General features: G+C 40.9%; 1 protein-coding gene across 1 annotated transcript; it reads right to left on the bottom strand.

Moving 5' to 3' along the window:
- Positions 1–10,537: 10,537 nt before the first annotated feature.
- Positions 10,538–46,083, bottom strand: KCNJ6 (potassium inwardly rectifying channel subfamily J member 6). The gene is made up of 2 exons (XM_061629467.1): positions 45,156–46,083; positions 10,538–10,863 (listed from the first exon to the last, which is right to left on the bottom strand). The coding sequence occupies exons 1-2, from the start codon at positions 46,081–46,083 to the stop codon at positions 10,538–10,540; spliced, it is 1,254 nt and encodes a 417-aa protein (XP_061485451.1).
- Between the last annotated feature and the right edge of the window lie 14,865 nt (positions 46,084–60,948).

Here is a 60,948-nt window from a genome sequence, read left to right as displayed (position 1 = left end):
CTCCACCTTGCCCCCTCTATAATGAGTTTCCACCGGGCCGTGAAGACCTGGCTCTTCAGGCAGGCCTTTGGGGAGGATTAGATTTTATTATTATTATTGGTGTAGATTTTAATGTTTATTGGATTGCTATGTTATTAGATGTGTAGATAGATTTTATTATTATTATTGGCTCAGAGTTTAATGTTTATTGCACTGATATGCTAATTTGTACATCGCCCTTAGTGGCTGGAGAACCAGCCAGAAGGGCGACTAAGAAATTTAATAAATAAATAAATAAAATGCTGGCTGGGGCTGATGGGAGTTGTAGTTCAAAAAAGTAACTTTTCCAAGCTCTGGCTAAAAGCAACAAAAAAAGCTTTCTTCAGGTGCATCCATAGTAAAAGACAGAGAAAAGAAATGAGGATGTCAAAATGATAACAGATGACAAAGAAAAGGCAGAAGTACTCAATTCCCACTTTGGCTGAGTCTTCTCCCAAAAGAGGGTCTATGATTCTCTTGCAAACGAGAAGTTGAAGGAGCAGGACTGGAGCTTGAGATTGATAGACAAATGGTCAAGGTATACCTAATCACTTTGAATGAGTACAAATCTGCAGGGCCTGATGAACTGCATCCTAGAGTATTGAAGGAACTGGCTGAAGAACTCTCGGAACCACTGTCTATTATTTTTGTGAATTTGTGGAGGATGAGTGAAGTGCTGGATGACTGGAAGAGGGCTAATGCCGTCCCTACATTCAAAAAAGACCAAAAAAAAAAAAAGGAACATGGGAACCACAGACTAGTCAGCCTGACATCAATCACTGGGAAAATTCTGGAGCAGATTATAAAGTGGTCAGTCTATAAATGCAATGATTACTAGAAGCCAACATAGATTTATCAAGAAGAAATGCTGCCAGACTAATCTTATCTCATTTTTTATCATCTACTGCCTGGTAGACTGTGGGAATACCGTGGACACAATATATCTCAACGTCAGCAACACCTTTGACAAAGTGCCCCATGATATTCTGATTGACAAGCTAACTAAATGTGGGCTGGATGGAATAACTATCAGGTGGATCCACAGTTGGCTCCAGAATCGTACTCAAAGAGTGTTTATCAAGGGTTCCTTCTCAAACTGGGGGAGGTAACAAGTGGATTACTACAGGGCTCGGTCCTGAGCCCAGTGCTCTTCAACATTTTTATTAACGACTTGGATGAGAAGGTACAGAGCATGCTTATCAAATCTGCAGATGATACAAAATTGGGGGGGCACAGCTAATACTATGGAAGACAGAAACAATATTCAAAGGGACCTTGATAGGCTGGAGCATTGGGCTGAAAACAACAGAATGAAATTCAACAGGGATAAATGCAAAGTTCTACACTTAGGAAAAAGAAACTGAATGCACAGTTATAAGATGGGGGATACTTGGCTCAGCAACACAACATGTGAGAAGGATCTTGGAATTGTCGTTGATCACAAGCTGAATATGAGCAAACTGTTATGTGGCTGCAAAAAAAGCAAATGCTATTTTAGGCTGTATTAACAGAAGTATAGTTTCTAAATGGCATGAAGTACTAGTTCTCCTCTAGTCGGTACTGGTTAAGCCTCATATTGAGTACTGCATCCAGTTCTGGAAACAGCACTGTAAGAAGGATGCGGACGAATTGGAGCAGGTTCAACAGAGGGCAACGAGGATGATCAGGGGACTGGAAACAATGCCTTATGAGGAGAGACTGAAAGAACTCAGAGAAAACTGGGGGGAGATATGATAGCACTCTTCAAGTAGTTGAAAGTTGTCACACAGAGGAGGGCCAGGATCTCTTCTTGATCATCCCAGAGTGTGGGACACAAAATAATAGGCTCATTACAGTAAGCCAGAGTTTGACTGAATAACAGTAAAATTTCCTAACTGTAATACAACCTTGAACCAATTACCTAGAGATGTGGTGGGCTCTCCAAACCTGGAGGCATTCAAGAGGCAGCTGGACAGCCAGCTGTCAGGTATGCTTTAACTTGGATTCCTGCATTGAGCAGGGGGTTGGAGTTGACGAGGCTCTCTGATTCAGCAAAGCAGGTGTGCAAAGTGTGGGACTAACCTTAGGCGCTTGGGGTGGTATTCGGTGAAATGCTGCTGCTAGTTCCACATGCACAATGGAACTTCTCCTCCCTCTCCTTTCCCTGCATGCCCCCTGTGCCTTCCGCAAATTGGATCCAGAAAAAGGTTGGGGGAAACCCCAGAACAGGTGTAAGGGGCAGGGGAGAGAAGAGGGAGGGGAAGTTCCACTGCACAGCAAAAGTCCTTGTGCTAGTGGAAGCACCTCATTGGATACTACTCTTGGTATCACAGGGTTGTGCTATTCAAAACATCCACACACCTTTATAACTACTGGCTGGTCTAAAGGTATAAATGTCCAAGTTCTAGGCTTCCATGATTCTGATATCTTGAGTTGAATTTTTAAACATCCTTTCTCAGGAAAACAAAAACAAAAAGAAGCTACTATTAGGCAGAGTAAGTGAAGTGGCTACTTTCAAGTTGGTGATTTTGGATGTCGTAAAGGGCATAAGAACATTAGAAGAGCTTGCTGGATCAGGCCAGTGGCCCATCTCGTCCAGTATCCTGTTCTCACAGTGGCCAAGCAGATGCCTATGCAAGAGCACTCTCCCCTCCTGCAGTCTCCAGCAACTGGTATTCAGAAGCATATTGCCTCCCACCATGGCAGATTATTGACATCATGGCTAGGAACCATTGATAGTCTTATCCTCCATGAATTTGTCTAATCCTCTTTTAAAGCTATCACTGCCTCCTGTGGGAGCAAATTCCATAGTTTAACAATGTGCTGTGTGAAGAAGTACTTTCTGAATTTCTTTGTCCTGAATCTTCAAACATTCAGCTTTATTAGATGTCCACGAGTTCCAGTGTTCTGAGAGAGGGACAAAAACCTTTATCTATTCACTTTATCTGTGCCATACATAATTTTATGCACTTTTAAAATATATACACTTCTGTCATGTCACCTCTTACTCACCTTTTCTCTAAACTAAAAAGCCCCATAGGAGACTTGCTGTAATTCCCTTATCATTTTGGTTGCCATTTGCTGAAGTGTTTCCAACTCTACAATATCCTTTTTGAGGTGAGGTAACCAGAACTGTACACAGTATTCCAACTGCAGTCGTATCATGACTTTTATAGAACAGCATTATGAAATCAGCAGTTTTGTTTTCAGTTCTTTTCCTAATGATCTCTAACATAAATTTGCCTTTTTCCCAGCTAGTCCACTGGGTTGACATCTTCATTGCGCTGTCCCAAGATCTCATTCCTGGTCAGTCACCACCATTTCAGACCTCATGAGTATATATGTGATTTTTTTTTTGCCTTTACACTGAATTGCATTTACCATTTTACTGCCCATTCACACAATTTGGAGAGGTCCTTTTGGAGCTCTTTGCAATCTTTTTTTGTTTTAACAATCCTGAACAATTTAGTATTATTACCAAAGTTGCCCACCTCACTGTTCACCCCTAACTAGATAATTTATGAACAAATAAAAAAGCAGATATCCCAGTACGGATCCTTGGGGAATTCTACTTTCTATATCCATCCATTGGGAGAACTGTCCATATATTCCTACCCCTCTGCTTCCTGTTACTTAACCAGTTCCTGATCCACAAGAAGACTTCACCTCTTATTCCATGACTTTTGAGCTCACTCAGGAGTCTTTGATGAGGTATGTTGTTGAAAGCTTTTTGAAAGTCCAAGTACACTATGTGAACTGGATCACCTCTATCTATATTCTTGTTAACACTCTCAAAGAACTCTAATAGGTTAGTAATATAGGAACTATCCTTTCAGAAGCCATGCTAATTCTGCTTCAGCAAGGATTGTTCTTCTTTATGCTTGGTTATTTTATCTTTAACAATATTTTCTAAGCAATTTGTTGGTCATTTAATTCATATATATTATATTTTTATTGCCAGGAAAGGAGAGGAGCACTTGTGAGATTTTCTACCTCAGGTACCAAAATAACTTGACTGGCCTTGGATGCTCTGTACTTGACTGGAGGGAGAGAGTGTAGATGCCATTTGCTTCCCCACCTCAGGTGAAGAACATGGAGATACAGAAATGAAAAGATAATGTCTTCTTTCCTTTTGTAATTAGCTTTTTTCAGATGAAACTGAGGTATATCATACTTTGCACACATAATATATAATGTCTCATTATAAGACATGATTCACTAGAAAAGACAATAATGCTGGGAAAAATAGAAGGGAGTAGAAAAAGAGGAAGGCCAAATAAGAGATGGATTGATTCCATAAAGGAAGCCACAGACCTGAACTTACAAGATCTGAACAGGGTGGTTTATAATAGATACTATTGGAGGTCGCTGATACATAGGGTTGCCATAAGTCGAAATTGACTTGAAGACACATAGCAACAACCTTCATCAGATAGCCAATAACAGTGCAATCATCACAACGTCTACTCAGAAGTAAGTAGGGTTAGGACTGCAGCCTGAATTATCAGAATATTTGTCTGTTGTAAATTTCATGTCACTATTGGTTGTGAATAAAGTCCACATTTGCAAAATTCATAGGGATACTGTAAAATAAAGGCAGTTTAAAATATCTTCTTAATAAAGAATGTAAGTGGCATTCCAGGAGCGGAATATTTTAAACTGAGCAACAATAACCTTTTCTTGAACTTACTAGTTTGTTTCCCAGTCTGAATATTTAATGTATGGAATGATACTGTGAGACATTTGCAATTTTTGAATTTTAGTTATAAGAATGGTTGGAAATGATATCCACTCAAAAATGCAAACTGTCATAAAAATGGACCAAGCAAAAAAGGATGCAGTCCATACGTGGACTCTTCAGTGCCTGGCCTATGGAAGTGAACAGGACCTATTCAAGGCCACCGGGTGAACTTTCCTGGTGGATTGTGACCAAAGAGCATGAGCAAACAATTTAAAGGAAACAATCCCAATGAATGTATTTGAGCTCCTCAGACCCAGTCATACAGTTAAAAAATGTTATCTGAAATTAAGATTCTATCATTCTGAACGTCAGTCATACTGGCTGCATGCTAAAAGTAAATGATGACATAATTTTCAAGTAAGAGCTTCACTACGTAGCAATTACGTTTGCACTGAAGCCAGAAATTTACAGTTCTTGTAGTACTTATTTTTGTTTGTAGAGGGCATCAGTGAACCTTCCAGATAATCCATATGTATTGAGAAGAATTGGAATCCTGCGGATGTTTAACCGCAGATGTGACTTCATTTATGCATGTAGTTTCAAACTCTAATCAGGTAAGTTATTTACATGCATACATATTTGTAACACCATTGCTCCAGATGGTGCTGTTAATAATTTAGGGATTTGATTTAGTACCAATGTGAGTAAGTTTTCTTGCTCACGACTAGAGCTCTATTTAAAAAATCACAGAAGATGAGATTCATGGTGGATGTTAATGGCAATTAATGAATGTCATTCTGGTTCCATTAAACTATCCTAGCTTGTTTTTATTCCACCAGCGGCTACAAAGAAATGAAAACCTGCTCAAACCTTGAGCATTCAAGTACAATAATGATGCTTTTCTCCAGAAAGGGTCTGCATAAAGCAACAGTGAAGTGGAAATTGCACATCAATGGTACTTGGAGAATTGCACCTTGCATATGTTGATTGCCCTTTTGCTTATAAAATTGTACACGATGATTTGAGGCAGGGAAACCAAAATATACAGAAAATACACATTAATGAATTTCAGTTGGATCTTGATCCATACATTTTAGCAGTTGCATATGAAGGAGCATGTTTATGTTTCTAAAATTTCAGTTATGTCAGTGCAAGCCTATGCATGTCTGCTCAGAAGTAAGTCCTATAGAGCTCAATGGAACTTATTCCCAAGTAAGATGTGTACAGGATTGCTGCCTTACACATTATATATTTCAGTATCAGTAATTTACAGACCATTTACTTTGATGTAGTCATCCCAATTAAATCAGTAAGATTCCACAAGTATCAGTGGTTAGAAAATTCTCCCCAGTTTCTTTAATAACAGAAGGCTACCAACCCTTTTTTTGTTTTGCCACACCTTTGGTATGGTTTAATTTTTCCTCCTCCTATGTGATTTTAATATCTGGCTTCTGTTGTTATTGTTCTTTTATGGATTGTATATTGTTTTAATTTATGTTGTAAGTCCCGGGGGGCATTCAGGGTCTAAAGGCAGAATATAAAAACTTTAATAAATAACATAAAAATTAATTGTGACAAATTGCTGGATCAGCGTGTATATACTGAAAGAATGAAAAACACTACTCATTGTTGATCAACTTTGAAAATCCATTATTAATTATCAGCATTCCATTCTTCTCTGGTTTTCAACATTTCAGTGGAAATAATTGAGACAAAATACATTGTTAAACTTCTTAATCAGTCATTGTAGAAAAATAGAAGTGTGTGGGACATTCTTAGTACAAAATTTTGGTGATGCTTCCTCGCTGAAAGCATCGGAAGCTTTGCGTTTTAAGCTTATATAACAAAAACGAGATTCCGTAAACTTTACATTGGATGCATCATTGATAATAACAAAAGACAATTTGAGAGAGACTTTTTAGCTTTGCCCCCTACTCACAATGTTACAAATTACACATGCACGTGTCAGAATGATGTGGTTTAATTTTCTGTGCTAAAGGGTGTGAAGAAAGCTTGATAGGACCTTCAAATCTACTTTTCAAATGGCATACTTTTAATTCTTTTAAAAAATAGAAAAATCTTAAGAAACCTGACATGATTGATTATAGAAAGCCCCCCAAATTACAAGAGCAAAAATCTGCTTATCCCAAAAAAGCTTTCTTTTTGGCTTTTTTTTTTTGGTATTTTGCTTTTTCATGCATTCTCAGTAGTAGAGAAAGTTGATAACAGCCCTGTTGAAACTCCCCACGCTTCTCCCCCACTCCACTTTCTAATCTCCCTTTCCCCTGTAGACTTTCTGTTATAAAGCTACCTTGGATATATACAGTATGTTAATATACCACCATGACATTTTATGGAAATTTAACTCTGAATCCTCAAAGTTGTAGCTGGAAGGAGGGGCCAAGGAATTAATTTCTAAGCCAAGAGATTTTGTTCTTGAGCCACTTTTTGTCAAAAATATTTAAGACAAACATAAGTGTCCTCTGTTTCTGTTCTCTGTGTCCTCTCCCCAGAGTGTGGGGTATGGCTATGGATCTAACAGTTCTGTTTATGTGAAATGAGTCAATAACCTCTTCTGTCATGCAAACTATAGATAGGTGCCCCAATCTGGCAAGGGAGACCCACAATGCACAATGATTGGGATGCTCATCCAGCCCACTAAATCCAATATGGATGCATCATCTGGGATATACATCCCATCTGTGTCTCCTAATTGCACATAGGAAAGTGCTACGAGAGTTGTACTGGGGTCAGGGTGAGCTATACAAACTTAAATAACCAGCACATTCTGACACTATGACTGCATACAAAGAGCTTCTGGCTACATATTAACATTATCTACAATTAAAACAGCTTTATTCCAAAAGTGGACATGAATGGAAGTAACAGTTCTATATCTTCCTGGTGAAACCTGATGTATAAGGACACAAAATTATTTCTTTGGGAGCTGCCATGGTAGTGAAAGCGATATGAAGGTCACTTCTTTGTGAAATTGACCAGGACATATTTCCCCAAATCTAGTAAGTATGGGTGCAGCTGGTTGTCAGCTCAGTGATGCAACCTATTAGCCTAGAAGTGAGCAGTGGGAATTGCAAATTACATATTTGTCGTAACTCCATAAAACTTAAATAACTGGAACTGTATTCAGCAAAAAAATCAGCACACTGATGCGAAATAAATATGAAGAATCTATCACAGTGCAAAATTTCTACCTGCCTACTAGATTTCTCCTGAGTCATGTATTTTAAAACATGATTTTAAAATTTTGTGCAAAAAAAAATTTAACTTCTCAATGTACTTTTAATTTCCAGATTAGGCAAACATAAACACATAATTAAGGCTATCATTTGTTTTCTTTATGAGAGAGAAATGTCTCACTTTGTTTAAATGGGCATTTTGCATTATGGAGTTACAACAGTTGTTTTCTATTTACACGCCAACCTTCTGCCAACCTTACTCTGACTGAGCAGTAATTTACTCGGGCTGCTGGCTGCTATCAAATTCAGTGGGGCTAATTCAGGATAAATGGTTTTGATCTGAGTTGGACTACTTTATTTCTTCTGAGAGATTTCACAAGGACAAATAACACAATGTGGGTCCCTTTGGGAGCTGTTATCTGTCCTTAACAAAAATCTCTTCTAGACTGCTACTAAGCCTCGCAACCTTAGCAAAGAAATGTGTACAATGCAGCAAGTTAGGTCAATGCACCAGTATGCCATCAGCAGACATGATCATCAGCAAATGCTTCCTTAGCCTCAGAGCTTGGAATTGTAATTCATTACTTTTTTGAGAACGAGTGGGTAATTCCTTTACATTTTTATTGTAATAGAACTAGGAGTAATCTTATTACTTTTGGGGAGTAATTGTAATGTTTCCAGCATCACTTTTGGGCATTACTTGCGGGGGGGAAGCAGGGGAAGACTTCTGCTCCTCTGATTTGTGGATGAAAATTATGCGCCTCAAACTGGGCTTCTGTGCAGCGTCGCTCTTCCCTCATGCTCTGTGGGGAGGTAGGAGGCGACGAGGGAGGAGGTGGAGAGTGAGACAGGGTGGAGTGGAGAAAACAATTGTTTTAAAAAATGGATGGTGGTGGTGAAGAATGGAGTGGAGTAAAAAAGGAGCCAGAGGGCAAGAACATGGATAAAGGAGGAGAAGGAGGCAGCAGCAGAATGGAGATAAAGAACTGTGGAGGTGAAAGATGACGTGTGTGTGTGTGAATACTGTGTTTGCACTTGGCACTCAAAGTGGCCTCCACCACCCTCTCTGGCTACTGTGCTGCATTTGCAGTATTTTAACTTTTTTGCCCCCCACGTGAAGACCGAAAGGCTGATCTGACCCATGAGAATGAGCTCAGTAGCATTTGATGCTGGTTGCCATGTCTCACACTGGCTCTATGACTGGGAGAAAACCCCCTCAATTTTCCCAATAGGCGGTTCAGCTTTGAATGTATATACTGGTGGAAGTAGGAGCAGGGATGCTGTACAGACATTATGTCTACTCATTTGCGGTTGTCAACCACTGGGAGAATGTAACACTGGAAAGCTCATAAGGCACTACTCATTAGAAGTAAAGATGGCAGAATGGGGCCTACAAATTGTGCTCATCGACATCACAGAGATAACACATGTGCACGGCTGACATGCTAGCATCTCATAAGAGATGCCTTTGACCAAGAGTGCAGATCTCTGGGGGGAATATTCAAGACATATGAAGTACCTATGATGATAATGAAATCCAGCTGTTTCAGACAGAACTTCTGCTGGAAATGTTCTCTGCTGAACTATGTATAACATTCAAAAATTTCCATGGCTTATATAGGTTATATAGATATATATCAAACTACACAGTTTTTATAAACCAAATGGTTTTGAAAACTATTCATTTTGAAAACCAAAGTTTCTCAAGATATTGCACTTAAAGGGTAATAGCCCAACATCTCATATAGACAAATGTCATACAAAGGAATCCTTGTCTTTGACAAGAATCTGCCACAGTTAAATTCTAGGTGTCCTGCCCAAATAACCAGAAATGGTTTTTACCATGTAACATTACAAAGAAAATGATCATTTTGTAAACAGTTCCACAGTTTATCAGGAATCATGTTGAAATTTGTCTGCCCTTACTTCCCCCAGACCTATGGCTTTTTAGAGTCAACTAAATCATCGCTTAGGAAAACAGTAAGGTACTCTAAATAGCTGCCAGTCTGGTACAATGAGGAAAATGACATGCATTCATGGGGCAGTTATAAATGGGTGCCAAACAAACTCTAATAAACTTCTGGATTAGAAAAGAACTGCCTTCCTCATGATGATTTTTTGCATCCTATTATTTTCTAAATTATATATCTAAACCTACATTAATTACACACATATGTACATTATTTAGAGGCTCTGTACTACAGTACTTTTGTACATGCTGGGTTTATTACTAAACTGAAGGAGAAAGGAAATACATAAGGTATATGTACAGGATCTCATTTAATTTCAGGTCTTTCTGCTCACCTTGGGTCTTAAAGCTGCAATGCAGGCATCTCATTCAAATTGTCATGGAATATATAAAAAGCTGGAGTTAAAGCTCAGGACATGAATAGACTTTACTTACAGTCACTCCATTTTTTTTTTTGCCCAGGTTAATAAACTTCTGCCCCTTTTTTTAAAAAAACAACAACCCAAAACCATATACCTGCATTTTTCCCGTTGAAAAATATCACAATGATAAAGAGATTACATTGTAAAATCAGGCGTATTGCAGCTTTAACACAAATCTTATCGAATGGGGAGGTAGGTATGTCACACCTTAAATGTTCCTCCGTCTTTCCCCTTTTAAAGGAAGATTTATGGTTCTCTGATCCATTAAGTTCTAAACTTTGGACTCATTCTCTAAGTTGGCCACATCACCATTCCTTTCAGCTTGTTCTTCATGGTTTTTGGACTCCTCTTCAGCATCCATTTCGGCACGCTGGTCTAATTGGCTGGACACAGACCAAGTGAGGGGTAATTCTGCTCGACTGTCCATCTCTGCCAGTTCTTTGGCACTATAAGATGGTGTGTTGGTCTCATATGTTTCATGAAAGTTATTGTAATCAACTTCATAAAATCCATCCTCTAGTGTGAGAACAGGTGTAAAACGATAACCCCACAGGATCTCACTGGTAACGTAAGAACTTCGGGCTTGACATGTCATCCCTGAGAAGAAAGGAGAGAGAAATCAGATGCATCAATGCCTCCCAGCAGTGGTGCTATATGTTATAGTTACTGTGCACACATAGCTATGGTTGACAGGAACATTGTACTAGATAAGCAAGTAAAACGTTTGCTACACTGAAGATCTGTTACTATGCAGAAATGATCACCTAATATAAAATTTAGCAGGCCAATTTTATTTTATTCTTACCTATTTAACTGTATTATGATATCAGTTCAAAATATTCTGTTAAGTGCAATGCCTCCCACAATTATACTCAAATAATTATCTGTTGGAAAATGGTTAGCAAACAGTTTGAGAAATAATAATAATCCAGCACTATGCTAATTCAGTTTCCCTTTTTGCCAATTCCCAAAGTGGCAGAATCCAGTTGGTGCCCTTGTGCTTTTTGGATCCAATTTTTCAGGAAGCTCTGAAGGGATGAGGGAAGGGAATTGGTGAAAATGTCTCCCCTCTTTTCTGTTAGCGGAGGCATCTGTTCATTCAAAAGCTCTTCTGTGAGCACAAAGACACCAATTGGCTTCCACCCACAGGGTTTTCATTATCCATCAGTTACTTTCAACTAAAGATGAAAAAAGTCTCTCTGATGCTTCCATTTTTAAGGTATGGATCTGATCTGGTTATTATCCCATCTTGAGGTCTCTGGACAAATAATTATACTTGCATTATTTCTTGTTATATCTTGTATTATTTGTGATTTCAAAATATCTGCTAAACAATAAAATACTATGGAAGAGTAACTGGAAAAATGGTCCATTGGGCTTCTCTTATACTTGATGGCACATTTTAATCAATAGATCAGTAACCTAAAGTTTCAGAATTGGACAAATTGGAAGGCTGCTCTAGAGAATCTTAAGGAACATAATACATTGGCATCAATTTTTCTTTCAAAATTTTGACAGGACCTCTAATGGATCCCTAACCAACCATTCAGATATCATGGTCTTTAGCCTGAGTGGTCTCTTAAGTAATGCCTTTTAAATATATATATATGTTAAAGTGGAGCCCAGATTGTCCCAGGAATAAAATGGGTCCCAGCAAGGTATATTGGCAGCAACTTCTGTGATATCTTTATAACACACTTTTTTCCTGTAAAAATGATTAGTTTTAATATTCTTATTTATTTATTTATTTATTATTTATTTATAAAAATATTTGTATACCTCTATTTCATTAAAAACATCAAAGCAGTTTACAACATGTATAAAACAGCAACAACAACCATAGAATTAAAAAAACCCATTAAAAATACAATAAAAACAAAAGTCAATTGTTGCGGGGGAAAAAACACATGTTCTTAATTGCCTGCACAAGCCTGGGAAAACAGAAATGTTTTCAGCAGGTACTTAAAAGTTAAATCAGAAGGTGCCTGCTGAATCTCTTTTGGCAGAGCATTCCAGAAAACTGGGCCAATGACACTGAAGGCTCCATTTTGTGTTGATGTTAAATGAGCCCCGCCAACTTAGGGGATGACCAAAGCCGCTCCTGCAGAAGATCTCAGTGATCGACTTGGGATATACGGGTTCAGGTGGTCCCTAAGATAACCTGGACCTAAGTTGTTTAGGACTTTGTAAATTAATACAAGAACCTTGAGCCTGGTTTTTATTTAGTCATACATCTAGTTCTTTCATAGCAACCAAAACAGCATGTTCACATTAAATATCCTTATTGATTTTTAATTATATCTTGTTGCTTCTCTTTGACTCTTTTAAATTTGAATTCTATGGAAAGCAAATTGTAATACAGTAAAATGCAATGTAAGAAATAAAAGAAGCAACAAAAATAAAATTAAAAATCATACAGCTTCTAGCACAGTGCATCACAATTGCTACAACAGGTAGAAAAATCATTAAGGGTGCAATCCAACTCATATTTCCTTCTGGCTGAGCGGAGTTGGATGCAGCAGATCCCTGGCCGAACTGGCAGGCTCCTGGTGGGGCCTGGTTCTGCTGGGCTCTGCCAGAAGAAGCTCCCCCCCCACTGCAGCTCAGCCACAGCACTGCTGGCACTGCTGGCGGTCTGCCAGGGACAGCCAGCCTGGCAGATGGAGAGCCAGCAGAAGCCAGCAGTAGCCCTGAAAATGGGGTGTTCCAAGGGTATGGCAGGGAAGGAGCCATGGGGGGAGGACTTATGCAAGATCCTCCTCACATTTGGAGCCCTTCTCTGGGTCCTGATCCTGCTGAAATCTCCACCGGGCAAAAGGCTGGTGGAGTAAAAAAAATTAATTGGTTTCTACAAGGAGGCTGATTCTGGAAGCCAGCTTCTTCCTTCTCGCTCGTGAGTGCAGCTTCCGATGGAGCTGACACTCAGCTAGGCTGGTGGCTCCTGAGTGGGAAGTGGATGCTACAGAGCTTTTCACTGGCTCCTCCTCTGCGAGGCCCCCCCATCCACCAGCTTCCCACCATTTTGGATTGCTCTGCTCATGGTCCTCCAAGACTCTCAGCAATTTTCAAGTGGTCTATGGGAGCAAATGTTTGGGAACCACTGCATTAGAACAATGTAGTAAATCAAGTTGGGCCTCTTCCTGATTCCTGTGACCTTCTACTGCCCTAGGATCTGACTATATGTGGCATATGAGGATCACGTTAAACCTTTGTTTGGCCATTTTGAGAACACATTTAATGATATATCCAGTTGGCAGATGGGATTCTGTTTTGTAATGCTGGAATGTCTCTTTGTAGTAGTCTAGATAGCAATAGAAAACAGGCAGTGAAAGACCATTTTTCTAGCTGAGTCCTCTGTTTCTGTACATGTTTCTAGCTGTACATGATATGGGTTGGAGGAAGGGCCATAGCTCAGTGGTAGAGGGTCCACCTTGCATGCAGAAGCTCCCAGGTTCAATCTCTGGTATCTCCAAGTAGGGCTGTGAGTGTCTCCCTTTCTGAAACCCCTGTCAGCTACTTTCCGTTTGTGTAGACAATGCTGCGCTAGAGGAATCAATGGGTCTGACTCAGTATAAGGCAGCTTCCTATGTTCCTGTGTTGTTGAAGTCTAACTGACAAGTGGTTGAGAAAGACTACTGATGCCAATAGGCTGCGAGGGTGGGAGTAGCATGCATATCAGAATTGCTCCTCCCATTATGCTTTTTAAAAAAAAATCATGGAAATGATCAGCAACATATAACTTCTGCTGTGCCATTTCTTGAACCTAAAAGGGCATGTTATCAGAGGAAAAAAACAGAATTTCTTTTTCCCCCTGTTTTTTTCTAGGCCTTCACATCTCTAGCTGATATACTCATTTTTGCAAAGTAATTTCCCCTAAAAAAATGCATTTTTGCATGTTACATTTCACCAACTGAATGCATTTTTGTGCAAGTTTTACGCTAGCAAATGCATTTTGGTACCAGAGAGTGGCATTGGGGGGTGAGGTTTCAGATCCTTGGCCTCTCACTTGTGGGGTGCCACAGGGTTCCATCCTCTCCCTGATGCTGTTCAACATCTATATAAAGCTGCTGGGGGCTATCATCAGAAGATTTGAGCTGCAGTGTCACCAGTATGCTGATGACATGCAGCTCTATCTCTCATTCAAATCTTCACCGAGTTTAGCTGTAGAAACCCTATCCAAATGCCTGGAGTCAGTGAGTGGCTGGATGGGAAGGGATAAGCTGAAGCTGAACCCTGACAAAACTGAGGTACTGTTTGTGGGAGACAAGGGAAGGTTGGGGGATGTTGACCTGGTGCTTAATGGGGTACAATTGCTCCTGAAAGACCAGGTCTGCAGCCTCGGGGTCATTCTTGACTCCCAGCTGTCCATGGAGGCTCAGGTCTCAGCTGTGAGCCGGGCGGCACTGTATCAACTCCATCTGATACGGAGGCTGCGCCCCCTACCTTCCCAATCATCTGCTCCCATCTGTGGTACATGCCCCGGTCTCCTCTCACCTAGACTACTGTAATGCGCTCTACGTGGGGTTACCGTTGAAAACGGTCCGGAAGCTGCAACTGGTACAGAATGTGGTGGCTCGCCTGATTAAAGGCAGCCGCCGGCGAGATCGCATCACTCCAGTGCTGAAGGAGTTGCACTGGTTACCGGTTGTTTTCCGGGCCCATTTCAAGGTGTTGGTTCTGACCTTCAAAACCCTATATGGTTTCAGCCCAGTCTATCTGAAGGAGCGCCTCCAACATCATCAGGGATGCCACTCAACAAGATCAGCCTCAAAAGGCCTTCTCTCTATCCCACCAGTTAAAACAGCTAGACTGGTGAGAACTAGGGAGAGGGCTTTTTCAATTGTGGCCCCCACTTTGTGGAATTCCCTCCCAAATGACCTCCGTCATGCCCCCTCTATGGTGAGCTTCTGCTGGGCCTTGAAGACCTGGCTCTTCAGGCAGGCTTTTGGGGTGGGTTAGGTTTTATTATTATTGTTGAGATTTTTAATGTTTTAATGTATTGTATGTTTTTATTTTGTACGTTGCCCAGAGTGGCTGGACAGCCAGCCAGATGGGCGACTAATAAAATTAATAAAAAAATAAAAATAAAAATCTTTGGTATGAAAACTTGTAAAAGGTATGGGGTGTTTTTTTAAAAAATAGTGCGTAGCTGTAGTATAGCCTTTATTTTACATAACAATGTTACATTTGAGGCATCCTCGGTGATTGGGAAGTTTGACAAAATGTCAGTTTTATTATATCATATATGTGGATTCCACACCATGTTTAAAACTATGTAGGGACTGGGAGCACTTTGTTTTAAGAGACTGCTGCAGATCAGTAGCCTTAGCTCAGTGTCACACCATGACTGTTCCCTCTTCTCCTGTGGTTCAGGATGCTGCTATGGCCAATGCCTGGCTTTCATTCTGCGTAGCAAAATGCTTTGTTCAACCAGACAGATGTTAATGAGACATGATGTGTGGAAATGTAGCATACAGCAAAGACATGACCTTCCACCCTAGATCATTTGGATACATGATAAGCAGTAAAATCTGCCATTTAGTAGGGTCAGGCAGGTGGTTCAATGCAGCTTTAAAGTGAGGGAAATGAACCACAAAGAGGTGTGTGCTCAGAAATGATCACACAGAGCAACAGTGTGGGAAGCAGGCACTCCCTAAGGAAGTGCAGCTAGAGGAGGCATAAACAAAAGAAGGGGGGAGAAAGGGAAGGTTTGAGTGCAGTGGTTTTCAAAATGTGCTCAGGGGAATCCGTAGACGCTTGAAGCTTATTAGGGGCTCTGCAGTGAGAAGATTAGTAAAGGAAGGGAAGCGTCTCTGAAAGCTATGGAACTCACTCCCAGAGGAGGCAGTAATAATGGTCATCATCTTGGAGACCTTTAAAGAGGATTAGACAAATTCATGGAGGATAAGACTATCAATGGCTACTAGCCATGATGATTATGCTCTGCCTTCATGGTCGGAGGCAGTGTGCTTCTGAATACCAGTTGCTGGAGACCGCAGCAGGGGAGAGTGCTCTTGCATAGGCATCTGCTTGGCCACTGTGAGAACAGGATACTGGACGAGATGGGCCACTGGCCTGATCCGACAAGCTCTTCTAATGTTCTTATGCCCTTTACGACATCCAAAATCACCAACTTGGTGGTTGTTTAAAAGAGGATTAGGCAAATTCATGGAGGATAAGTCTATCAAATGATACTAGCCATGATGGCTGTGCTCTCCCCCACAGTCAGAGGCAGTATGCTTCTCAGTACCAGTTGCTGGAAACAGCAGGAGAGGAGAGTGCTCTTGTGTTCAGGTCCTGCTTGGGGATTTCCCACAGGCATCTGGCTGGCCACTATGAGAACACGATGCTGGACTGGATGGGCCATTGTGGCCTGATCTGATTGGCCTGATGTTATGTTCTTACGACTTCCCCAACAATCTGCATATGCTAGGGAATGTTGTGGGAATTCTAGAAAAAAGAGTGGGAAGCCCACTATTGCCATGCCAGCCAGCAGTGGAAAGCCTGTCCCTCATGAATCCTTTAAGAAATTTGTCTCCCCAACATCTGAGCTTTGGGGTCTCAATTCCCCCTCCCCCCAAGTCAAACCCTCTTTGCTAAGAAACTTCATCCCATCACTAGTTTCATTTTTGCCACCAAAAATGAGTAGAAACAGGGAGGGGGAATCAGGTGTGTAGTGGAGGGGGGGGAAGTTACTCCTAGTCCTGCTCACATTGTCCTACTTCCCCTACCTTTCTGAGATTTTAAGCTAATCTTCTCAGCCTTAAGGACAAGATGTTTGTTTTTCTCCCTTTTAAATGCAGGACGAAATCTTCAGGATGCTGAATCTTTTTGCTAATACCAAATTGTTATCCATGTGGTGCCCAGCTGAGAGTCGGCATGTGACATCTTTGGGCAGCTGCCATGGTCCCAGAACCCAAGAGCCCCCCTTTAAATTTGCTTCCTGGTGCTCCAACAAGGCACTATTTAATTTTTTCACGATGTCTTGGAGTGACGTTATGTTGGAGGCATTGTGAGAAATTAAAATGGTGGCTCCCAGATGGCCACTACTAATTCAAAATGCTGCAACCACTGGCAGGGCCCACTAAGCACAGGTACTTAAGATAAGATGACAGACCCCTCAAACCTAGAGCAGGCTATGATAGTGTCAGAGTAAAACTACAGTATGCACACAGGCCTGATTATGACAGCATAAAGATTCTGACACCTGGCAATACTTGATTGGTCACTTTACATATTTCCAGATTGTTATCTAGGTCTGTGAGCCACAAGCCATCCACTGCTGCTGCAGCTACAACTGCTTTGAGCTTTGCCAATACATCTCCAGGCACAGGTACCTAGATGGGCAGAATTTGCCTTTTCACTGGGTGGGAATGAGTTAGAGGAAAGTGAAGGAATAAAAAAATGTATGGAGCCTTTGTTCAAATTTCATTTAAGTTCATTGAGTATCATATGAGTTCATTGTACTTTATTCACTTGCAATGATTCCAGCTAGCCTCTGTCAACAGGTGGAGTGGCTGGTTTTTGCTTAGGTGTTAAGGAAAACCTGGGTTAAAGCAATACTAGTTTTGCTTTCCAAGTAACTTAATAGATAGTGCCAGAGGAGGGTGGGAAATCACCCCCACATGTTTACTCATCACCCCCACATGTTTACACCCCTCATCTGTTTGATTACTGGAACCCTGTGCTTACTTGAAGGGAAGGCATGTTTCACATACAAGTTATAACTGGACCACAAACTGGAAACTAAAATAAGGCTGTTACCTGAAGCATGCTAACTTGAAAGTGAATGCCTTAAAAACCCAGTAGGACGTACTTCACAGAAAACATGGTTGCATGCATCCCAATATCTGAGCAGTGAGAGACTTCCAGGGGTTCCTGTGCTTCACCATGGCTTTGGTTTTCTGTGGTATCTTTATGAGATACGGTTTATTTACGCATATACACAACCTAAGCATAAGATGGAGGGGGTTCACAGCATTAACAATCTATCAGATCTTGCTCCGCAAAGCCCGTAGCTTTGGGGGTTCAGACACAGACAGCGATCAAGCCCCTCTGTCTTTTTTCAGCTCCCAGCCTTTCTTCAGACTAACACAGATACACAAACTACTTCCTTGTTGGGGGGGGGCTCTCTCTTGAAAGAGTTCTACGGGCCCACATTGCTCTCCTGGCTGATCTTTACACATGTTAATGAGGGCACCGGACAGACTTGGCTGAATCCATTAACTTATGAGTGCCACTAGTCTGACCAGTAGAGCTTTGGCTTCAGTACAGCAGTCTAAAATGCCTACTGGGAGGAAGGGCGGGATAGAAATATAATAATAAATAAATGTGTGTGTGTGTATAGATAGATAGTGAAAGAGATTAACAGCACAATCCTCTGCATGCCTGCTCAAAAGTAAGACCCATTGAGTTCAATGGGGTGTACTCCCAGGTAAGTCTGCTTCCTGACTCCTAACAGATCAGAGCAGAGGGAGCTGTCTCAGTTGATCTACAGGTGAGGACATATAAGCAAGCCAGCTTTCAGAGAGCGAGCGAACAGAGTGGGCAAACAGGAGTTTGACAAAGGAGCTCGACAGGGGAGGTCAAGGGGGAGGTCCCTAAAACAACAACAAAACCAAACAAATTACTAATTCTCCTTGTGCAGCGCACTGCATACAGTGGGACTCTCGTTTACCCTGAAGTAGGACAGGACAAAGCACAGGCCACTCCCGAACAAGTAGTTAGAAAGAAACAAAAGGTAGAAGAGAGTATGAACGGGAAGGATTCTCCAGTGGTTGTGACCTGCAAGGTGTGTGCCATGTTTGTTTTCTTGCCTGAGAACAACATGGCGTACACCTGCAACAAGTGCAAGCTTGTGGCACTGTTGGAAGAAAAAGTGAGAGGCCTGGAACAGCGGGTGGCCACACTGAAGACTATAAGAGAAGATGAAGAGTTCTTAGACAGAACGCTGGAACAACAGCAGCAAAGAGACATGGAGGTGGAGGAGCAACAGCATGTGGTAGCAGAAGAGGAGACTGCTTTGGAGAGGAATAATGAAGTGGAGGAAACTCCATGGGAAAGGGTGACAGTTAGGAGCAGAAGAGCTAGAAGACACCCTTCACCAGTGGAGCTATGGAACCACTTTCAACCACTCGAGGAGGAGACTGGAGGACAGCCTTTGGTGGAAGAATTACAGGAGACCCCATGCAACAATGAGTGAGAGGCTGAAGCTCAATCAAGCAGGGACAATGAAACCATGCCCCACAACAAGATGAGAAGAGTACTAGTAGTGGGAGACTCCCTCCTGCGAGGGATCGAAACCCAAGTATGCCGAGATGATCCGTGGACCCGCCAGGTATGCTGTGTACCAGAAGGACGGATTAGAGATGTGACGGAAAGGTTGCCATCACTCATCAAGCCCACTGACAGGTGTCCCTTTCTCCTCATCCATGTGGGAACAAATGATACTGCCAAATGGAGCTATGAAGAAATCACATCAGACTTTGAAGCTCTGGGAAGGAAACTCAAGGACTTTGGGGCCTAGATAGTTTTTTCATCCATCCTTCCAGTACTTAGAAGAGTAGAAAGGGAAAGAAAAATACTCTGTGTGAATGAATGGCTACGAAGGTGGTGCAGATGTGAGAGATTTGGATTCTGGGACCATGGGCTATGGTTCCTGGAAGATGGACTGCTGGCAAGTGATGGGTTGCATCTCACAAGGACTGGGAAGAATGTGTTTGGCCACAGCATGGAAAAGTTCATCAGGAGGGCTTTAAACTGAATCCTAAAGGGGAGGGAGACGTAAACTTGGTGGTAACGACTGATGAAGGCTTGTGCACAGTAGCGGGACCAGAGAGAATGGCTCTGATAGGGCCCAGTAGCAGCCCTCAGAAAAATGTAGTAAGGAAGCCAAGCCATAAATCACATGGCCGATGTCTGTATACTATTGTGCAGAGCATGGGAAACAAGCAGCACGAACTTGAACTCTTAATACAGGAGGGCAATTATGACTTGATAGGTATAACTGAAACTTGGTGGGATGACTCCCATGACTGGAATACAGCAATTGAAGGATACAACTTGTTCAAGAATAACAGAAGGAATAAAAAGGAAGGTGGAGTTGTGCTATATGTTAAAAATATATATCCCTGCACAGAAATACATGAAGATGAGGTTGGTAGCTCCACCGAGAGTATCTGGATTAAAATTAATGGGGCAAGTAATAAAAGGAATGTGGTGCTTGGAGTCTACTACTGACCACCCAATCAAGGAGAAGATGAGAATGTAACTTTTGAAAAGCAAATTGCCAATGTTTCGAGGAGGCATGATGTAGTAGTAATGGGGGATTTCAACTATCCCAATATCTGTTGGAGACAAATTCTTCCAAACACGACCCCTCCAAGAAATTTTTGACTTGTGTTGGAGATAACTTCCTCCTACAGAAGGTGGAGGAAGCAACCAGAGGATCAGCTATCCTGGACTTGATTCTAACCAATAGAGATGATTTGGTTTATGAAGTGGCAGTTACGGGAACTCTGGGGGAAAGTGACCACACCATACTTGAATTCTTGCTTTTAACAGAAGCGAAAGATGAGAGTAGCCATACACGAACCCTGGACTTCAGGAAAGCTGATTTTAATAAACTCAGAACAATTGTAAGTACTGTTCCATGGCAAGCTACCCTAATGAGAAAAAGAGTCCAAGATGGGTGGGGATTTCTAAAAAAGGAAATTCTAAAAGCGCACTGGCAAGCAATTCCAACAAGGAAAAAAGGGGGGAAACAGCAGAAGAAGCCGATGTGGCTTCACAAAAAGCTTAGAGCTGACCCGAAAAGAAAAAAGGACACATACAGGAAGTGGAAAGAAGGCCAGTCCACAAAGGAAGAGTACAGGCAGGTATCATGGAATTGCCGGGATGGTGTCAGGCAGGCTAAAGCTGAGAATGAGCTGAGGCTAGCGAGGGATGCTAAAACCAACAAAAAAGCTTTCTTCAGGTATGTCCATAGTAAAAGACAGAGAAAAGAAACGGTGGCACAGCTACTCAATGAGGATGGCAAAATGATAACAGATGACAAAGCAAAGGCAGAAGTCCTCAATTCGGACTTCCGGTTCCTGTTCCGGTCTTCGTGAGACGCGGGCTATTTCAGCTCTAATGGTTATTACTATTTATAACTTTTAACTCTAACTGATTATGACGGGGAATACAGCCAAGTCTCGTTTGAAAGGAAAAGACTTGGCTCCTAGGTCTATTTGAAAAAAGCGTAGAGTAAAGCCCCTGGCTTTGAAGCTGCAGTAATTAAGATAACAATCAGCAGGAAAGATAATAAGCAGCGAAAATCCTGAACTCCCATTGCAGGGTGATTTTCTAAAGCTGAAATAAATAGAAGGACTCAGTTTCGGCTCCAGCTAAATAGAGAATTAAAGGAAAATCTTTTTATTATATTATCTGTTTGAAACCTTAATAATAAAGCTCAGCTTCGGACGCTATTTAAACTGAGCTGTCCTTCTCTAACGATGCTTACAAGGAAAAAATGCCGAGAGCTGGGGATTTCCCACAGGGAAGATTTGAGCATTCCTGGAACAATACAAGCAAAGATAACCCAATTCTTTTCCCCGAATTTGGATTCCAGCATACTTTCGTCATCAACACCAAATGAATTAAAGGACAACCCACAAATTACAGTTCAACATGATTGGACCCTAGACCAGCATTTACCAATCAATCCAATTAAAGAGGACCTACAAGCAAAAAACCTAGCAACAGAACTCCAAGATGCAGGGTTTAATTATTTATCATCCTCTAAGGAAGAAGATATTCTCTCAGAACTAATCATGGTTGACTCTATAGCTGAATCACAAGAGGACCACTTATTATCTTCGGAGAATCAGTCTTCAATCAATTCCTCCCCTCTGAAGATAAAGAATGATTTAAATCTTTTATCCCTTGGCTGGGGAATGGCGGTTACAGATAATTTGAACTTAATAAAAACTTTCATCGCTGAGACGAATAACCTTCTAACCACCTTGATCAAGTCTATAAGTTCAAGAAATACAGAATCGTCAAATCCCCTCAACAACGTGGATTACAGTTTAGCTATTCAAGACAGTACAAATAAGAAACCTGCCTTAATAGAGAAGAGCACAATGACTTCTAAACGGATTATTCGGAGTGTTAAAAAACTTACAAAAAAATCAAAGAATATAAAAAACACCAGACCTAAAAATAAACAGAGAATGAATTTTAAACCTTTATTCAAGATATTGGATGTTTCAAATAATAAACTTCAATCTCCGTCAGCGTTGGGGGGGAGAAAGGAAATCAATTAAAAAAACAAGCCTCAATCCACAGAACAGGCCCTGTGCGCCTACTGGAAAAGCCCCACCCATAACCGCTACTATCTTGGAGAATTTAGACTGTGACCAAGACTCTCACAATTCAACTCTTACTAGTCCCTTGGGTGAAAGTACTCCTATGGATATGAATTGGAATCTCCAATTAAAGAGGGATAAATTAGTAGTTACTTTTTTATTTTCAACTCAGCATGATGGTCGAACTTTAAATATAAGACAACACTTTAATTCTTGTCTTAGTTTCTTTTCCCCGCATATCACGTGCCAGAGATATATAAAACATGTAACCCACTTATATTCGCATGCTTTTGAAAAACGGGTTATATTTACTTTTCAGTCTCCTAAGATAGCTAATCAGATCTATAAAATCAGAAATGACCTTTTTCCCTATGGCTATCTAATTCAACGCTATTTCGTAAATAAGGCCTCCCCTATTTCAATTTTTAATGACCACTCCCTACAATCAAAAAATGAGAAGCTTGTCTCTCAGACTCTGATAACAAATCAGAGTACTCAAAAACACTTAAAGCCCAAAGACCGACTATCGTATTTGCTCAACCAGTCTCTTGGACAAGAGGACTTGAATCCTGAAGAACTTTTTCTTTTGGAGTCCTATCCTCGTTTATCTAATATAGAACAAAAAGGAATTATAAACAGATTAGCCCAGCTTATTCACTGTTTGGCCCAAAGCCGCATAGGGTCAAGTGATGATGAAGCATCATTAAGATCCACATCTTCTTTAACTAATTCCTCTAAATCCCCTTACAGATTGGACATAGACCATTCCCTCACATCCTCAATTAGTAAAAGCATTGAGGACTCTTCTTATGATAGTAAATTGAATTTATCTAATCCAAAGCCCCAAGAAGAAACCCCGAAAATAGTGAAACCAGCACCACCAGCCTCTGGGCTTGAGATGCGTGAGATGCGTATGTTGCAACCTGAAGAACTGGGAACCCCAAATAGCTCATGGAGGAAAGAAATCACTTCTCCCTGCAAGCCAACTCATACATTTAGAGTCATTTCGAATGTTAGTGTACTTACCCCAGAAATCAATGTTATCACCCCATATCCTTGACTTCAGTTTAATTCACCAGTTAACTTACCGAGCTCCATTAACAATACTAGATGTGTAGAAGGATATAAAACTTTAAACATCCCTGGGGCGAACTCCTCCTTATCAATAATTTCCTGGAATATTGCAGGATGGAAGAGTAAGACAGCTGACAGCACCCTATTACAGTTTCTACACTCATTTGATATCATCCTCTTACAAGAAACTTGGCTTACATCTGAGGACTACTTTTCGTTCGAGGGTTATAAATCATGGCTAAAACCTGCCACCAAAACTGCTCTGAAAGGCCGAGGAAGAGGTGGTTTGGCCACATTAATAGATACCCAGCTTCCGGTCCAAATAATAGATTTAAAAGTGATGACTCCGGAGACATCTTTAGCCTTGGGAATGAAAATTCCTGGCTTGCCAAACTTTATCTGTGTCAATAACTACATTTTGCCATATAATGCAGTACCCCAGGATCCCCCTTGGCAGAACTTGGAACTATTTTTTGACGAACTTCTATCCAGATACCCATCATATGAACTCCTCTTAGGAGGGGACTTTAATGCTAGGATGGGAAAAAATAACTCACTGGTTGATGACTCAACCAATGAACTCCCAGGGCATCTACCATTATTGAATAGATCTGTTCAGGACCCTGTAATCAACAAACATGGTATAGCACTTTCGCAACTAATTCAAAAATTTGATTTGATTTGTCTAAATGGTTCTCCTTTAGACACATCCAAAGGATCGTTTACTTACCTAGCAAGTCAAGGGGCCAGTTTAGTTGATTACTTTTTAGGTACACATAACATAATAAATAGAGTAAAAGATCTTAATATATTATCGAGACCTGAAAGTGATCATCTCCCACTAAGCCTAACTCTAATACCTTACTCTAAAAATAGTGCTAACTTTAAAAAAACTGCAGCTATAGAATCTATGCATAGGTATAGACGACGTAAATGGACACAATCGGTTGGGAATAAGGCCCATTCCATACTACTAACATATCCATTTCCTTATTTACAACAGCTAGCCATAATAAATTCCCAGAATCCTATTAGAATTTATGATAAATTAATTGATGAACTTTGCCCTAGAATTACAGCCATAACTATGACATCGGATACATTTCAACCCAAATCGTGGTTTGATGATGAGTGCAGGAGGTCAAAGAAACAATTAATCAGGCAAATTAAAATCTTCAGAGCTAACAATCAATCTGATATTTTCCAACAGCTCACACTTCAGAGGAGAGCTTATAAATCCCTTCTAAAGGCCAAAAAACTCGCTTTTTATCAAGCAAATTGGAGGTCTTTGGATAAAGCTGCGCGTTCGGGACACGAGAAAGAATTTTGGAGCCTTTTACAGGGGCAGTTCAAACCAAAGAACTATACAGCCTTGCCCCCAATTATGCAAGAGGAATGGATAGCACATTTTAGTTTAATTTTTGGTAGCTCCTTTTCCATACAAACTGTGGACATATCGAATGAGCTTGAAAACCTCCCATTATGGCCTAAAATCACCACTGACGAGATCGAGAGGCTAGTGCATTCCATGAAAACTGGAAAAGCTCCTGGGGAGGATATGCTACCTCTTGATTTCCTGCTTCAGGATATAGCCTGGTGGGCTCCCCTCCTTGCGGCCCTCTTTACCAATATCAATAATACAGGATGCATCCTGAAGGGATGGCATACAAGCATAGTGGTTCCGATTTTTAAAAAAGGGGACCCCACTAACCCATCAAACTATCGTCCGATAAGTCTTCTAGACGTAACAGCAAAGATATACAGTCGCTTCCTCCTAAATAAATTAAATGATTGGGAGCAAGCAAACTCAATTATACATGAGGCCCAAGCAGGCTTCAGAACAAAACGGAACACAATTGACCAGGCCTTTATTTTGTATCATTTATTAAAAAAAACAAAGAAAAAAATTTGGCCATCTCTATACATAGCATTTGTCGATTTTTCTTCGGCATTTGATACAGTGGACAGAGGTCTTTTATGGCAAAAGTTAGCCCAATCGAATATTGACCGCAGACTGCTCTGGCTGATTAGGGCTTTATATCAATCAAATAACATTCAAGTACGACTTGGTTTCAATGGCGCCCTATCAAATAAAATTCCAGTATCCAGGGGAGTTAAACAAGGGTGCCTATTGGCCCCCTTTCTATTTAACTTCTTTATAAATGACCTTGCTGAGGCAGTATCTTCGACCTCCTTTTTTCCTCCCTCAGTAGGCAATAAAAAGGTTCCTATCCTTTTATATGCGGACGACGTGGCCATGTGCTCCTTGAATAAAATCGGTCTTAAACGAATGCTCAATAAATTAGATGAATATTGCCGAGTACAGAAATTAAAGATCAACCACACAAAATCTAAGATTATGGTTTGCGGCAAATTCTCTAAAGCTAAGAATATCTGGTTATTAAATGGGTCCCCAATTGAACAGGTCGCATCATTTAAATATCTTGGAATACACCTGTCCAACAACCTCTCATGGGCAGCGCAAATTAAAGCCATGTCACTTGCCGGAACTCAAATCCTAGGCCTGACCAGAAGGTTTTATTTTTCGCAGGGAGGCCAATTAGTTCTTCCTATGGTTAAAATACTCAAATCTAAAATAATACCAAAGATCTTGTATGGTTCAGAACTGTGGGGCCTCTCAGCTAGTAGCCAACTAGAGTCAACTCAAAATGCATTTATGAGACTAGTATTAGGTTTACCAATGGGAACGCCAGCAGCTCATTTAAGAGCTGAAATGGGACTACCATCGATTGCAGCTCGTATTGACCTGGCCAATTTAAGATATTGGCAGAGAATCCTTAAAATGGAGGATTCAGCTCTGGTGAAACAATGCTGGTTGGAACAAATGCAAATCGAGGGTTTGGCCTCTGAATATCTAAAGTTACTGGCAAAATACGATCTCTCCCAGCCTGATGTACTGAATTTAAACAGATTAGCCCTTCGTAACTTAATTTTTGAGAATGATGCTAGCCAAGATCGAGCTTATATCATGACGGCCCCCTACTCTCGTTGGTACCCACGCTTTAAACTAAACCACTTTATGTCCAACTATCTTGATACTCTGGATAGAGTTAAAATCAGAAGAGCTTTTACAGCTCTCCAATTCCAAGCTATGCCCTCGGCCTTTCTAGATAGCAGGTATAAAGGCATCCCTCTGGCTTCACGTCAATGTTCATACGGCTGTACTGCTGTAGACGAAATTGATCATTATTTACTACACTGTCCTCTCTATGAACAACCTAGAAAAAAATTCTTAAAAACAGTTTTAAAACCAATAGTATCTTACCCTGATGAGATTAAGGTAATTATACTTCTATCGGACTACTCTAGATCAGTTTCCCTCGCGGTCGCAAATTTTGCGATTGCCGCACAAAAACTGAGGGAGCTTTTTATCCTTGGTTAACAGTTTTATAGGCGTATCCTGCCTTTTCTGTTTTAATATATTGCTGACATACTCTTAATATATTGTTTATATCTGTATATGTATTTGCATAAGGCTTATGGCTTGGATTGCAATAAAGTTTGTTTGACAGTCAAGTGCTCAATTCCTACTTTGGCTCAGTTTTCTCCCAGAAAAGGGTCTATGAACCTCCCAGGAAACATAAAGTAGAAGGGGCAGGATTGGAGCTTGAGATTGATAGACAAATGGTCAAGGAATACCTAATTACTTTGAACAAGTTCAAATCTCCAGGGCCCGATAAACTGCATCCTAGAGAATTGAAGGAACTGGCTGAAGAACTCTCAGAACTGCTGTCTATTATTTTTGCGAAATCATGGAGGACTGGTGAAGTGCCGGATGACTGGAGGAGAGCTAATGTTGTCCCTATCTTCAAAAAGGGCACAAAGGTGGAACTGGGGAACTACAGACCAGTCAGCCTAACAACAATCCCTGGAAAAATTCTGGAGCAGATTATATAGCAGTCAATCTGTAAACACCTTGAAAGCAATGCAGTGATTACTAGGAGCCAACATGGATTTATGAAGAACAAATCCTGCCAAACTAATCTCATCTCATGTTTTGATTGGGTAACCTCCCTTGTAGACTGTGGGAATGCTGTGGACATAATATATCTCGACTTCAGCAAAGCTTTTGACAAAGTGCCCCATGATATTCTGATTAGAAAGCTAGGTAAATGTGGGCTGGATGAAACAACTGTCAGATGGATCCACAGTTGGCTCCAGAATTGTACTCAAAGAGTGCTTATCAATGATTCCTTCTCAAACTGGGTGGAAGTAATGAGTGGGGTACTACACGGCTCGGTCCTGGGCCCAGTGCTCTTTAACATTTTTATTAACGACTTGGATGAGGAGGTACAAAGCATGCTTATCAGATTTGCAGATGATACAAAGTTGGGGGGCATAGCTAATACTGTGGAAGACAGAAACAAAATTCAAAGGGACCTTGATAGGCTGGAGCATTGGGCTGAAAACAACAGAATGAAATTCAACAGGGATAAATGCAAAGTTCTACACTTAGGAAAAAGAATGCACAGTTATAAGATGGGGGATACTTGGCTCAGCAATACGACATGTGAGAAGGATCTTGGAATAGCCGTTGATCAGAAGCTGAATATGAGCCAAAAGTGTGATGTGGCTGCAAAAAAGGCAAATGATATATTAGGCTGCATTAACAGAAGTATAGTTTCCAAATCACGTGAAGTACTAGTTCCCCTCTATTCAGCACTGGTTAGGCCTCATTTTGAATACTGCGTCCAGTTCTGGTCTCCGCACTTCAAGAAGGATGCAGACAAACTGGAACAGGTTCAGAGGAGGGCAACAAAGATGATCAGGGGACTGGAAACAAAGCCCTATGAGGAGAGACTGAAAGAACTGGGCATGTTTAGCCTGGAGAAGAGAGGACTGAGGGGAGATATGATAGCACTCTTCAAGTACATGAAAGTTTGCCACATAGAGGAGGGCTGGGATCTCTTCTCGATCGTCCCAGAGTGCAGGACACGGAATAATGGGCTCAAGTTGCAGGAAGCCAGATTTCGACTGAACATCAGGAAAAACCTCCTAACTGTTAGAGCCATACGACAATGGAACCAATTACCTAGAGAGGTAGTGGGCTGTCCGACACTGGAGGCATTCAAGAGGCAGCTGAACAGCCATCTGTCGGGAATGCTTTGATTTGGATTCCTACATTGAGCAGGGGGTTGAACTCTATGGCCTTATAGGCCCCTTCCAACTCTACTATTCTATGATTCTATAAGTGGGTATACTAGACTGCAGCCTATAAGAAGTGGTGTAAAACAAATTGGGTACTTACCAAATCATCTGTTTGTTTGGTTTTTTTTAGCTCCAGCACACCTGAAAAATTATTTAAGGAGTTTTGAAGAAGAAAAAAATAGTGAAAGGCACCTGTTTGTTTCCCTCCCTGCCATGGTCTTCTCCTCCCACCAACCTACCTGGCCAATTTCCTTGGCCTCTTCCTCTCCCCATTTTACCAGGTGACAGTGGTGATTCAGATCATGGTAGTAGTTCCTGCAACTCGTTTTCTGTTCTCGCAATTAAAAAAAAAAGAGTGCTGGATGCACTGCTGCAATTGAAGTGAAGCTCCAGACATCTATTTTAGCATATATGTCCTATGTATGTAAGTCTGTAAGTATGTCTGTATGTATGAATGTATAAATAAAATCCTTACAAGGATCTTTTAATTCCTCTGGCCCCACATGGTTGGAGGCACTCCAACAAATGAAGATGGTGAGCATGACTGCAGCAATGCACCTACTCTCTAAAAAGATTGTTTAAAAGATAATGTTGTAGGACTGCCAGCTATTGTGGTACTATTGTTATGGCGACCCCCTGGGGCTGTGGACCCTGGACCTGCACCCAGCAGTCTGGCCTTCAGAGCACCACTGCTCCCAGGTGCAGCTGTGTGAATGCATGCTTTGTGACTGCATTTTAGGATTTTTCCGTACTCTCAGAGGTTGCCTCCACTGACGTTATTTCGCAGGAGGGATTAAAGTGCATACTAGGAAATTTGCGTGAGTGGAATTAAGGTCGATTCAAGTGCTCTCTTGCCTTAGTGCAACAAACCCACTTTTTTAAAAGTAAGAAAATGGGTAAGAAAATTATGGGGAAATGCATTGAAAAGTGTGCGCTGAACAAATGAATAACATATTGTTGCGCGCTTCCCCAATCTCCGAGCGGTGAGATTTCTGGGGTCCCTGCGCTCATCCAGGGTTTGGTTTTCTTTGGGAAGAAGGTCAGTGAAGACTGCTGTGTCTTTATGAAATATGGTTTATTTATTTACACACATTCCAACCTGAGCTTAGGATGGAGGGGTTCAAGGCATCAGCAGTCCAATATCCAGCTTTTCCATCTGTATTACAGGAGGCATCCTATAGCCATGATGCAGAGAGCCAGCCTCTCTGCCTGCCTCCATTCCCAGGCATTCTGTAGACAACTAAAAACACAAGCTTCTCCTAGCAGGGGGGGGGGGAAGCTCTCCTGAAGAGTTTCAATGACAAAAGGGTCTTCCTGGCCCATTCACCAGTTGCTGGGCAACTGATAGACCCATTCTCCTACCTGGCCACTCTGTTAGCTTAACAAAAGAGAGACTCATCTGACCAGCAGAGAGAGTTCCTCATTCCAAGGCACAGGATTCCAAATCAGAGGCTGGAAAGGGGACCCACAGGGATCATCCATTCCAACCCCATACTCATAACAATATAAATATCCTACAAGCAAATTAGGTTGAATGCTCGTTGATGTATAACACATCTCCATACACACACACGAGCAAACAAATCAGAGCAAATGCTCCAAGACCAGACATAGTCTAAGCTTTGGGCAAGCCACTCAGCATGAATGCTCAATAAACAGGTCATCTGGAGGAAGCCAGACATAAAAAGTGAGAAGCCAGAAACATTGCCTGAAAGTGCTGTTATATTTTGTTCCATGGTGTAGATTTTTCTTGCACATGTTTTATACATTATTGGCATTGGTTTTGTTCTCATCTTCTCCATGAGAATCAAAATTATGTTCTCTGTTCCTGCTAACACCAATGGACTGTAGCTCCCATGCTTCCTGATGTTCCTAATAACCTCCATCAAGAAGGCTTTGAGGAAATGGGGGCTTGGAAAACCTCTTTCTGGAAGATCTCTGAGGTGCTCCGGATGGTGGCATTGGTCCAATTCCTGGTCCTGTTGGATGAAATGCATTTTCTAGACCTATTTCAATCTGTATTTAGGCCTAAGTTTGGCTCTGAGAGAGCCTTAATTGCCTTGTGGGATGGCCTCTGTTGGGAGAGAGACAAGAAAAGTGCAACCCTGTTGATTCTCCTTGATCTCTCAGTGGTGTTTGATATTTCTCCTTATCATCTGAATCTGGTGAGGCCCAGTAAGGCGCTGGATAAAGACCAATAAACTGAAGCTGAATCCTGAGAAGGTGGATGCACTGCGAGTAGGTGATTCCTGGTTCTGGGAATTGGGTGTGCAACCTGTGCTGAATGGGACTGCACTTTCTGTAAACGAACAGGTTTGCCATTTGGGGGCAGAGTGTGCTTCTTGATCAATCATTGTCACTGAGCCCCATTGCCCAGAGCACATTTTACCAGCTTTAGCTGGTTGGTCAACTGCAGCTATTTCTGGATAAGGGTATTTTGGTTATGGTCATTGCTCTAATAAGCTTCAGAGTGGATTACTGTAATATATTATACAAGGTGCTATCCTTGAAGACAGTTCAGAAGTTGCAACAAGTGCACAATTCTACAGCTAGAGTTCTGACTGGTTTGTCTAGGTGGAGCCAGAAAACATTCTTGGTGGTGGCACCCCAAGTTTTGGAATATCCTCCTGCAGGCACTGACATTGTACTCTTTTTGGTGCCTGGTTAAGACATTTTTATTTGGATAAGTTTTTAAAATTTATTGCATCATTTTAGCTGGTTGAATAGCATGGGTTTATTACCTCAGATTTTATTATGTTCTTTTGACTGTGTATTCATATTTGTATTGTATTGATTGTATTGATATTTGGAATGTTTAAGTACACTGCCTTGGAATCCATGTTTGAATGAAGGCATAGTTTAGAAAATTTCAAAATAAGTAATATGGCCTATTGTGCTCCCAATGACATCATCAGGAGTGCAATAGGGATGAACACTGATATGGACAAAGAGAAAATATTTTCTGATTTCTTTCCCCACCCTTAACACCCATTCAAAATGAACAAGTCTATGGGGAGGGAGCTTGTGCTTCATTAGTAGTACTTAATGGAGAAGGCATAACAGAAAACATTGGTTTTTTTGTTCTAACTAGCGTTTATTGTGGTTTCCATGCTTTTTCTCAGTTTTCTGCAGAAGCAGAACACCTCACAACCCAGCTCCAGACAGCATTGTTCTTAATGACAACAGAAGCCAAACAATTACACAGTTCCTTCCTTGGTGTTTTTATTACTGTTGCCAAAGCAATGCTAATTTGGGATGTGTTGATATATGGGTTGGCATACTCAACCCATGGCTGAACTTGTCTATTTTTCATTATCCTGACATTATCTTGTCACTGCTATGTGAAAATAATAGGGCTGCAAGATTTAATCAATAGATAGGTGTGGTTAATTGATTAAAGCATTGTTCTCTGATTAAAAATTCCTCACTGCGATCAGAAAAAAAGGCTGATTTGCACATTATGAGGGGAAACTGCCAATGATTTCATAGGATGATCCTATTACCAACTGTTTCCTTTCTTAGCAGTTAGAAAATTATGAACATTCTATGATATCACAGTCACAGTAAATGGCTGATAGATGTGTATAGACAGGTGGCAGAGGCTTCTTTGTGGATCTCAGTGTATCCCATGCAGTTTTATTGAATTTTGGCGTTGAATTTCAACAATACTGATACAGTATTGTGCTTGTAAGACTGCAAGATTCCTCAGCAGATAATAAGACAGAGAAAGATGACGACTTTTTGCATCTCCAGTTTGCGTTTGGCTGAACTAATTACTTCATATAATCTGATCTGTGCCATAAAAATTATTTGGTCTTTTCCAATTGTTAATGAAATGGGCTGATATCATTAACATGAAAATTATCTTTGTCATCTGAGGAGAGGAGAAGGAAATTTAACTGTCAGAAATGAGGAGACAATTAGCTGACTTCAGAGAGGCAGTGGGACAGTTAAGACATTGTTGCAAGAGAGTAAGTGGGAAATGATGGATAGATCAGGCTATAATAAGCATATGGTGAAACTGAGCAACAAATTACCATGAGATGTTGAAGTGCAGTATGCCGAAATTAACTGAACAAAGCAATGAAAATGTTTTAGTACCAGCCTTGTAAGATATCCTTCTTAAGCTGTTGGATAGTCCCCCATAGTTCTGCTTGCAAAGAGAAAATTTCCGATATGTTCAAGTTACAAAAAAAATGTTTATGTGCTTAATATTTATTAGCAATTTTTGTGAATTTTATTTATTTATTTATTTATTTTTAAAACTTATATACCGCCCGACTAGCAATAGCTCTCTGGGCGGTGAACATAGATACAATAAAATACAATATAATACAAAACATCAGTCTAAAATCAAATTTCACAGTCTAAAAACAGCAAAGGCTAAAATCAAATTACAAACATTACAATCATTAACAAAAAATTAAAATGCCTCGGAGTAGAGAAAGGTTTTAACCTGGCGCCGAAAGGATGATAGTGTCGGCGCCAGGCGAACCTCCTCGGGGAGACTATTCCATAGTTTGGGGGCCACAACTGAGAAGGCCCTTGATCTTGTCACTGCCCTCTGGGCCTCCCTATGAGTCAGGACCCGGAGGAGGGCCTTCGTAGCAGACCATAGTGTACGAGCCGGTTCATAGCGGGAGAGGCGTTCCGACAGATATTGAGGTCCCGTGCCGTATAAGGCTTTATAGGTTAATACCAACACTTTGAATTTGGCCTGGAAGCGTATTGGAAGCCAGTGCAAGCGGGCCAAAACAGGTGTTATATGGTCAGACCGCTTCGTTCTTGTTAGCAGTCTGGCCGCCGCATTTTGCACCAGCTGTAGCTTCCGAACCGTCTTCAGAGGTAGCCCTACGTAGAGCGCATTACAGTAATCCAAACGTGAGGTTACCAGAGCATGTACTACTGATGTAAGATCCTCCTTACTCAGGTAGGGACGTAGCTGGGCTACCAATCGAAGTTGGTAGAACGCATTCCGTGCCACAGAGGCTACATGAGCCTCAAGTGACAGGGAAGAGTCTAGAACGACTCCCAGACTACGAACCTGTTCCTTTAGGGGGAGTGTAACCCCATCCAGGACAGGATATGTATCCACCATCTGATTGGAAAAACCATCCACCAACAGCATCTCAGTCTTATCAGGATTGAGTCTCAGTTTGTTAGTTCTCATCCAGTCCATTGTCGCGTCCAGGCAACGGTTCAGCACATTGACCGCCTCACCTGAGGAAGATGAAAAGGAGAAGTAGAGCTGCGTGTCATCAGCGTACTGGTGACAACACACTCCAAAACTCCTGATGACCGCACCCAACGGCTTCATATAGATGTTAAAAAGCATGGGAGACAAAACCGAACCCTGCGGGACCCCACATTGGAGTACCCACGGTGTCGAGCAATGTTCCCCAAGCACTATCTTCTGGAGACGGCCCGCCAAGTAGGAGAGGAACCACTGCCAAGCAGTGCCTCCAACTCCCAACTCCGCAAGCCTCTCCAGAAGGATACCATGGTCGATGGTATCAAAAGTTGCTGAGAGATCAAGGAGAATCAATAGAGTTACACTCCCTCTGTCTCTCTCCCGACATAGATCATCAAACAAATTTTGAGTTTTGCAGCATGGCTCAAACATTGCTTATAGAACAGATTGGTGGAAAGTAGGCATAAAAAGTCCAACTTGATAGCATGTTGCTGATTTACACAAGGTCATCAATTTTGTTTGATATTGTTGGTAATAGTGTCTTGGTTTCTCCTTTACCTTGCAAACAAGCTGGTACCATTGATTATCACCAGTTATTACAGAACCTTCAATGGCATGGCTTATTTATTTATTTATTTAGGGATTTACATTCTGCCTTTTTATGGATTTTTCAAGGTAGCCAACAATAGAGCAAAATATTATAGTACAAACAAACGCAATAAAAACAGCAACAGGTACTGTTAAGACAACGGCTTAGTATCTAGGTTCCTGTGACTGGAATTCCGCTCACACTGTGCTCCTGCTGAAGAAATTGGGGCAGAGTTGCCAATTCCTTTTTCCTCTGCAGCCCTTGTGTCCTCCCTAGTCTGCCCTATAGGGTAGGGGGAAACTCTAGAAGATCATGGGAGGTGGCCCTAGGGGCTGCAGAGGAGAAGGGAGAAATGGCAAAAACTGCTTTTTCCCATTCGCCAACAGAAGCATATGGTGGCTCTACAGGGCTTATTCTAATGTGCAGCTAGACACATTTTGTGCAGGGTAGAAAAAAATGTGCAGTGTGAAATAAATTTGCATGCAATTGGGCATATAGGATTTAATAAGGAGCTAGGTAGTTTCTAAAAAAGAAATAGATAAGAAAAGATAAAAAGATAGAGAAAATAAAATAAATATTGGTTCCTTTAAAATTGTCATAACCTTATATTAGAAGTAGATATTATTGGAATAATTTCTTAACTAGTTTGGGAGTGGGCAGCACAGTGGCTGCTTGTGCAGTAGAGGAAAAGAAGTTTAGAATAAGCCCTGGTGGATCAGAAGAATCCCTTCTGTTCATGGAAGGGCAACTCAACATCAAAGCCAATAATATTAACATAGAGCCATTAAAATACTCTTCACACACTGGTAGCCATGATGTGGGTCACTCCCATTCCAGTTATGGTAAAGTTCAAAAGGTAACAACTACATGGAAATGGCTTGGAAAAAACTTTCATTGGAACTCCCCATGTAGCTGGTTTCTGCTTCATTTCAAAGATTACTGGCAAAAGGTAACACATACTATCACACCTGCATATCTTTGTCTAGAGATCAACAGAAACAACTGCATCCTGTGGATCCAGTCGATCTTTTTAATAGCCTTTGAAACTATTGATTATAAGGAGCTGGTGTTACATGTTTTAGTTTCTTCGCTAAAAATTATTATGCATGTATTCAAGGCTATACTTGAACCAGCAGTTTGTCTTCAGAAGTGTGTGTGTGTCTGTGTGCATGCATGCATGCACAGGAAGGATGTGGGTGACTTCTTCATTCCTCTATGCCAATCCGTGCAACACCCACACACTGTTCGCAGAATGTGGAATTTAACAACTTGACTTGAAAATTGTTCATTTCAGTTATAATGGAAATATGTAACAGTTTCTTAAGCTAGCAGAGGAGACAGTGTCACTGAAGTCGAGCCAGTTATGTAGGTGTAAGATGATTAAGGTGGATGTTATGTAGGTGGAAAAGGAATACTATACTTTTTTTAAAATAAGGTTCTGTTTCTAACACACTGAATATTCTCTTCTAGAAAGGCTGAGGTTCTTATTATCAGCTATAAGTCTAGTGCTTAATTAATTGTCACACTACAGTCTGGTAATCTAGTTGTAGCTAGGCCAGATAAAAATATTGTCCGCAAGCTATAGAATCAGAATGAAGGCATTTTACAGACACACATGTGACATTTGTTCTGCAAAAGTACAAATTTCTGGATTGACTGTGAGGCAGTGGAGATTTCTCAAGTGTCGTGAGTGGATTTATAGAAGTAGTTGCTGCTTCTTTCTTAGATGATGATGATATAATTAAATTCTAGCCAGCACAAACTAGGAAGATAGAGCATGACTATATATATGATTTGTTTACAAGCAGTAATGGAAGACATTTGAAATCCCAGAATTTTTAATCAGTGGAGATGACATATGGCATCTCTAAATTTTAATATATTTTCTTTAATATTTTTGACTGATTTTTATTTCAGAATGTTTTCAGCTTCAGTTAATACTAGTCTGGGAGATTCTGTATTTTCTTTAACAAAAAACAACACCCTGGAGGTACATTCCTAAGCTTTGGGGGAAATGGTTATTTTTAAAACAAGGTTTTCTACCAAAATTTGCTTTAGCATTTCAGTACCACTTCTGTATATCAATATGTAAGATGATTTTTGGTTTTCCAAAAATTCAGGGGCATTTTTTAAAAAGAAAACTCAGCATAAAATAAGTAGTAAATTTAATGCATTAAGGAAACGTATGTGACAACACTAAATAAACTAAATAGTTATGATGCAATTCTCTCTAAAATGTTTTATTTGAAATGGCAGGTTTATTGCTTGATTTGATTATTTCAAATCCAAGGAGGCCTAGAAGGAATAAATGAATATTGAATATACTATATTCAGAACAAAAGGCATGAGATTTAAATGAGGTTAAGCAAAATGAAATAAAATTAAAACTAAATGTTTTGAATTCTGTAAACTTTATTTATTTATTTATTTATTATTTGATTTATATCCCACTCTTCCTCCCAGCAGGAGCCCATTAAAATTAATGGGACTTTAGCCTGTGTCACTGCATATCAGGAAAAACTCAGAGCCAAGTCTCTGTCACAATCAATCAGAACATATGTTTTACTCTGTTTTTTAAATACCTCAGTTTCTTGTATTGCATTAAAAGCTGCTTGAAAGAAATTGTCGAACAAATAGGTTCCACTGACCTTTGCAATGTGTTTGAAATAAAGAGTGGAATTTTGTGAAGGGGAAAAGAAAAATCCTGATGGCAGTGAGTCAGAATAAAATCCCAGAATAAAATTCGTAGCTTGGGGGTTCTCCTAGAACCATCTCTGTCACTTGAGGCTCAGGTTGGTGGCCCAACTACGTCCCTATCTGGACAGGGATAACCTGGCTTCCGTTGTCCATGCTCTGGTAACCTCCAAATTAGATTACTGCAATGCAATCTACGTGGGGCTGCCTTTGAAGACGGTTTGGAAAGTGCAGCTTGTGCAAAATGCAGCGGCCAGATTGGTAACAGGGACCAGATGGTCCAAACATATAAAACCGATTCTGGCCCGCTTGCACTGGCTGCCTGTATGTTTCCAAGCTCGATTCAAGGTGCTGGTTTTGACCTATAAAGCCTTACACGGCTTGGGACCACAATACCTGATGGAACGCCTCTCCTGATACGAACCCACCCGTACACTACGTTCAAGATCAAAGGCCCTCCTCCGGGTGCCTACTCCAAGGGAAGCTTGGAGGGTGGCGACAAGAGATAGGGCCTTCTCAGTGGTGGCCCCCAAATTATGGAATGATGCACCTGACGAGGTGAGCCTGGCGCCAACACTGTTATCTTTTCGGTGCCACGTCAAGACTTTCCTCTTCTCCCAGGCATTTTAGCATGTGTTTTTTAAATTGTTTTTATATTGTTTTGAATTTTAAAATTGTGTTTTAAATTGTTTTTAAAATAAGTTTTTAAATTGTATATTTGTTTTAATGTTTTTGATTGCTGTAAACCGCCCAGAGAGCTTCAGCTATGGGGCGGTATACAAATGCAATAAATAAACAATAAATAATAAATAAAACAATTTAATTTGGTTGGCTGAAGGTTTTTATCAAACTGTTGCATTTGGATTTTTTTTTTATAAATAGACAAACATGGCTACCTACCTACAATTTTTGTGTGCTTTAGAGAATTCTGCACGAGCCAAGCTATACTATACTTACTGTGTGCCAGATCCAGAGATAAAGATGATTTATTTGACTTAGCAGCTTACTACAACAATGTTTCTAAATGACGTACATAAAAGGTTAAAGGCCAAAAAGGGATAGCATATAAAACAACGTATTTAGATAAAACTAGTGCAATAACTCATAAACAACCAGCAGAAAAACAATGAAAACCTCAACAGCAAGAACCAGCTTGTCATAATCTTTTAAGTGTCTGGAAGAAGAGCTAAGTTTCAATCTGGTGTCGAAAGGATGTTAATGATGGTGCCAGGCATCACTGCTGCTATGCTGGGTAACTGGCGGCAGAATCCTAAATGCGCTCAGCATTGGGGGGGGGGGAATATACAGGAAGAAATACAAACATGGTGGGAGAGCAACGCCTCATGTCTTTGGTAACGCTATGAGAGCTCGTTGATCAGGCATGAGGTTGAATGCCACCTGGCAGTGTTGGCCTAACAGGCTCCTGCTGGGAGGAAGGGCGGGATATAAATCAAATAATAAATAAATAATAAATAAAATAGTGGCAATAGATTGGTCACATGGGTTGCCAGTTGGAGGAGCGAGCCTCCTTGTTCCCTTATACGGAAGACTTCTTTCTCAGCCCAGGCCTAGCCTGGTGGAAGCACTTCAGCATGGCAGCTTCTGGAAATGTCTTCCCAGCCTCCAGAGTGAGCTATCGGGCTCCTTCCACCACTTTTAACAGAGCTGTGTTTTCCTCTGCAGGTAACAGGCAAAATGAAGCTTCCCAGGGTGGTCCACTTCAGCTCCCCAGCACTCTGTTCTGGATGCTATTAGCTCCTTTAAGCTGCCCTAGCAGTGTTCCCACTAATTATTTATTTATTTATTTATTTATTTAATTACATTTCTAGACCGCCCTATAGCAGAAAGCTCTCAGGGCAGTGTACAACAAATAAAATCACAATTAAAATATGAGCAAGTGTGAAAAATATAATACAATTATAAAAACATTAAACATGATAAAAATCCGAAATAGAATTGCCATTGAGTTTATAAATTAAAATCCATATTAGGTCTAAAATTAAATTTAAAATGTTTAAAAAGCCTGGGCGAAAAGGTAGGTTTTTACCTGGCGCCGAAAAGATAACAAAGAAGGCGCCAGGCGTATCTCGTCTGGGAGGGCATTCCATAGTTCGGGGGCCACCACCGAGAAGGCCCTAGATCTAGTTGTTGATCTCCGGGCCTCTTTATGAGTTGGGACCCGGAGAAGGGCCTTCGACGTCGAGCGTAGTGAACGGGTAGGTACATAGCGAGAGAGGCGTTCCACCAGGTATTGCGGTCCGATGCCGTTTAGGGCTTTATAGGTAAGAACCAACACTTTGAATCTGGCCCGGAAACATATCGGTAGCCAGTGCAGCTGCGCCAGGACAGGTGTTATATGGTCAAATTTCTTTGTCCCAGTGAGAACTCTGGCCGCAGCATTTTGCACTAGCTGAAGTTTCCGAACCGTCTTCACAGGTAGCCCCACGTAGAGTGCATTACAGTAGTCCAATCTAGAGGTTACCATAGCATGGATAACTGAGGCGAGATTCTCCCTGTCCAGATAGGGTCGTAGTTGGGCTACCAGCCGAAGCTGGTAGAATGCATTCCGTGCCACCGAGGCTACCTGAGCCTCAAGTGACAGGAGAGGATCTAATAAGACCCCCAAACTACGTACCTGCTCCTTTAGGGGGAGTGTAACCCCATCTAGGGCAGGTCGAACGTCAACCATCTGGGCAGAGGGCCCTCCCACCAACAGCATCTCAGTCTTGGCCCACCCTGCCTTGACTTCCAGGACTAATCCTCCCCATGGCTGCTTAGTGCTGGTAAATCTATGCCACAGCTGCTATTGCAGCAGTATATTCTACTTAGCCATTGCATATGTCAAAAAGATTAGAGTTGTATCAACTTGTTTTGAAATGACAGGTTCCCTCCCCCTTTTTATGGTTCTCTGAAAAACTGACCTGAATCTTTCTGCATAAATTTGCTCTTCCTGCAGTGTTTGGTTTTCACATATACAAAGTGTTTTAATACTCCGGTACTTAAATCAGTGGAAAATTCTGCTGCTCTGGATATATTGTTCAAGGTTTATCATTTTTTCTTGGTCACCTCGGATATATTCGTTAGAATATGTGCATTTATATTTATTCATTTCTGGTAGAAAATTAAGCTGTCTTTAAATTCCTTAGTGGAAGGGAGACTACAATGATGATGATGATGATGATAATAATAATAGTGTTATTAGTCCATACTCCACAGCTGTGTCCATAGGTATGTGGTGAAGTTAAAATGGGTCCAGGTGATTCTGCAAATTATTGCATGCTAAATAATGTTGCAAGAGTTATGATGTTTGAAGTGATAGGTTGCACAAAATGATATACTACAAACCATGACAATACAAGATTAGGTCTAAAACATGAGGGCCACCACAACCCTAAGTACTGCTTTAGAATTCTGAGATGGGGAACCTGTGGCTCTCCAGATATTGGTGGGTTTCAGCTCCAATCAGCCCCAGCCAGCATAGCCAACAGTCAAGTCCAACAACATAGTCCAACAACATCTGGAGGGCCATAGGTTCCCTACCCTTGCTTTAGGTTCTTAAGATTGTCTACTATGTGGTGTCCATTTATAATTCTGTGGTGAGATATATAAGTAATTCCATGAAAAAGTAATGTTAGGTCTGCAAAGATTCTCTAGAATAGCTAGAATCTGTATCTTAATGAAGCTTTGGGTGGCATGGTGGGCAGTTATTAGTAGGGGCAGCACAAGAACTGCATGCATCACATTTCTGTGCATGAACAGAAAAACAGAATTTGATATTGGTACAGAATTGAATATATTGAGACCCTCAACTTTCCTTTAAAAAAGGAGCAAGTTTCTAGTTCTTATTAGTAGAAAAGAGGCTTAGTATGGGCAATGTCTGATGAATCAGTGGGATTTACAATGGTCAGTGGGGAAGGCTTCAGTGCTCTACACATCTTCTTGATCCTTTGCTTAACAAAAACAAATAAATGCAGAATTTGAGTTACCTTGACAAATCATTTTATGGCTTTTTAAAGTACAGAGCACACATAGCTTTGATGGTAAAAAGGTAAAGGTGTCCCCGCACTTGTAGTGCGAGTCGTTTCCGACTCTTAGGGTGACGTCTTGCAACGATTACTAGGCAGACCGTATATATGGGGTGGGATTGCCAGTTCCTTCCCTGGCCTTTCTTTATACAGTTTTGTGAGGTGGCAATCTATTTGATAGCCCCATTTAGCATCTAAATAAATGTATGCACAGTTTATTGTTTTTCAAACACATTTTCCACAGCGGGTGAGTGTGCTTTTTTATGTACCCATAAACCCTTCCACAAACATTACTCTTGAGCTGTTCATCTGTGAGAAGCACAAATGAAATTACCAACAGGTTTAGATAATTCGCTATAAAGAAATATATCATATTTATGCAGGTTTTTTTGAAAGATTAGTTGTGTCTTTTTTTAACCTTACATGTAAATATGTTATTTTTTGTAAACAAAAATATTTCTCTTATGTACTATATCTTTTTGTGTGTGTATTGGGGAGATGATCCTCTGTGGCTACAGATGGTTCAAATTTTCACATATGGAACCTTCCTTTCCCCACAAAGAAACTTGGTTGCTTCAGTTGGTGGATGGAAGCTTCCAGTTCCGCTGCTGATAACAAGCTTTGTACTCTTAGTTTCCTAGATTGGGCTAATACGGTTACAAGCAACTCATAAGTGGGACTGTGCTAAGCAGTCCTATCCCTGATGCCATGCATGCAAGCAACCTAAGCCATGATTTGGTTTAGCATACATCCAAACCCAGGCTTATGGTTTGTCTCACTCTAAGCGAACCATGAGCTGTAAGCCTTGGCCACAGCTCATGCTTTGCTTGGAATGAGACAAACCATGAGCTATGTTTGGACATAAGCCAAACCACTGCTTAGCTCCTGGACGTGTGGCAGCAGGAGGAGTGGGGAAGGAACAAAGCAGCCATGATTTTCTCACTGTGCACCAGCAGTGCATGCTTGCTTGTTCATACGAAGCCATTGTTTTCCTTAGTGTTACATGCAGACCAGGCTACCCTCTAATAAAGTAAGTGAACCCTTATTGAATTCACCACTTAGGATTATAGACCCAGCCCTGCCCAGCTGTACTTCTCTGTGTGAATACCAACCTGAAACATAAATGTATTCTTTTTATTATATAATTTATGGCATAATATTATTTGTGCTTTTAATAGTGCTGAAAGTTGCTTGGAGACCTTCGGGTAATGATTGGTTAACAAACTGTGTTGTTGTTGTTATTATTATTATTATTATTATTAGTATTAGTATTAGTATTAGTATTAGTATTAGTATTACTACTACTACTACTACTACTAATAATAATCTCATTTTTAAAAAAGAATAGAATTATGTATTAGTATGAGCAGGGAATGGGAGATTGTTCTGCTTTGACTGACTGATTGACAGACAGACAGACAGACAGAAAGACAAACAAATGCATTGATCCTACTTCACAGGATATCCTGGCATTGTGGTTAGGATGTTAGTCAGCTTAATATGCTTTAAATGTGTATGATTTAAATGGAGCATAAAACAACTTGTTGTAAACTTGATTTTTATTCATGCCTTCCCAGTGCAGTGAACCTGGTTGTTAAAGATCTTACATTAATAAGGGACCCAACAAAGAATTCTTTCCAAATCATCGTTACAGCTCATCATAACCATCATTGACATCTCAGAGCTGTAGATGTATGATTGTACTTTACAGTTTTTATCGTTGCCAACATTCTCAAAGCAATATGCATTTGCAATATAGCTATCTTTATTGGTCATCTGTAGTTTGACTTGACATTTTAGCAGGGTTTTTTGTGGCTGCCTTTCCTTTTACTTTGAGCACATCTTTTGCCATTGTTCTCCTGTGCTCTGCCTTGATGAATTTTTGATGAAATATACTTCTATAGACCCAATGCCTATTCATGTTTTTTAATTTGGAAAGAACAGTTTGCAGAGGTCCTGTCCTTCTGTTTCTGTAGTGTCAGATCCATCAGGACATCAAGATCGAGATGTCTCTGAATGACTTTGGTTACTTGGTTTTCTTTGTTGCTTACCAGTATATCTATCTAGTTCTCTGACATAATCAGTAGACTACATTGCTAATCAAACTGAGCTTCTTTAGGAGGTTAAGTTAGCTTAGTTCTTCTAGAAGATGGCAGCTGTTAATCTAATAATAATAATAATATAAAAATAAAATAGAAATGCTCATTGGTATACTTTTATTATACGACATCATATGCTCTCTTGATGCTGTGAAATGGAAGCATGAAATGAACTAGAAGAAATGTTGGAGACTTCCAGTGAAAACAGAAACAGGAGTGGGGATTGCCAATGTGCACTTATTTGTCTCATGTCTGGAACAGAAATCAATCCATTGCATATGATCTGTATTCGCTGTTGTTGTGCTTTCAGTCCACAAACAATAAGTAATTGATTACTCCCCCCCCGCATTGTGTTTCCTTTGCATTTTAAATGAATGGGGTGGAATAATGTAATGACAATGTAATTTAATTACATAAATTATGTAAGTTTGCCACAGTGGAGAACAAGACAAATAAAGCAGTTTTGGGTGGAGATTGAACTGCAGTGGAACAGAAACAGTGCTGCATGTGACGAATATAGGGCAGAATGGAAAACAATGCCTACTTACATTCTTATGAACTAGATATGGCTGCTGTTTGGGATGCAAGAGAAGGGCCACAGTGTAAATACCTGTTATGGGTTTTGAATCAACAACCCTTGTCAGGAGGGGCCAACAGGCCACCTAGTCCAACCCTTCTGCTCATGAGCAGGGCCCTCTTCCTGCTGGCCTATCCTCAAGGATCAGCCCACACAATCCAAATATCAGTGTGCCACAGACTGAGAGCATGTGCATGGAGTAATGTCTTACACAGCAACATAAATATATGAAGTTGCCTTCTGTTAAGTCAGATAATTGGTCCATCCGGCCCAGTACTATCTATTTTGATTGACAGCAGCTATCCAAGGCTTCGGGCAAAAGTCTTTCTCAGGCCTATTACTTGAAATATTTCATCTTTAACATGTTGGAGGCTGATTCTGGGATCGGATTTCTATGTGAGGCAGGGGACTGGCTATATGTGGAAATTTCAGAAAATGTGATACTCTGTTTGAAAAAAGATTAAACCAAAAGTAATCATTGAATTGATCTGAGCTGGCAATTAAGCAGAACATGCTTTGGTTTCTAAACCTAATGATACACAGTGTTTATTCCTGTAGCAAAGCTTATTTGATTCCTGTGATGAAGTGAAGTTAAAATAGTTTTTATTTTCCTGGCAGAATAGACCACCAGGTGAGTATGAGCATCAACAAATAATTTAGCACAGCAGTCCTCAAAGTGTGAGACAGCCTTCCCTGGGAGATGCTGTCACCAATGGAGGCTAATTTGTTGCCCTAGAGTTTGTCTTCACTGGACAATGAGTCAGAGTATCAAGCTGTGATGAGTGGACTGAAGTTCTTGGGAAGAAAGGAGTAACCTATTTCTCTCTCCCACCATACTATTTGCTTTGGCACCTAAGAAAGTTGCAGTGCCATCTAAATCCTGTTCCATCTTGTTTCTTCTGTTTGCAACATCACATTACAAGAATGAATTTCCAAGATGAACCTTCTGTTCAGCTTGTTTTGGAGACTTAGACATGAAGGGACTTACTGTGACAAAACTGGAGAGGTTTAGCATCTTGTATTTTCCCTCTGATGATGTCTTACCTCTTTTACAATGCTATGTATCTTTTAAAAATTAAAATGTTCAGATTATGAAAAAGATGCGTATGAGAAAACATTACCTGTTGCTTCCACCATTCCTTCTAGGATTACAACTATTTCTAATTCTTCTTTGGGCAATTGGGCTTTGGAAATCTCCCAGAAAGGACTCTGTTGGTTTATTTCATGGCTGATGATCAGTGGTGAAACCAAAAACAGACGATCGTCCCCGGTGTAATAACCAACATTGATATCTGTCTGGTTAAGTGGTATAAATTCCCCCTCCTTTGTTTGTTTTGACTTGATTAACTTGGCTCGTATTGATGCTTCCACAATGTGTGAATTTCTAAGGTCCCCAACCCGGAACATCAGACACAGCTTTCCATCTCGCATAGAAATTACGGCATTGGTAGAAAACACCAAGGTTTCTGCCCTCTTCTTGGGCTGGGATATTTTTACAAACATGCAGCCAACCATGAAAGCATTGACGATAGATCCTAAAACAGACTGAACTAAAAGCAGGATAATTCCTTCAGGACATTTGTCTGTGATGACCCGAAAGCCATACCCAATGGTGGTTTCTGTCTCTATGGAGAATAAAAAGGCAGAGACAAACCCGTTGAGGTTACTGACGCATGGGGTCCATTTCTTATCTCCTATATGGTCCAAATCTCCTCGGATATAAGCAATTAGCCACCAGATGAATCCAAAGAACAGCCAGGTGACAGTATAAACCATGACAAAAATCAAAAGGTTGAATCTCCATTTGAGGTCAACCAAGGTAGTGAAGATATCAGTCAGGTAACGATAGGTTTCTCTCACATTTCCATGGTGGACATTGCATTTTCCATCTTTCCTAACATATCTCTGAATTTTCCTCTTGGTGCATTCTTTGCTTAAGTGCTTTGGCAGATCTTCCCTGGCTTGTTTGGGCAACTTAGGTGGATGGATTGTAACAGGGCTCTCCACGTCTTGCTCCATTGAGTCTCCTTCCAGCACATTAGCTGCCATTAAAGAAAAAGAAAACATAAACATTGATGTGCATACAGAAAGTTGATTAACACATTAAAATTCACAATATCCCTTGCATGAAACAATTTTTTTTCAGTGATAACTAAGCCCCCCTCCAGACATCCTCTTTATTGTGCATTCACAATGATTTATGTTCATTATGATACTGGGGCAGATATAGGTGATCCCACTTTCAATACTGTTTGTGCCTGCAAAAGTTTTGGGGGCAGGCATACTGCTTCATTTCCAATCAGTACATGTTCCGCAACCTCCTGATGAAATCCAGTAACTCTTTGTACCACAAGTGTTCTGGAGGGTTTTTTTGTCCTGCTTTTGTTGTGTCATAGTGCAAGAGTGCCCCTTCAGATGACAATATTATTGTAACACTTGGGAAGCATCTCAGAACAATTAAAAAAGTGGAATGATGTGTAGACTGTACAGTATAAATCCACAACCAATGCACAGTTATTAAATCAATGACATATTGCAGAATACACCCACAAAAACAACCATCAGTGTGGAGGAGCCCTAAGCATTAATAACTAATAGCAGTGATAACTAAAGCATTAATGGCAATTAGCTCCCTATGACCAATACAATGATCAGGTTCAGCTACATTAATAGTTAAATCTGATAGCTTTTTAAAATGTTGTTTTCTCATTTTCATTTATATAGATGAGATATGTTACTATTTTTTGCAACAATTTTCTTGCAACTAAACCCCACTCACCCTAGAGGGAGGTCTGGCTGGCATACTGTATATTTGATTCTTTCCTCCATTTTACAATCCTGTGAGAGAAGTTAGGGTGAGAGATGGTAATTGGCCTAAGGTCTCCTGGACAGTTTTATGATTGCAGGGGAATTTGAACCAGGGCCTAGCCTGATACTCTAACTGCTACCCTACACTGTTCCATTGGGAAACAGAAGCTGGATAAATGATTTTAAATAGGGTTGCCTGTTGTCTGGTTTTTGCCCAGAGACTCTAGATTTTTGGGGTGTTCTCCAGGTCTCTGGGTGAGTCACCTTAATCTCTGGACTCTGCACGTGCGGCCTCCACCCCCCGTGCAGCATTCTGTCCCCTTCCAGGTCATGTGCCTGCTGACAACCGCAGGGGCTGATGGGGGCTGTAGGTCTTATGTGTGAAAAGCCCTGCCCTTAGCATGTGCACACGATGCTGGAGACTGGAAGAGCACTTACGGGTGTTGGCAAGGGCTGAACATTGCAGCAGCAGCAGAGGGCACAGTGGCGGGAGTGGCTGCAGAAGCAGCCGCAGGAGTGGTGAGCAGGGGTGGGAGTGCATACAGCCTGGACTTGGTCAACGAACACCTGTGGCTGCTGGAGGAGCTGGAGTGTGAGATCAGGGTGGCACTGCAGAGCGTGGGTGGGTGAGTGGGTGGAGCATTGGGGAAGTGGGTGGAGCTATTGCAGTCCCGTGGGCAGGGATTGGGGATCCTACCTGGGGAGGACATGGCCTGTTCGCCCCGCCCACTGCTGACATCACTCAGGCACCAGCTATTCCTCTTTGAGCCTAGGGATTAGAATAAATCCACAGACTAACATTGAAAACTAACAGTAATTTATACTGTTTTCTATACAAAATACAGTTTTACGCTGACACTTGATAAATATTCATGTAAAATGCACAGTGCTTTACCAACTCCTGGCACTGTTATACCAACATGAGAATAAAATTATGAATACATTTATTGTGGTTGGGAGCCATTCTCCTCCCCTTTTATACTGGGCACACATTGCCAATAAAGAGTCAGGTAGGTGGTGGTACCAAAATACCTGTGTATTTGCTGTCATATAGAATCACAGATTTGGAGGTGCACTTGTAGGATATATAGTCCAACCCCTGGCTCCTTCTGGGAAATCCAGAGCTGGAACATCCCAAACAGATGTCTGCCCAGCCTGTACTTGAAGACCTTCATTAAAGAAGGATCACCCCTCTAGGTAATTGGCTCCATTCTTAAATTGCTCTTATCAAGATGTTTCTCCTAATATCTACCTTACTGTAAATTAAGCCTATTTGGTCCTGCCCTCAGGTACCACAGCAAACAAGCCTTTGCCCTCTTCTGTGTGACAGCCCTTCAGGTATTTGAAGAGTGCCATAATATCCCTCTCTGTCTTCTCTCCTCTTTCCTTCTCATAAATTTCAAATGGCATTTGTGTGTGAGTAAAGTTCTAGGGTTGCCAGGTCCATGGCCTGAGACTGATCCTGTATCTTTAGGAGAAGAGAAAGCCAGCCAAGTGCAGGTGTTCTTGCAACTCTGTAATGGGAAAAACCACAAGGTGGAATTCTCCCTTTCCCCTGCACAACTTTTAAAGATACAGAAGACCTCTTGGAGGCCGGGGTTAGTTGCAAGAACACCTGCACTTGGCTGACTCTCTCTTCTCCTAAGGATACAGGATCAGTCTCAGGCCCTGAACCTGGCAACCCTAGCTCCAGTTGACTTGTGTGAGAGATCCAAGTCACCTTCCTGCAGGGGAAAGCACGAACCTCACCTCCTGGGGTCAAATGTGGCAACCGGTCAAGAAGCAGGAAGCTGGAGTGGAAATCTGGTTTTAGATTTATTTACCCAATCTTTCAAAAGAAAATGTGAATATTAGCCAAAGCAATTGGTGTCTCCTACTAGCAGGGTGTAATTTATCAGATTCAACCAATGCTGCTTGCCAGACCCAGCGTTTGTGTCAGTGCTCAGGCTTGGAGCATGGGAAGTTGTAACTATTATGGAAATATGCAGAGATACTCAGCATCTGAGCTGCGTGTGTGCTAGTGTGTGTATTTACTTAAGTAGCAGGCTTTTACCCTGCATTTAGATCACTGAGACTTAAGATTTAGTAAAATAAGTAAAACTACTTTATTTATAGAAATACATAGTAGATAGGAAAGGCATACCTAGTTCTAACTAAGTTGGAGGTGCAATGCCCAGACTTGGGTATTGCCCTCATGGCTCAGGAGAGAGAGCAAAGACAAAGATGTCTCCTCTTTCCTTGGACAGTTGAAGAAGACAAAGGAAGGAGGGGCAGGTCAGCTTCCCTGAGCATATGAGTTTACAACGGAAGGAAGTTAGATAGAGAATAGCACAGGTAAAGGTAGGCAAGCCTAGCCAGCTGGAGGACCCTAACTCTATCTTCCTTCTGGAATACAAACAAAAGAACCCAAACAGGAGTTGTTCTTGCCCCACTTCCAGCAGTAACAAGCAAGAATACTTTTGAGCTTGTGTAAAGATTCCCTTTCTGTCACCCCCCAAATAACTAACCACTTGCTCCCATACACCTGAGATTAAAGGTTGGGTTTCAGACAAGCTTCAGCCCCTTCCTGACACCTTTCATTACAGAGATTATCTATGGCATATAAAGAATCTGGCCATCCCTTTGTTTTAATCTCTCCAGTAGTTTTGGTAAGAAACAGTAGTGGAGGGCATGGTGGGGTCCTGCTGCTCACATGAACTCTGCTTGGTCATGTTGCTGCTGCTTATTGGAAGATAGAGGATGAGGGTGATGAGGTGCAAATGCACCAGCAGGAGTGCCAAATTGGCTCTGCCAGTGTGTTGGCACCATGCTGACCTCCCTGCTGCATTGCTCCTCCTCATGTACCTCCCAGTAAGCAGCAGCGATGCAACTGAACAGAGATCAGGTGAGTGGTTCTCCCACACCAAGCTATCTGTTACTGGTAAGAAGAGGTTGAATGTAATAGCTAACCTGCCTCATGCTTTTAAAGATCACCTGTTTGGGGTCAATGACTTCTTCTGGGTAGTTGATGAACTGAACTCATCAAACAGTCCTGCGTATGAGCCTCAGCTCTGCTGAGCACAGCCATTTAGGCAAATTATCTTCCTTCTCTGGGTTTGCATTCCAAAATAAATTTTGGTCAAATCTATAAATGATTGACCCAGGGACTCTACATCTATAGGTTGGCGGAAAGACTATTAAGATTAAGGTTTCACATTTCAACTGCTTTAGCTTCAAGAAATGGAGAAGGTGGTAGAGTGGTGGCTTGTGGTAGACCAGCTGCTTTGCTTCCAGAAGATGCCAGTTTCAATCTCTGGCATCTCCTGGTAGGGCTGGAAAAGACTCCTGTCTGAAACCCTGGATAGCCACTGCCAGTTAGTGTACACAATACTGAGCTAGATAGTATAAAGCAGCTTCCTATGCTCCTGTAGTGATTTTGCATTTCTTTATTGCCTACTGTCTCATGTGAATGCCAGTTTTATTCTCACTTAAAAAAAATGATAACAGTACTTAAATATTTAACCTTGCAATTATTTTCAACCTTATTTTGTTCACTTGATTTGTACCAAATCAAAGCACACCTAAATCCAAGACTGTTTAATGTATTCTGTTTAATGAATTGTATTCCAATGTGTTATATCCCCTTTAATCAGTAGCAGGCTGCAGAGGGAAATCTGCTGGATTCTCATTTTCTATCCAGTCAAGTTGCAAGAGTGAATAAACATAAAAGATATCTAACAGTGGTTTAGTCATATTTCATCATAGCAATGATTTGCTAACCTAGTTTTGTGAACTTGCACAGAAAAAGCTAAAAGCAAATCGACAACAAACCAAAAAGCAAATCCACTAAAATGGTGGATTGGATTAACTGAATATTACTGTCAGTTTATAAACTGCATGGGAACCCTGATCCAGCCTAAACACAAACACTTGGATCAACAATATATTGGAATTCATATAATTGCAAAGAGCTATGTTAAAATGGGAACAAATTAAACCAGAATTGTCACTAGAAGCTAAAATGATGAAACTGAGGTTATCATACTTTGGACACATAATGAGAAGACATGATTCACTAGAAAAGACAATAATGCTGGGAAAAACAGCAGGGAGTAGAAGAAGAGGAAGGCCAAATAAGAGATGGATTGATTCCATTAAGGAAGCCACAGACCTGAACTTACAAGATCTGAACAGGGTGGTTCACAACAGACTCTCTTGGAGGTTGCTGATTCATAGGGTTGCCATAAGTCGTAATCGACTTGAAGGCACATAACAACAACAAAATGTTAAAATGGACTAGATTTGGGTGAATATAAGAATTACCTTGTTGGATCGAACCAAATGTTCATCTACTTCTATATTCTGTCTCCATAATGGCTAGCTAGATGTCCGCAGAAAACACACAACTGAGTCCAATTCTAGGCACTGCAGTTTGAAAAGGATATTGGCAAACTGAAACCTCTCCAAAGAAAGGTGGCAAAGATAGTGAGGAGCTTGGAGAAGAAAAAAATGGAAGGATCTGGGTAAGTTTAGCTTGGAGAAGAGACGATCAAGAGGCAAATGAAAGCCTTCCTTCAAATATTGGAAGGGTAGTCACACAGATGATGTGACAGAAATGTGTTTTCTGTTGCTCCAGAGGGTAGAACCCAAAGTAATGGGTTCAAATTATAAGAAAAAGGATTTTGACTAAGCATCAGGAAGAACTTCCTGATTCATTTATTTAACAAAATCTAAACACTGCTTGATTGTAAAAAACCTCTAAGCAGTTTACAAAAAACAAAATTATCGATAAAACAGTTAAAAACAAATAATTTAAAAAAATTAGAACAGCAAAAGATGAAAAGATTAAAACGCATCAACGTCTATGCATCTGGATAGGCTTGCCTAAACAAAAGGTTTTAAAGCAGGCACCAAAAAGAATACAGTGAAGGTGACTGCCTGATGTCAATAGGCAAGGAGTTTCAAAGAGTAGGGGCTGCCATGCTAAAATAATTTCTTACAAGAGCAGAACAAGTTTTATGTGTCACCTATAACAGTGCCTGTTTTTCAGATCGAAGTGCTCGAGTGGGCACATATGGGGGAAGGTGGTCCCACAAGTTAACTGGTCCCGAGCTGTTAAGGGCTTTATATACCAATGGTAACATCTTGAACTTGGCCTGTTAACAAATTGGTAGCCAGTGCAGATCCCTGAGCAGAGGGTCTCACTTCTGTCGGCACTCTGGCTGCAGCATTCCGCACTTAACTGCAGTTTCCAGGTCAAGTGCATAGGAAGCCCCACATAGAGTGCATTTTTAAAGATGTTTTGTTTTAATATGTTTTTAAAGATGCTTTGTTTTAATATGTTTTTGAAGATGCTTTGTTTTAAAGATGTTTCAGAGTGCTTTTAGTGTTTTTGTTTGCTGCCCTGGGCTCCTTCTAGGAGGAAAGGCCATATTTAAATAAAATAAAATAAAATAATTAATTAATTCCAGTCTTGGAGTCACCTATGCTTCAACTACTTTGGTCAGACTTTCCCGGTCTAGGAACGGTTGTAGTTGTCTTGCTAAATGCAGCTGTCAAAAGACACTTCTAACCACTAAGACTACCTGGGCCTCCAGTGACAGAGCTGGATCCAGAAGCTCCCCCAGACTGTATACCTGCTCCTTCAGGGGGAATCCAGGACAGGCAATTGGCTGATTTCTTGGACACAGGAATGACTCACCAGCAGTGCCTTCATCTTGCCAGGATTCAAGCTCAGCTTATTTTCCTTCATCCACCCCACTGCTGTATCCAGGCACTGGTCAAGGGCCCACATAGCCTCTCCTGATTCGGGTGTTATGGAGAGGTAGAGCTGAGTATCATCAGCATACTGATGACACCTTGTCCCAAAATTCCTAATGACCACTCCCAGCTGCTTTGTATAGATACTGAATAGCATGGAGGATGAGATGGTACCCTGGGGCACCCCACGGGACAACTGCCAGGGGGGCGAAAGACAATCTCCCATTGCTACTTGCTGGACTTGGTCCTGCAGGTAGAACTGGAACCACGGCAGCATGGTGCCACCAGTTCCCATTCCATGGACTGGTCCAGGGGGATACCATGGTCAGTGGTATCAAAAGCTGCTGAAAGATTGAGAAGCAGGAACAAGGTCCTCCTGTCCCCTCTCTATAAAGGTAATGTATCAGGGCAACCAAGGCTGACTCAGTCCCATGGCCAGGCCTAAACCCAGATGGAATAGATCTAAATAATCTGTGTCATCCAAGAAAACTGGCAGCTGCCCTACCACTATTGTCCCCACCATCTTCCCCCAAATGAGGGTATTTGTGACTGGTTGATTGATATTCTAATCTAAGGGGTCCAGGCCTAGTTTCTTTAGAAGTGGTCTCAACACCACCTCTTTCAAGGCAGCAGAGACCACCCCCTCATGCAATGACGTGTTAACCACACTCTTGACCCAACTAGTCAAACCCACTCTGCTTGATTTAATAAGCCAGGAGGTACAGGGGTCAAGAAAGCACATGGTTGGATGTGTAGCCACCAGCATCTTATCCACATCAGCTGACTGCATAAGCAGAAACCAATCCCACAGCATATCATCGACTCCAGCACTGAATACTTCATCTGAAATTGAAACAACAGCAGAGTCAAGGTCACTCCAAAGTTGAGTGGCTTCATCCTCAAAATGTGTAGCCAGTTGGTCGCAGTGAGTCCTTGAATGCTCCAAAGGCCCCTCCCCCTCAGTGAGAGTAAGTAACCTCTGGACAGTTCAAAATAACTCTGCCAGATGGCTACTAGATGATGCAATGCAAGCTGTGAAATGAGCCTTCTTCTCAGCCCCTAAAGCCACATGGTAGTCATGATTGTGTGCACTAACCAGTGTTTGGTTGGCTTCAGAGTGAGACTTGCACCACTTGTGCTCTAGTCTTCATCTAACTTGCTTTATAACCTGAAGATCCCCAGATTACAAAGAAGCCACTCAGCTCCAAAATGCTGGAAAAGATGCTCGGAAGTGATTGAGTCAGCAGGCTGTAATCTAAGATGTAATCCTGGCCAATTTTCTGATTTTCCCAATGTGCACAGCTCAGCATGAGGCCTGTTCAGGGTTTCTGGGCAGAAAAATTAATCCAGCAGCCAGTAAGAAAATTCCAATTGTTTTCCAATCCAATTAGTTTCCAATTGCTTAGTTAGTCTATATATATAGCAACCATTTAAAAAGTTTTTCTTTGATTATCCAACAGGAAGAAAAATCTGAAGGGCAGAAACAAGACTAGAAGGAGACACCCTCATGGAGGAATTAACACCCTTTGGTATCCCCTTGTTCACTATATTTCCATAATATCCTTTTTTCTTATGAAACAAAAAATATGCCAGTCATTTAATTCTTGGTCTTCATACTAAATTTTCTGTTCAGTTGACCTTTCCATAGCCCACTTAGTATGTGGAGGAGGAGTGAGGAGGAAGGTCACTTCCTTTTCCTTCCCCTGGCCTGGTCCTCACGTGCTCTCCAGTGGGTGGATGGGGGAAACTGGTTAACACTATGTGCCTCCCCCCAAATGCTCCACATAGAAATGTGGCTGCCCCACCTAACAAAGAAGGCTGGCTACCTAGCTGTCTCTGAAAGTGGCATTTCTAGTTTTAAAAGAGCTGTTGAGCTATATCAGCGATTCCCAACGTGGGCAGTAGCGCCATGCTGGGGGGTGTTACAGCCTTTGAGTGGGGCGTTGGCATGACTACCACCTTTAGGGGGGCATTTGGGTTCATTAGGGGGTGTTGGCATTTGGCAGTCTGATGCGACAGTTGAAGCATTTAAGTTTAATTTTATTTAATACACAAATCATTAATTTTTAAACTGTTTTGTCCCCAGTTAGAATGTATTTAATAGTCTCAATTCATGGAAATAATACTATAAATAGTGTGTGCTCTTTAGTAAAGAAATTCTGAATAGTGGCCAGTGTCATATCAAAGAATGGGGATATTAGCCACGCCTCAGCACTAGGCAATGTTCCAATGCTCTCTTGAGGGATGTTGGAACCAATCACGAGAGAGTGTTTGATAAGCTGGGTGTATTGGTGGAGGGCGCATTCTTCCAACGGATGCCGTGTGCAAACGGGTGACGCAGACAGTCAGTTATTCGCTGGTTTTCTTCAGGAATGGGACACACTTGCTACCCGTTGTTTCTGTGATGTTTAAATGAACTTGTTTAACAAAACAATGCCGATAAACTGAATGAGTTTGTTGTTGAATGTTGAACGAGGATTTAGTGCAGTGAATTGCATACTAGTGAAGAATCAAAACCGTTTGGATATTGTTAGTCATGGTGACTTAAGACTATTACTATCCAAGTATACTCCAGATATTGTGGTTAGCCAAAACTCATCAAGCTCAAGGATCACATTAGTATTTTATAATAAATCTCATTTTATTTACTTTTCTATAACTATGTATGTATATTAATAAATCATACTAAGAATTCAATGTGTAATCTAAGTGCAATAAAAAGGCATGATAAAAACGATCAGTAATAATAATTGAAAATAGCTTTTATGCATTACTCATATTTTAAGGGAAGAATAGGAAGCATTGGCATATACTTAATCTGAGGGGGGCGTTGGGCACAAAAAGATTTTGCAAAGGGGCGTTGGGTCGAAAAAGGTTGGGTAACGCTGAGCTATATTATCAAGTGTACCCATGTAATGGGTAGATCGGCCTAGTATAGTAATATTACTGCAACTGCAGGTCAAGAAAAACTGCACCTGATGGATTGTTACTGAACACATTATGAAAAGTTGTAACCTTAAACTCAACTGGGATACCCTTTTCGCTTTTTGTGGTTTGAATTCTGATTTTTGAGAGAAATCAAAATGAATGAAAAATCTCACCCAGTCTAGTCACAGAATCCTTGCCCACTAGCTTGTTTTGGCAACAATTGCCTTATGATTCAGCATTGGCATTTTCTTCCAATTGGGGAAAAAGTCACCAGCAGCTTCTATTGAATGTCATTCTCAGGAGCACAGCAAAATGCTCATTGGTCACAGCTGGAAATGGGAGGAAGGCAGACAGACCTTGTGCTTCGTTGAATCCAATCTAGGAAGCTGCCTGCAGGGAAACATACCTACCAAACTGGACTTGTTTAATAAGAACAATATCTATTACCTCAGTGTGTGTACAGGTTGCTAATGCATACTGCGCATGTGTCGAGGAGCTTAGCTGCCTTTCCTGTATGTTGAAAAGTAAGTGTGTGTGTGCATTTATTATTTGTTCAGCATTCTAAAAATGCATGGAAAACAAACTCTTTTTACAAAGTCTGAAATTCATTTGTCTTTGCAAGGATGCTGCTGTTTTTGCTTGTTTCTCGCTATGGAAATCAGAGGAGAAATAAAAGAGTGTTTCATTTTCTTTTTAACACTCTAATGAAATTAGGACCATTTAGGAGAAATTAGACTGATAAGCTTCTTTTCGACATGGAGGATTTTCCTGGAGTAGTCAAACGTGAGATCTCACCTGCAGTTAAATGGTACATCCAAGTGGGTTTTCTGAAAATGTAGCCTGGCTGTTGCATTACTGTTTATGCATTCACAGTGGAGGACAACGCTATAAGTTATCTGTTATTTCTCCTCTGATTTCCATAGCGAGAAACAAGCAAAAACAGCAGCATCCTTGCAAAGATAAATGAATTTCAGACTTTGTAAAAATGAGTTTGTATGAGAGAGAGAGAGAGAGAGAGAGAGAATGGAAGGGACAGAAAGAGAAAGAGGTATCCCACCCACTTTGGGCCCTGGTTCCATCACTGGCATGCAGCTCTTGATAGATTACCCTAAAGGGAAAGCAGCCATTGTCAGAAAAATGGGTTCTGATCCACCAAGGCTCTTCTGTTCTTAACTGAAGATGAAATAATGTTCCTTATGTGTATAGTGCAGCATCAGGAGCAGAAATTGCCAATGCCTGTGTATTTGTTCCATGGCCAGAACAGAAATCAGTCCAGGGAATATGATGGGCATTAACTGTTGCTGTTGCTGTTGTGTTGTTTTCAGTCTGCCAATAATACATAATTGATGACTTTTTTTTTACATGTGCATTGTGTTTCTTTGGTATTGAAATGAATGGCCTTTGCATTGAAATTAATGGTTTGGAATAACGTAATGATAATGTAATTAATTGCATAATTAATTGCATACAATTCTGCCACAGTGGACAGTGAGCCAAATAATGTAGTTTTTATCAGAAGCCAGAGTGCAGCAGAATGGAAACTGCACTGCATGCAACAAAACTGGTCAAGATGAAAATCGATGCCTTCTTACATCCCTAATAGTGCCTTAGCTTCCCTTTATAACATAGTTCATTTTCATAAGTATTACATATTTCATAAATGCTGTCTTTTTGCTTCTAGCATCTTTAAAAACAGACACAAAAAATCTTATAGGTACAGAGTGCAGTATGCAATGAGAGAAACAACCCTTATAAATACAGGAGAAAGTTACCAGAAATTTAAGAAGTGGGTTTGTATGATTTAGGCTGCAATTCTATACACAGTTTCTTAAGAGCAAGTACCACTTAACTCAGTGGACCTTCCTTCTATATAGACATACACAGAGTTGCACTTTTAGTGATTCACTTTATTCTGCTTAGGTGAAACAGACAGTCTTTAAGAGGCATATTATTAGCAGCTGATTGCAATCTTGACCTTTAAAACATGAATAATGAGAGGGGGTATTACTTCATGCAGACCTGCATTTTTATTTATTTACATTTACATCCCACCTTGCCTCCCCATTTTATCCTCACAACAACCCTGTGAGGTAGGCTAGTCTGAGAGACAGTGACGGGCCCAAGGTCACTCAGTGAGCTTCATTGCTGAGCTGGGGTTTCAACTTTGGTCTCCCAGGGTCCTAGTCAAGCACGTCAACCACTTCACCACACTAGCAGGCTTAGCATAAAAAAGCCAGGGACAACAAGAGGAGTCAAACAGTTATAACCTACATCCAAGAGAAACTAGGAATACACAGTGCCTTGGTTTTTCTAAAAATAGCCCCCTTCCCTGGGAATGACTTAAATTTTTCTCACATTGGAGAATTGGGTGAACTGATATATTTGAAAATCATCCTCATTTCATATTCATGTATGGTGTTTTTTTAAATAAAAAACCTGCTTATACATCTTACAAGATAACTAGCACAGCTCAGTAGGAGCACAAATAATTCAAAGCTTCTACAGCTTTAGGAATTCTATATAGAAAATACTAGTTTTACTTTTAAACAGTTTCTCAGTACTTTAGTTGGGGTCGAAGAACTTGCAAAAATATGTGTGCTGTATAAATTTTAAGAAATGATATGTCTGGTTCTCTATCCCTAGCTGAAGGTGTATAAATGAAGAGTCTTTGCACTGAGGCACAGACAATGGGACCCATTTTATGTTTTTGAGTTGTTGCATTGTCTTTCACCTTTCCCCCCTCATTCTCCAGATACTAAGTATCTACTGGCATGTTCAGAAAAAGCACATTGTACTCCCCTCCTAGAAGGGCAGTATATTAAAATATAGAGTCCTGATTCTGAGTAACCACAAATCCCTACCCACTGAAAGCTACAATGTTAGAGAGTTGCGTTCTGACCTAGCCTGCTTCCTGATATGCTAAATTTCTGTGTGCTGCAATATTTTTCTTTTTCATGTGGGGTAATTGTTCAAACATGCATTCCTTCAGCTTCCTTTTCCAATCCAAACAGAAGCAAAAGTGGCAGATTATGGTATGTGGTATGGATGGTATCAACTGCCCCATGAGATCAGTAGCAGGTCATAAGGAGAATGGTCACTCTGAATGCACCTTTCAATGAGTATATGGTATAGGGAATGATGAGTTACAACACAAAGTGAAAACAAAAAAAGTTTGCATTTTAAGTAGAATTTTGTGTAAAGTATTAATGTATATTTGATGACTTCAATGTATATCAATGTTGAACCATAATAAGATCAAAAACCATAAATACAAAGCTAAAATAAGGGGGGAAAGAGTTCTGTGCAACCAATAGGAAATCTTTTGGTCCACCTTTAATCTTCCTGCAGAAGTGGAAGTGATGAGAATGGCCTCTGGTGCTCAAATCCCTAGTAATGCAATCCTCCACCAGATTTTGCCTTCCCAAAGACAGGGAAAGAGGGCCAGAAAGATACAGCAGGTGGCGTTCTTAGCAAAATGTCATTTGGCACACCTTGGCTGCAATACACACACACACACACACACACACACACACACACACACACACACACGCCCTCTTCAAGCTCTGCAAACAACATCTGGCAAGCCATTAATATAACAGCTGACTGTGATAAATTTCTGTTAGCTGTAACTGACTTTAACATTACATGGTTGACCTGATATTGGGCAATCAAACTCTGTCTCATTCACATGGAAATTTCAGACAAGTTCGAGTTGAAGTAGCAGTGGGGTTAAATGAGCAACCTTTTGCTTTTGATCTATGTGATCAGTTGTAACAATAGTGCTATGCTTGATTGCTTTCCTTTTGAATTTCCCTTTTTAATTGAGTTGATTACATTTAGTCATGTTGGTATTTTTTAATGGGAGTTCTGTGCTTTTTGTATCTAGATGGCAATACATTCTACAGGTAAGTCTCTTTTTCTTGCATATGCACGTGCGTGCACGCACACACATGCACACACACACACCAGTAACTGCTTGGGATGTAGGAAGGCAAGTATTTAGGAACTAGGGATGTGCATTCTGTTTGGACACATTCTGAACTACTTTGGAGAAATTGGGGCTTGTCTGAAGAAAACTAGGCATTCTTTGAAACAGACTGAACCAAACTGGGCTCTTCCTAAAGATTTGGACTGATTTGGAAGGAAACATAAAGTGGCCTAATTCTTGCACATCATTCTAAAGCAAACTGTGATGTAGCATGAATGCACAGGCTCCTGGAGAGGAGCTTGCAGCCTTTTTTTTCCTCCCTGGTCTTTTTTGTTGCCATGTTGCCTGAACTTGAGCTTTTGGTTAAGGTCTCTCTAGACTAACCACAACCTGTCACCATGGTTTGTTCTTTGTTACAGCTGGTAGAAGTTCATAAAGTAGATGTTTTTCTCCCACTCTCATAATACTACAACCTGGAGTTATCCAATGAATGTAAATAATAGGTGATTCAGAACTGCATAGTTATGCTATGGAATTCATTTTCACAGAATGTAGTATGGCCACTGTCACGTTCCTGTGTCGCTGGCATTACCACTTCCTGATTCCCAAATGCCTGCATCAGGAAATCCTCAGGAGGTCTGCCTCAGCCTGGTCAGATATGCCCTCTGAACTACAAGCTTCAGCCCCACCACCTTTTGTCCCAAAGGTGACCACTGGTATAATCTGTCTGTAAAGTATGTATAGGTATAAGTACAGAATAGGACCTTAGTATGGTAGCCCTCTTGATCAAGCTGACACATGGGATTTTGAATCAAGCAAATAAATTTTATAATATACAAGATATTAAATGTGATAGTAAATGAATAAGTTGTTATTGTCCCTATCCTACCTACCTATCCTACCTGGCTAATCCATGAAATCCTCCCCCAAAACCTCAGACCTTCTAACTAGATGTTCTCTTCTTAATTCATAGTCCTATCTAATTCTAACTGTCAAATCCCAATGGTTTTTCTCTTTTAAAACTCCCCTTGGAATTCTTATTTAGTCCCCACCTGTCAGTCATACCTCAACTACACCTACTAACATTTTATTAACACTTCGTTACCTGAACACAATTTCAAAACAGCTTTAAACATATAAGCAATTCTGATTTTGTTACAATTCCTCCCCCCCCCCCCATTAATCCGGAGGATGAAGCTTGATCCCACCAAGTTCTATCTGGAGGGTTTGCAAGAGTCCAATCTCTCAATGAGAACAATCCTCAACAAAAGTCCTTAATGGTAAGGGAAACCCCCCCACCCAAAATCAAACAAGTGCCACAGTCCAGGTTACCAGTATCCAGTCCTGAGTTGATTGAAGAATCTTACTTGACTGTAGAACTCGCAACTTCTCTTCTGAACAATCCATCCATGATGACACTTTCTTTTCCTGCTACATGTTGAATATTGCTTGGTATTCTTGTAGCTTCCAGGACCAATGTTGCAGTAGTTGATTTTTATTCTTCATCTTTT

This window comes from Rhineura floridana, chromosome 5, assembly GCF_030035675.1.
Source record: "Rhineura floridana isolate rRhiFlo1 chromosome 5, rRhiFlo1.hap2, whole genome shotgun sequence".
Taxonomy (NCBI): domain Eukaryota; kingdom Metazoa; phylum Chordata; class Lepidosauria; order Squamata; family Rhineuridae; genus Rhineura; species Rhineura floridana.
This window is presented reverse-complemented; position numbering and strand designations above follow the sequence as displayed.

What these genes read in the sequence shown, in the direction of transcription:
- KCNJ6 (XM_061629467.1), bottom strand. Translation starts at nt 46,083, where the DNA reads ATGGCAGCTAATGTGCTGGAAGGAGACTCAATGGAGCAAGACGTGGAG. An exon ending in AGGAATGGTGGAAGCAACAG is followed by an intron (nt 10,864 to 45,155) that starts GTAATGTTTTCT and finishes CTTTCTTCTCAG; the next exon opens with GGATGACATGTCAAGCCCGA.